The following is a 63,532-nucleotide window of genomic DNA, read 5'->3' on the forward strand; positions in this document are numbered from 1 at the left end:
ATTTCTCAAAAAATTTTTAACCTGGTTGGTCACCTGTCGTCACTCTTTGTTTTAGGCATCCTGCTTCTGGGAGTGAAGGCTTCTTCCCAGTTCAACGTAGCTCTTACAATTCTCAACATTCTCATTCTTCTCCTTTTCTTCATCACTGGATGCTTCTATCTGGACTCTCACAATCTCACTCATCCACATGGATTTCTACCCTTTGGAGCAGCTGGGGTTACTAACAAACTGTTTCATACTCACTTCCCAATTAAGATAGACTATTGTACATTCAATGTATGTAAATTAATCATATGAGTAATGCTAATTGATACAACAAGAATTTCAGGAACTAGGCTGTTTCGCTGGCGGAGGGGGGGGGGGGGGGACACAAGAGATCCGAATTTCAGATGAGTTTAAGTGACCACCACTCGTACGCGGTTCCTTGCTATGAAATCAGAGACATAATTTCTTAGAAATTATTTTGCTTCAAACGATATCCTTGAAGATAACTGGGACATATCACCTGCAACACGACAGTTATGAGGGCTAGCCAATGGTTGGTCTAGACCTCGTAGTAATGGTTAAGTGACTCTGCTTGAAGTCACTGAGAACTTCTGGTGTTTACGAGAACCGCGAAGCGTTTCGAGATATTAAGTCAGAATTTCGAAGTGACTTCGGCAGAGTCACTTAACCATGCTTAAAACACGAAACGCGCACGTTTTAAAATGACGAAAGTCAGCGGAAGTCAACTTCTGGCTAAGTATCAACTTCTGGCTTTTCTTTCTTACGACCAATGGAGGGTTCAAGCTCGACCTTGATCTTAATTGGCTACGAAAAGACTTCAGCTCTACCCATGGAAAAAACTGAGCTCGACTTAACAAAGCACGTTCGCTCTGCTTTATTACCTTAATAAGAAGTCGGGCCGCGTAATTATAGTCAATATCGTCTCGTCAGACTCCACCCCCACCCCTGACTTTTAAAGTAGTTTCTTAAAACGAGGTCTAGGCTAGTTGGCTTGTATGTCAGCTTTGAAGTTGAAGAGGATTGAAAAATAAGGGGAACTGTGGGCTCGATGATTGTTTTGTTTTTCCCTTGGTTGCAGGTGCTGTCGGGTGCAGCCAGCTGTTTCTACGCGTTTGTGGGTTTCGATTGCATCACAACAATGTGTGAGGAGACCCACACCCCCACCAGATCAATCCCCAGAGCCATAGTGTACACTCTGATTGTGTGCTATGCCTGTTACATGATGTGTTCAGCTGTACTAGTTCTCGTCATGCCATACAATCAGGTTATACATTAATGTTCAATAAAAATGCTCTTAAACTATGGGGGCGGGGGGGGGGGGGGTTATTAGTCTGTTTGAAAAGAAATAGAAGCGACCAAAATATATGCTAGATATTGCGTTTTTAGAGCAAATAACAATCTTTGATAATTAACTGATTATCAAAGATTGTTAGTTGCCCTAATAAACACAATTTATAGCATATATTGTGGTCGCTTCTACTTCTTCTCAAACCGACTCATTTGCCCCCCCCCCCACCCCCTCCATATTTTAAGATCATATCTGTTCACCCTTACGTTATTTAACCCACTGAATATTTTTCGCCTCAAAACTTGTTCCCAAGTTTTTTCTGTAAAATGATTCGCTGGAAAACGGGGACAGCAACTAAACAACAACGACAAGTTGAAATGTCGACATATTATTGAGTGCAGGTCAATTAAAAGCACTCTGACGAAAAAAAATTTATAATTTGTCAACTTCCATGAATAACTGAAGCAACTACTGAACGAACTCTGGTCTTAAATCATTGCAGATTTTGCTGATACACCGAAACTAAGACTTACAGAGCGTAATTTAATATCTACAGTTTTAAGCTATTCGATCATTTGGCCATACTTTAATTTTTAAAGGCAGTTTTGTACTGATTCGATAGTTTATCCCCATGTCCGTAAACTTATTATTTCCTGATTACATCACTTAACAAAAAATTGGGAGCTAAAAATGTTTTTGCTCCACTCATCAGCTTCGACTCAATTTAAAAACTCTGTTTAGATCCCTAGTACTGCTACTTTGGCCGAGATCTTCCAGCTAAGAGACCATTTGACTGCAATCAAGTACCTGGTTGACATTGGGGCTATATTCGCCCTTCTCGCCTCTCTAGTCGGGGGTCTGTTACCCATTCCAAGGATAGTCTACGCCATTGCCCAAGACGGACTTCTACCCTCCATATTCGGTTTGAACATTTTTGTTTCCCAAAAATTTTACATTGAAACCTTTTTTGAAGAAATATGGTCTGGTTTAGAAGTCTACTAAAAAGCACAAGTTTCATTTGCTGTTTGCGTTCGCTCAATTTTGTGTTCAAAAAATGCTGATTTTTAAATGGTTAACAGGCAAAACAGTCCCGGACAAAATAATCCTGGACAAAACGGTGCCGAATAGCAAAATATTCCCAGACAAAACAGTCCCATATAAAATAGTTCGACTTAAACAAGAAATGTCAGGTTTCATTTCCCCCCTCAAGAAGCAATCATTATACGTCTGCGCTGAGAATAAAAAATCCAGTTACAATTGATCCAAGGGAAGCAGAACCAATGCTCGATGGCAATCTGTAAAACCAATTGAATTGAGTTTAGCCACAACAAGGAGGCTCGGTAATGTGGGTTTGCACATAATGTTCCGACCTCGCTCAACTACCAAATGAGGAAGAGATAGAAAACTTTCAAAAAATTCATATATCGTTTAACAAACAACTAAGTGAAAAAATTAATGTGGATGAGACTTGCCATTTATGAGAGTACTGGAAAAGACAAACATAAAAATCAAATAATAGCATACATTAATTACGAACAAAAATTGATGTCTAAATTAAAAAAAAAACAATTAATAAAAAAAATGAAATAGGATAAAACCTGAACTGAACAATTTAACCTGCACTTACTTAGATAAGATATGAGACCTGTCAAAAATAGGGCCTAAAACATTTCGAAAAAGAAGAGCAAAAAGGACAAAACTCAAAAGTACGTTACTATTTTTGAAAAAAAAATTCAAATTGACTAAAGCCAATACGTATCATCTCTGCTCACTAAAAAAGTTAGTTTAACAAATTTAACAAGAAAGCGGTGCCGTAATTGCTAAAAGCATAAGCTATTGTCTTAATCTTGAATTGTGCATAATCTTGAATATCGTCAATTGCACATTTTCCAACGCCAATTGGGCCAGCTCACTAGCAGCAAGTTACAAAAATATCAGAAGTTGGCAAATATCAAAAAATCACACTTTTCTTATAAAAATTCGTAGTACCAAAGCCTAGAAACCATTGGTTGAAATAAAAACCGCTATAGAGATGGGATGCTGGTCCACCAAAAAGTAGACAAGACCTGTCCATACAGAGATCAAGCTACAAAGTTGACAGAAATAAGATAAAATTGACAAACCTCAAATCTTAATTATATTTTTGAAACAAATAATTTCAAAAAAACATTAACTTTTAACTAAAAAGAAAAACAGATTATTTTGCTGCTGTTCAGGAAGCCGTTTGTGTTTGATATTCGTGAGAACGAATCAAAGGACAGCAGAAAAACGTTAAAAACTTAAAATATCATAAAAAAATTCATCTAAACCACTGTTAAAGCCATTGAAACTATAAAAAAACAATGAAAACCATTGAAAACTGTAAATGGACAAAGTGGATTTGAAATTTTGTTTATGGGTCTTCCTTGATTTTAAATGAGTTTTCTTTGCAAAGGGTTTTTGTGAAGAAGGTAACAAAGAGAACGACAAATATTTATCACTATCGTAAATATTTCTAGGCTCGAAGGACGTCAAATTAAACATAACCAAAACCGCAATTATTGTTGGAAGGAAAGGAAAAAGAAGAGCGTTGTCAATAACGAGACGAAGTTACTTGTTGACGACAATTAGAACAATAATAGGGAAGTAGAAAAACATATTCTGTAAAAACAAATTAATTGAAATTAATTATATCTGCTGGTTATGAACTGAAATCAGTACGTGGATACATTTAAACATCCAAAGAGGCAATTAGGGCTTTTGTTGTCAAACATGCCATCCGACAACAAAAAATGACACTTAGAATCAAAATTAAAAACCAAAAAACCTAAATAATTTTGCGAGACACGGTTTCGCAGCCGTTAAAACTGTAAGCTATTCGCATTTTTTTAAAAAAATTTTGCGCATTCTATCCGTGCCATTAAAAACTATCTTCAAGTAATAACTTAAAAAGGCAAAATACAGCCTCAAAAATTGGCAAGTATGCAAAAATCACAATTTATTTGTGAATTTTCGTTCTACGAAAGCCAAGAAACCATTAGTTAAAAATCAAAAACCACTATATGGAGTCCTTTCTACTTCACTTGGAATAAGTTACTAAGTTTTATCCTGTTCTTTAGGAAAAGCTACACGTGGACGGAACAAAGATAAAAATTGGCAAACTTCTAAATTCCGATGACATGTTCCTAAAACAAATAAATTGAAAGTCCTAAGAGGCATTAGATAACAACTGAAAGATTTGCATAGGTTCACCATTAGCTCTCAAAGAACCCAATTGCATCCTTGAATAATAAAACGAAGTCAGGAAGCAGCAAAAAAAGGACAATTGAAAGCAAAACAGAAGAAATCGATTAAAGTTTACGAAACCTTATTGTGAAAGCCATAAAATTTATGAGATATTCTCTGAAGACATAATATCATATCATTTGGCCTCACTTTGCTGTTCGTAGCATCTGCCAATAAGTGGGCCATAGTGTGATTTAATTCTCGTGAGTAAGGAACATAAAAATAACAAAACTGCCAAAATTTTTTTGAAAAAGACCGCGCACCCATATAATCCGATCAATTATTGATAGTATGAATCCAAGATGAGTCCAGACCTAGCCCCAATTTTCCTGCGCGTCCAACAAAAGTCTCCCCTATCTTTGAAAGTAAAACCAATAACATTGTTTTTAAAAAATTAGCAAGTTTTAGCAAAATTGACAAATTTGGTTGAAAAATACGGAAAATGTGAATAAAAGCAAACGAATTTCATCTCCTATTCACAAAATTTTGAACCTCGATAACTCACTGTAGAACCGAAAATTAAAAAAAAAATATTTTTAATTTCATATTCTACGCTGGAGGGCTGTTTAATGATACCAGTCTCAACTCTCTACAATGACTATTCCGATCGGCCAAAATTCAAAATTGACGGAAAAAAACCTATTTGAGTATATACTACCTCCCCCCCCCGCAAGTGCGTCGACACAAAAAATGTGGTGGTAAAGGTAAAAGACATGTGGTTATTTATGATGCGGATGTGGTGGTGCCTGTACATGGTAAAATGGTTTGATAAAAAGCACTTCTAAAAGTTGAAGGGGAAAGAGTTTGAATATTTTGTAATGAGCTTTGCTGCCTGAATAGTATTTACAGTAAGTTCATGCCAATTGTAAAAATAGAAATTGAGTTTAGTTTTTATCGGAACCGAATATTCTCAGTGTAAAAAAATAGTCAATGAGGGCATGCATAAAGAAGTTAATATCCATATCGTGAGCAAATAAACTTCAGCAACAAAAAACAAATGGAAAATCAAAAACCAATGCCCATCGTGAGGTCCTAAAATGTAATGTTACAAAACGCGTAAGATTAAAAAAAATGTAGGTCCACAAATAATACGTGTTATTGCATTTGATGAAAAGCTGAGTTTGTTGGGATTATCAAATGAATCAGATAAAATACCAAAATAATTTTGTATGGGCAATTAAGAAAGTAAATTGTCCACTTATCTTTATGATATGCTGATGTTATTTGAGAAAATCGTGGAGAGAAATGATAAAACACTCTTTGTTCAAGTTTAAAAGACTATTTGCTGAATAGAGAGGAGCAGACAAGAACATTTTATTTCGTTTTCATTAGGTTTTTTTTCTGAAATTACTAAAAATTAGAACCAAGTTGCCACTTTTTTTAAATGAGGCAACAAAGTATTCTAGTCCTGATTAATTATACCAAAGTCATATTAAACAAAAACAAGAAAAAGATTATGGAAAATAAATGTGCAGCGCTGAATTTTTGATAATTAATGAGTTTAGTTTTATAAACTCGATCGACTTGTTAATGAGTCGGTGTTCCAATCTTTTTCAACCTAATTTTTATCACTATGTTTGTTTTTAATTTTTTTTTTAATTTGACGCTCTTTATCTCAGAGAACAGACCTTTATAATAACGAAATCTTGCCTCAAAGTAAAGTTTTATTGCAGAAAATTTAATTCAACTATTAGAGAAATTAAAGATTATATGTCGCAATTTTTTGTTGTCATAGCGCGTTTACGATTAAATACAAAACGCAGAAACAGAAAATTTCTTTACGTAATTTAAATTTGGTTCTTTTTCTTAGTCGTTACACTTAGGAGTCAACATCACAAACATTTTCTGTTACAATTACCTTTTTACTATGCTAATCAAAATGCAGAAGAATTTCCAACAATTTATCTATTTCCTCTTTATATTGTTTTTATTTACAGGGTTTATTTCCTTAATGACCCAATATTTAACTCAATACCTCCGCTGTTCTATTTAACACCCGATGGAAGACCTTTTCATTTACACCAACTTGCTTCCTCAATTAGGCCACGTGAGTTTGATGTGGCATTTCCCGTGATGGAATCTGAACAATAGTCGCGGTGTCTCGTGATTGTCAGGAAATTGGAGCCGATAAGAAGATGTAATTTAGAGACGCGCTTACTTCCTCTCTTTTCGACCGTATCTCTTGCATGTGAAATATGAGCAAGCAAAAAGTAATGCTTAGGTCAATAGAATACTATGTTATCTTTTCTGCTATTTTGCATTTTTTTAAATCACAGAGAAATTTTTTTGTTGACATGTTATTTAGAATTGTGGGGAAAATCTTTCCATGTCAAACGTTTCGCCCGCTTAGGATTGTGGCAGATTAAGCAAAAATATGTGTAATCTTTCCCGTTGTTTGCCCCCCCCCCCCCCCAGTACGTTAGACACACCCCAGTTACAGAGAACGTGCTATTACATGGTAAGTTATTATGTAAAAGTATTGCACACGTGCTGTGTGGGGGCGAAAATAATATGCACCCACTAAGCTGGAGGAGGGGGGGGGGGGGGGGGGGGGGGGTGAACAGAAAAGATGTAGTATGTGAATGGTGTGGCGTTTGGAACTTGATAGAACGAAAGTGACGCAATGAGCGGACTCAATCTCAACAAAATAAACGAGAGACGTCTACAATATTACACGGGGATTTAAGTAAAAATCAAAGTTTCCACGAAAAATGTTTCGGTTGATTCGTGTAATTTTGAGGATTGAAACCATGAAATGTTATAGTTTGAATAAAAAATAATAAATTCGTTCTTGGAAAATAAACTAAATTCATATTCTAACAAGGCGGCTCGTTAATGTGCGTTCGCACATGATGTTCCGACCCGAGCTCATCTCTATTTTTGACTTAATTGTCAACCAAATGAAGAAATAACAAAAATAGATGTTTGAGTTTAAAACAATCGTTACACAACCTATCTACTAATTGAACTACATAATGCCATGCCTCATTACAGCGCCAATGAGATCTGACCTTAAAGAGACTACGAGACAAAAAAAAACAACCAAAAAATTAGCAAGAACAAAAACTTCACGGCAAAAACTGAATATCTAAATTTAAAAGCACATAGTAACAACGTCAAAATGCAGTCAGATAAAACCTTAACTACTCAAAATTAATTTCTCCTGACTATAAAGCGGATGGAAAGTTTTCTCATTGAGACTATGTTACAAGTCAACAAAGAAAACGATCAAGTAGCCGAAATTCAAAAATTAATTAACATTTTTTTAACCAAGAAAATTCAAAAGTCCTAAAAATCATCAGCTTTTAACTAAAAATCCCTGATAAATTACTAAAACAGTACTACGAATCCAAAAGGCGTTCTTGTCTTTGGGTAGTTTAAGCCTTAGGAACGAACTAAAGAAAAACTTAAAAAAAATTAGAAACGATTTGCGAAAACAAACTATTGCTACCATTAAAATCATTAGCCATTATCTGAATATTATGTATTCCTAATTCAATTCTTATTTCTACTGTTTCAGCTGCAGGAATTGTCCTGAGAGGTTATATAAGTTTATTTGGGCCACATTTGTAAACCAATGGGAACTGTTACTACGCTCAAAAAAACTTTTATAAAAACTCATATTGTCCAAAAAACAAAGCATCGGTGACAAATAATATCAGTAGATACGTTATTTTTTGGAATACAAGATATTGGATGTCACCTCTTATTGATGAAAATAAGTTACAATTTGACGAAAAGAACAACAAAAACTGAAAAGTTTGAAAAATGTTTGAAAATGTAGATCATAAACTTTACGACTAAAGGCTATAAACTGACTAACTGATTCCGGTAACATCATTAATTCAATCCTCAATTACAAGCTTAAAAGACTTGTCAGCAATTTACCGCTACCTAAAGAACAAAAACAGGCAAAAACAGCAGTTTCAAGAAAAAAATTGAGCGAGAAAAGTGTCGAAGGCATTAAAAAATGAAATTTTCACTTAAAACTTTTCGATGTTCAAATATTTTTTAACAGCAATGGGATTCCTCTTTTTGATCACTGGAGTTTCAAAAAATCAAATATGAACAAATGAATTAGAACCACGAAATTTTTGAGAAAACTCGTGGTATCAACGCCATTAATTTCATTAGCTTTCAAAGGAATTCACTAAATACGCTAAATTATGCGTCCATGGGACAACAAGTTTGTTTGCCATTCAAATTTGGTCAATAGGACCTTACAACAAGTTATTGAAGATGAAAGCAACAACAAAGACAGGCAACAACCAAAAAGTCAGGAGAAAAGTGCCAGAATAAAGTGTCGAAGCAATTTAAATCATAAGTTCTTCTCTGAAAACTTTACATATGATCCATTGAACTTCTTCCCTAAACCAATGGGAACAATCAGTATTAGGATAAAGTGATGATATTTCAAAAGGATCCAAAACTAAGAAAAAGTACCCGGAAATTTTAAAGAAATATGAAAACTAGTGGCATTGAAGATTTAAACCTTTTAGGTAGAAGATAAAACGGCTAACCAGATTATTTTTGACTGCAGAAGAAATAAAAGGCATCCCGAATGTACTAAGACCGGCAGACAGTTCACGAAAAAAAGTTTAGGAGTGGTTAATGTTCCAAAAAAATTTTGAAAAACTATTTTTAAAGTCTTAACAGCCATTAACCTCAAAAGCTTTTAACGGAGGTCAATAACTACGCTCAGAAATAACACGATGGAAAGAAAAAGATGTTTGTTGTGCATAGATAATCAATAAGAGTTCAAAATAAGTCTTAAGACAATAAAAAACAACAACAAAAACAGGCAAAAACCAAAAGTTCAGTAAAAGAGTGACAGAGGAAAGTATCGAAGCCATTTAAATCATAAGCTCTTCTCTGAAAACGTTATCTATGATCCTTTGAACGTCTTCCCGTAACCAATGGGAACTACCAAAAATAGGATAATGTGGTAAGATTTCAAAAGGATCCAAAAGTAAGAAAAAATACCCAACATTTTTTTTTTAAAAAATAAGAAAACTCGAGGCATTGAAGTTTTAAAACTAATAGGTAGAAGATGAAAACACTGACCAGGTCACATTTGGCTGCACTAGAAAGAAAAAGGATCCTGTAAATACGAAAAATGACTAACAGTCCATGAAAAAAATTAAGATCGGTTAATGTTCAAAAAAAATTTGATAAAAATTTTTTTAAAGTCTTAACAGCCATTAAACTCAAAAGCTTTTAACGGAGGTCAATAACTACGCTCAGAAATAATATGATGACAAAAAAAATTGTTTGTCATGCATAGATAAACAATAAGAGATCACAATAGGTCTGAAGACTATGAAAACAACAAAAAAGGCGAAAACAAAATTTCAGTAGTAAGGTGCAAGAATATTTCGAAGCCATTTAAACCTTTAGCTTTTCTCTGAAAACTTTTATCTGCGATCCTTTGAACGTCTTCCCGTAACCAATGGGAATTATCAATAATAGGATAAAGTTATAAGATTTCAAAAGGATCCAAAGAAAAGAAAAAGTACCCAAAAGTTTTTTTTAAAAATATGAAAACTCATCGCATTGAAGTTTTTAAACTAATAGGTAGAAGATGAAAACACTGACCAGGTCACATTTGGCTGCACTAGAAAGAAAAAGGATCCTGTAAATACGAAAAATGACTAACAGTCCATGAAAAAAATTAAGATCGGTTAATGTTCAAAAAAAATTTGATAAAAATTTTTTTAAAGTCTTAATAGCCATTAAACTCAAAAGCTTTTAACGGAGGTCAATAACTACGCTCAGAAATAATATGATGACAAAAAAATTGTTTGCCATGCATAGATAAACAATAAGAGATCACAATAGGTCTGAAGACTATGAAAACAACAAAAAAGGCGAAAACAAAATTTCAGTAGTAAGGTGCAAGAATATTTCGAAGCCATTTAAACCTTTAGCTTTTCTCTGAAAACTTTTATCTGTGATCCTTTGAACGTCTTCCCGTAACCAATGGGAATTATCAATAATAGGATAAAGTGATAAGATTTCAAAAGGATCCAAAGAAAAGAAAAAGTACCCAAAAGTTTTTTTTTAAAAATATGAAAACTCATCGCATTGAAGTTTTAAACTAATAGGTAGAAGATGAAAACGCTAAACAGGTCAAATTTGGCTGCACTAGAAATAAAAAAGTAACTTGTAATTACGAAGACTGACTAACAGTCCATGAAAAAAGTTTAAGTTCGGTTAATATTCAAAAAAAAATAGAAAAACTTTTTTAAGGTCTTAAGAGCTATTAAACTCAAACGCTTTTAACGGAGGTCAATAATTACGCTCAAAAATAACATGATGACAAAAAAGATGTTTGTCATGCATAGATACTCAATAAGAGATCACAATAAGTCTTAAGATTAAGAAAACAACAACAAAAACAGGCAAAAACAAAATTTCAGTAGAAAAGTGCGAGAAGAATATTTCGAAGCCATTTAAACCATTAGCTTTTCTCTGAAAACTTTATCTTTGATCCACTGAATGTCTTTTCCAAGCCAATGGGTTTAGAATATTTTTTGGGTAATGTGTATAATTTTTGGATAATGTGATAAGAGTTCAAATGTAACCAATAATACGAAAATATCGAAAAATTTTTTTTGCAAAATTTTGAATTCTTGTGTTATTGAAGTCATATAATTAATAGTTAGAAGATAAAACCGCCAATGAAATTTTTTTCAGCTTAAGCAGAAAGCAAGTGGGTTCTGTCAATACTGAGACTGACTAACAGTTCACGAAAATTTTAAGATTGTTTAATGTTCAAAATTTTCGAAAAATTATATTTAAATTCTTAACAGCCATTAAGTTCATTAAATTTCAACGGAAGTCAATAAATACGCTCAATTGTGCTTCAACACGAGTATGGGGATGTTTTCCATGCATAGGTGATTAATAAGGCATCACAACAAGTCTTATGACTATGAAAACAACAACAAATTCAGGCTTAAACCAAAAAGTTCAGTAGAGAAGTGCGAGAAAAGGTCGAAGCCATTTGAAAACCATAAGCTTTTCTCTGAAAAATTTATCTGTGATCCACTGAACGTCTGCTTTAAGCCAATAGGAGCTGTCAATTCTAGGATAATGTGATAAGATTTCAAAAGTAACCAATAATACGGAAATATCCAAAAAATGTTTTAAAGTTTTTGAAATCTTGTGTCATTGAAGTCATATTACTAAAAGTTAGGAGACAAAACCGCCAGATAGATCAAATTTGATTACAGTAGGACGGAAGATGGTGCTGTCATCACAGAGACTGACTTACAGTTAACGATAATAAGTTTATGATGTGTTAATGTTCGAAAAATGTTTCAAAATTTTTTTTTAAAGTCTTAACAGCCAAAAGCTGTCCACTCAAACCACTAGATGTGTTCAATTAAATCTCATATTACGGAATATATTGCACTGTTAGCCAATGAGTCTATATCATAAGACTCTAAAAAATAGTAAAATCTCAAAAAGAAATTCAAAGTTTCATTTAAAATTACGTAAACTCAGAGTAGAATTTAAAAAATAAAATGAGCAATTCCTTGAAAACGATTTTTTTTGTTCATTGAGCTTCATTTGACTGCAAAAAAAGTTTGTCATTAACGGAACCTCGATATGAAAAGTGACTTGTCTCTAGGTGACTTAAAAAAGCAAAAAAAAGCTTATAAAAAAGAGCTCTCGAATAGATTTCGATTTTTTTTTTTTGATATTGAAGCTCCCTATGAGACCAGAACTAGTCCTTTTATCGCCTTTAGTCTATTAGGAACATGAAATTGGTTCATTTTTTGGCAAGAAATTTAAGTTTGAAATACTATTTTTATAGAAAATATCTTAATTTGAAGAAAAATCTTACTAAAAGTGAACAAATATCCCGTGTTCACACAAAACTTCAATCCTCGATAACTCCTCAAAAAAAAAAACGAAAATAAAAAAATCTTTTTGATTTTGAATTCTACGCTGGACCAGCTTTTTGATGATACCACTCACATTTCTCTGCGATGAATATATCGATTGGCCAAAATTGACTGAACAAAAAAAACCCATTTGAGTATATAGTTCCCCCCCACAAGTGGGGTCGGAACAATTATACAATTGCAGAACTGAAAAACACTAAAGTTGTTAGTTAATTACTTCTGGACATTTTTGGGCTGCTATAAAGAAACTTATTCTTTAAATTTTCAGATTCTTCAAGTAAATCTCCATCAAATTCTAGATGTGGTAAAAAAGATATCACGTTGTTTTCAGGTGAAGTGTGGGCCGATAATGAAATTCCAGCGACTGCTTTGATAGCTTGTGGACTGTTCTCCGCTTTCTTTGCTCTCGCGATCGACCTCGGAGGTCTGGTCGAAATGATGTCCATTGGAACTCTCATCGCATACACTGTCGTCGCAATATCAGTCATTCTATTGCGCTACAACCCAGAATACGAGTCCCTTTTCAAACCCAGTCCCGAACCCGAAAACGGCAAAAAGCCGAATTACACAGTCGCTCTCGGTCGGTCGCAGAATGACGTAATGGAAAGTTCCGCGGATAAGACGTCAATCTCGTCAGCCAATAGGATTCCGCCCTTCGAGAAGACGACAATGAGTCGTAATAGTAGTATTTTTAGTTTTGACGAGTCTGTCGATGACGAATTGGAAAGAGAAGCACCGACAGTGCACAGTTATAGATTCGTAGTATTTGCAGTGTCTGTATGTGTGGTGTTGTTGATCCCAGTTGCCTACCTTCTCATGAATCAATTTGATGACATTATTGGAGGTGAGAATTTAAAATAAATTGATCACAGAGACATATTCTTAATTAAAATACATAGAGTTCTATTAGACTGAAAATGTCAACATGACAGCTCTGAATGAATACCTTTTTGGTGAGCTAATTATTGTTCGAAATTTCTCATAAACAGACCATATTGAACAAAAGCATTTTATGTTCATTTTTCAGCATTTCGGGGCCTGCATACAAAGTCTCGTCAAAATTTGCCATCAAGTTTAGTAGATCGTATAAGTTTTCGCATCCTGGGTCCTAAGTTACAGGAATACTATCATGCAGGCCACTGGCCCGGCATCTGGGGAATTTCTTTGTTTTAATATGGGAAAGGCGACCACCAAGGAACAAGATATTGGCGAAAAAACCAAGAAAGATGTTAAGTATACTGCTCAAATTTTAAGTGTATATTTTTTAGGAAACATTTTCTACATTGTGACTATAATCCTCCTGAAAGCAACAGTCAGTGCTCTAGTCCTGATGGTGGCACTTCAACCGCAACACAAGATTAACTACTCTCTGATTGGCTGTGCAACTAACCAATCACAGGACAACATTACACCAAAGCAAGAAGAACCCCACTTTCGAGTTCCAAACGTCCCATTTCTCCCTATGATGGCTGTATTTTGTAACCTGTGCTTGATTGCCAGGCTGCACTGGCTTACCTGGATTCGATTTGTGATTTGGTGTTTGGTCGGACTAGTTGTTTACTTTGGATATTCTGTGAAGAATAGCAAACTAAATCCGAACAAACGCAGCGAGTATCATTTAGTTAATAATGGTTGATTTTTGAAATCGAAAAGTATTTCTAAGCTGATTTTAAATAACGAGGATTGCTACATTTATTAAATTTAATTTATTTGTAAAATTCAAGAAGACTACCTTAAAATTTGACTATATATCATCCCGAAGCCAATAAAAAAGCAGAGTGGTTATTTTGCGACAGGATAACATTACTTACTTGAATAGGCCAAATAGTGAACAAGAAAACCAAGCCTGTGGAGAAAATATTCGCAAAACTCGAACTTGCAAAATATAAACATAACTGACTAACGTCGGAAAAATTTCTCTCAAACTACTAGTGGGAGCTGAAATCTTTTGCAGTTTGCTTCAGTCTGGGAGGGGGGAATAACTATATTCACAAAGAGGGCTTCAAACGACGTCATTAGAGGTTATTATATAGCACTATAACAACTATTGATTATTAAAGTGAAAACAATTACACCAATTTCGGCGCACTCTTCATTTAATTTTCAGCAGTCAACTGCCGCCACTTGAGTTTAGCTAACACTCGTGAATAAGAGATTGAGATCACGCAATACAAAAAAAATGTCATGAGTGTAAAAGTCACTCGAAAAGTCCAAATGGTCATGCAAAGATTTTGCATAAAGACCAAGCCGGCGGAATACCGGAAACGACAGGGCAAGTAAAAACAGGGCAGTAAATATTTAGAAACAGCGAATCATTAGTTAGGAATATAGGTAAGTGTGTGTGTGTCTTCGTGGGGGGGGGTGGGGGGGGGTGGGAGGGGTATGTAGGAGGTAAGGGAGCAGGTAGGTATGTGGGATAGGTGGTGAGGGGGTAAGTATGTGGGTTGGGGGTGTTGTTAGTTAGGTGGGGTGTAAGCAGGGTTAGATAGATAACTGCACATGGGGTTGGCAGTTAGAGGTAGCGGGTAAGTGTGTGGATCGGATTGGTGCAGCGGGTTTCATTGCCTCTAAAAATTTTCCAGTAACCCTTCACACCATGAAAATGTCTACTCAAAGCAGCTTTGGTAAATCGCATTCTTAAAGTATAGTAAGGCTTAGGACTCATAGAGCACTCATGGACCTCTGGGCGCTACCTGGTAATCATGTTCTGGAGGACGAAGTCAAATGGGTTACAAAAATTTGGTGCAGCGAAAAATCGCCTAGAGACCAGAGGTTTAATATACTTGCTACAAATTTCGTTTGAGAGCAACTAATAACCTAAAATGGTCATTAATCCTCCGAATAGTAAAAAAAAACGATGTAAAAACAACACTCACCTCTGGTATATTAATATAACTGAGTTGACTATCATGTTTCACACAACAAAAAAATGATTTGTGATGCAGTTTGCAAACACTTGACAATAACTGATTAAATCGACATCAGTTAAATTGGGACAAGACGGGACAAAAACCGCATCAACCTTGATTCACATCTTGTTAGGCAAAAAGCAGTTCAAATTGATGCAAGGTATCAAGAGAAACGCTTAGCTGCTCAATTATATTCTTGAAATATTTCCAGTTCTGGGTGCTTCGAAAACGCAACCCATTCTGAATATTTGATGGAAATAGGTTTTCTTCAAAAAATTATTTGATGAGTACTAGCTGTGCAGAACTCAATTGACCTTCACTATTTGTTCTAATGATCTCGAAGATTGCCTTTTAAATGCAAAAATGTCTCCACGTATTAACGTCTACCGTTTTAACTTTCTTTTTCTAGAATTTTCTTTTATTTGTAGCAAACTTTTAACACTATAAGTTTTAGAATTAGAATGTTTTCAGCTGTTAATATTGAAGATCTATACATCGCAACTAGTTTCTTAGAGTTTTCAACATTTTATCAAATAGTTTGGTATCGAAGCCGATATTGGGAATTTAGGATCATAATCACTCTTCCGATATAAGAAGTGAAATCTGAGGTCACTAATTAACCACCAAAAAATCCAATAAAACATCGACTCCAAACGACACAATCGTTTCCACGAATTAAGTCTCACCTGTCATTTTTAAAACGACTCCAATAATTTGTTTTTCAAAAACTTTTTTTCCACCAAATCGAATTCTTTTTAACTTACTGTAGCTGTTGCCAACAGTTGTTCTAAACTATTCAACTTTCTACAGACAGAAAACAAACTAAGATTGACATCAGTCAAGTCCAAAGATCTCAAAACGCCAAAAAAAATATTTTTTATCCGCGAAGTGTAAGTCAACCAAGGAGTTTTAAAATTTCCTTAAGTTAGTAAACAATTATTATTTGATGTTAAATAAAAAACATAGCAGGAAAACTCCTGAATTACATTCAAAAGAATTAAACAAAAAATTTACAAATACTATCTCACCAGCAGGATTAATTGAACAAATCCAGCCAAAAAGACAGAAAATAAAAATTATAGAAACTAAAATAATCAAACAATTTTAACAAAAATTTAGTCATTGCTGAAATTCTTGGACCTTTTACCCTGAAAGACAAATTGTATCCAGTTACAAACTCATAAAACCACGCACACGCCTTGAAAGGGGTTTAGTGCCCACTGAACTTAAAAATATGACATTTTCAAAAAAAAATTGCAATATCTATTTACCGTTTCTAACGTTGCATCAAAAACTAGATACAAAGTATGTCCAATAGCACTTCTCCAAGACCACAAAAGTTTCAATGGCCCTTAAAGTTTGATAAAATCTAAAAAGAGACAAAATTTGTGGTAATAATATATTCAAAACCTTTTCATTGTCTCCAGAATTCATCAAGAAACCCAATTTCAAGTTCAGAAAAATTTTCTTTTCGGATTTCATCGACCTTTATCGGCAATTCCGAAAAAATTTAAAATTGCAAATTTTATTGTAAGGCTTCGCATACTTTTAAAATTATTATGTTGAAAAACAATTCATTGCCTCTAAAAATTATCCAGTAACCCTTCACACCATGAAAATGTCTACTCAAAGCAGCTTTGGTAACTCGCATTCTTAGAGTATAGTAAGGCTTCTTAGGGCTCTTAGAGCACTCATGGCCCTCTGGGCGCTACCTGTTTATCACGTTCTGGAGGACGAAGTAAAATGGTTACAAAAATTTGGTGAAGCGAAAAAGCGCATAAAGACAAGTGGTTTAATATACTTGCTAAAAACTTCGTTTGAGAGCAATTATTAACCTAAAATGATCATTATTCCTCCGAATAGTAAAAAAAAAAACGATGTAAAACCAACACTCACCTTTGGTACGTTAATATTACTGAGTTGACTACGATGTTTCACACAGCAAAAAAAGTTTCGTGATGCAGTTTGCAAACGCTGGCCAATAACTGATTACATCGACATCAGGTAAATTGGGACAGGACAGGACTAAAATCGCCTTAACCTTGAATTCACATCTTGTTAGGCAAGAAGCAGTTCAAATTGATGCAAGGTATCAAGAGAAACGCTTAGCTGCTTATTATATTCCTGAAATATTTCCAGTTCTGGGTTCTTCGAAAACGTAACCCATTCTGAATATTTGATGGAAATAGGTTTTCTTCAAAAAATTATTTGATGAGTATTAGCTGTGCAGAACTCAATTGACCTTCACTATTTGTTCTAATGTCTCCACATATTAACGTCTACCGTTTTAACTTTCTTTTTCTAGCTTTTCTTTTATTTGTAGCAAACTTGTAACACTTGCAAACTTGTAAATTTTGGAAACAGAATATTTTCAGCTGTTAATATTGAAGATCTATACATCGCAACTAGTTTCTTAGAGTTTTCAATATTTTATCAAAACGCTTAATTATTTTCAGCGACACCTGATATAGTTTGGTATCGAAGCCGATATTGAGAATTGAGGATCATAATCACTCTTCTGATATATGAAGTGAAATCTGAGGTCACTTATTAACACCCAAGAAATCCAATAAAACAACGGCTCCAAACGACACTAAGGCGTTTCCATGAATTAAGTCTCACCTGTCGCTTTTCTGTGCTAACAAAATTAAACAGTACTGGTTACAGAGCTTCAAAATCGAAGAACTTTGACTGAAGACCCTTCAGCATCTTAGAAATAGCTGGTAGCTTAATCTTGCTTTGAATCAAAAATAATTTCAGCCTCTATTATAGAAAACTTTAGATGGTTTGAAGGTGAAACTGAGTCTGAGAGGAGCAAAAAAAGTTAAGCATCAAAAATGAATTAAATCACGCTTCAGCATGGAAAATAATTAGTTATGAAATATGAGCCCTTTTGCATCAAATCAATTGTGACTTTAATAAAGAGATAAACAAAAGTTTAATCTATTTACAAAGGGAAAAGAGAATATAAATTTACTCATACAAATAGCACAAAAGAATCGTTTGCAAACAGAAAAATAACTCAATGGATATTTAGTAGAAATGGTAAGCAGAGCGTTCAATTAAATGCTTCAGAAAACTAAACTTCAATGCAAAATAGTTAAGTGCAAACTAAACATTAGATGATAGCAACTTTTTCATAGACTTCTTGTTCAGGAAAATTTTTAATCTATGGAACCACATTGAAATGTATTACTTCAGGGAATAACATGATCAAAAGTAGACACCCAGCACACTAAACAACAAAATTTGTTCTACTTAATAGATCAGGGACCAAATTTTTAAGCTGAACTTTGAGCAAATGAACTCAAATTAACTAACGTCCATTTTAGAGCATTATAGTTAGAAAATCATACTTACTGTTTCTCAGGATCATATAAACTAAATTCTCCCGTGTTCAACTTAGATTAATTTAAGTTTTGATTAACCTTAGTTTCAATTTCTCTTTGTCAAGAAATTGCGTTCAATCTTTCACACGTGATTAAACACGCCTGATTAAAAACTTGGTACCCGATGTTACTAGTAATGTGAACAGCAATAATAAACATAGACGGCAAATTGCCGAAAAATAGCCGCCGAAAATTGACCTGCTTGACGCAAATTGGGTTTGAACAGAAAAGGAAAATAAGAGTCTTTGAATTGTAAAAAAGGAGAGCGCCAAAATAACAGCCGTTGAGAGGCTGACGGTGGCTATTAATAAGGGAAACAATTTGCACTTTATAAACTAGCGGTTGCTCCAAAGCGACAGACGTCTTGTAATCGACTTGGACGTTGAGTTTGGCACCGAAGTAGCAGTCGTTGTCGTTGTCGGTTTTTTACCCCCATTCGCTTGTTTTTCTTCACTTTCATTGAAGTCACTGCCTTCAGTCCCTTCAGAGTCGGCTATCAACCTATACTGTCCGTGTTGTGTGTAGCGTTTACTAGACACGTACGAAGCCAGCTCATGCAAGTGTAGTGTCTTTGACCTTCCAAGAGGCGATGCGGATGATATTGACTGGAAACTCCCACCGGTTGGGCTTCCTGTAATACTGCTTCCACTTTGATAGTCCAAATCTATAAACTCCGAAGATGAGGCATAAGATTTAGACACTGGTCTACCCGCGGGTGATTTTGTTGAAGCTGACATATTTGGATTCGAGGATTTCGTTGCACCGAAAAGTTGCTTAGCAACCGCCGAACCCTGTTGCTTTGTCGAGCGGGTTGTGGTATTGTTTCTCGGGGTCGTGTTAGTACTATTACTGTGTGAATTTTGGGCGATTAGGTGAGGAGATTTGACATATTTTTGCATTTTAGACGCCGTACTAGTAGTGGTGGTTGTTGTAGTGGGTTGTTTTCCATTAGGGGTGGATTTATTGGAGAGAGATGAAATGGTACTCGTAGTTGGGACTTTTGAAACAGAATTAGTCAGATCAGCACACTAAAACGACAACATTTTCATTACATTTGATTCGACAACAATAAACAGTACTTGACGCCAAGTTACAATTGAGAATGTTAATTCAATCAATACATGCATACATCAAAATTATACAGGACTCTTGTTATCAAAAACTATTGACGTGACAGAAATTTGAATTCACATGAGCTCGACTGACGTTCGGTTCTCAATTTTGAACTAACTGATTTCCGGTTGAGGAGTGGAAGTAAGTTGGTTTAAAGAATAGTGCAGCCAATTGAGGATAAATGTTTCTTCTGAAAATAAACCAAAGTAGTAACACAAGAGCTATTAATAACATAGCCGGCAAATGGCCGGAAAGTACCTACCGTTGACCCGCTTGACGCACATTGGGATTGCAACAGAAAAAGAAAAAATAAGAGATAGAAATTGACAAAATTCTTCAGTCAAGTGTCAATTTTTTTTATTTGGTGTGCAAATTCTGCATATTCGGTTAGATTTTAAAATTACACTTAATTCGGCTTTTAAACTGAACGCTGGCAAACATCATACTAATGCCAGCTAGTAATCGCGTTAATGAACTCTGATAACCTAATGCACCATGACTTAGTGACCGGGCTTTATATGCTTATCCTGTTTCTTTTGATCTTTTGATTTTGCTTTTTGACTTTGAACGTATTCACTACATTGCGTAATACAATGCCTGAAAGAATTTAAATTCCTATCAGTTAAACAGTGAGTGAGGTAAGTCCGAAGTCAAACGTGAAAATCGTGACTTATGTAAAACGAAAAACGTGATCAAAAGGTAAAGCGAGATTAAAAAACATAGCAGGACAAGTCCTGACGTACAATTCAAACAATTTTCATTGTCTAAACAAAAAACTAGACCTGGAATGAACTATGAATGGATTGGAAAAAACTCCAATCCAAAAAACCGAAAAAACAGAAAACACCAAAGTGAAATGGCCGCATGTGAACAAAAAACCACTAGCGAGAAAGCGAATATTTGTTCCGTTTTCTCATTCTACGTCAAAATGAGAGCGAAAAAAATTCGCGCTGCAAAACCACTCGCTTTTTTGCTCCACTTCCTGTTTCGGCGTGACCAAAATCACCACTCCAATTTGACTTCAAAAATCATGAAAATGTGTGAACAGATCTTAAAACATAGCCAGAAGAAATCCGGAAACGAGTCGAAGGAGAAAATTGCCCATACTTATGACTAAACAACTACAACAACTATTGTGAACCCTGAACCTCCACAAAATCCATAAAAAATTTGAGGAAGAATAAAAACGGCATTCAAAAACCAAAAACAAATTTAAAAAGTTAGAAAAATTAAATGACTTTTTTTAATAGTACAAGGAAAGATAAAGCCGAATAAAACTCCTTTGCCATTAGGGCAATGAAAAACTAGATCATGGGCAATTCATAATAGGCTAAGAAAGTTGTCTAAGATAAAAAAAACTGCAAAAAAAAATTGGTTTCAAATTTTGCAATTTTTCTGTCAATTTTCCTTTGAAAGAAATGACTTATACCAATAAAACTTTGATCAATTGGTATCTGAACAATCTTTAAGTAACAAGCTTTTATTCAAATCCCACTTAAAGCATTTAAACAAAAAACAGGCAAAAAAAATCATTAAATTTCGTCTAAAAATCAGCAAAATTGATCAAAAACCTCCAAATTAGCATTAAACACAAATAAACTACTTGAAACCTTCAATTCCTATCAAAACAAGTCTAAAACTAATACAATATCATAATCAAACCTCATGACCATCAAAAGTTGCAAAAAACTGCTTTTAACAGCCGCACGAACAAAAAAAACTTCGCTCGCTTAGAGAAAATTTTTTCACACATCAATTTTTCGCTCTCTCAAAAACAGCGGTATGAACAAAAATCACTCTTTTCGCTCCGCTCTTCACTTTTGTTCACCACCAAAATTTAACTAGTAAATTCTCACAAAATTTATAGTTCATTAAGCGAGTTCAGAAGTCATTTTGTTGAGTGAGGTAAGTCACACAATTGACCTAAAAGCAGGAAAATGACGTCACGCAAAAAACTCAAAGCAGCAGAAATCATTTAAATTGGAAACGTCAATTCCAAGAAGTCAGGTCGCAAGAATCATCGATGGAGACGACGAATTAAAAAAAATGTTCCCAATAACAGCCGCTATCGCTTCGCTGGTATTAAGAAAAAATCCTTTTAACTCATTGCAGCTTCTATTAGCTTCCCACAAATAACCTTCAATTGGCAAGACACGCACTAACTTAACCTTATCTCTTATGGGAAGTAATGGAAAGTCAATTTCAGAGAGAGGAAGTCATTTTTGAGAGTGAGGTAAGTCACCTGCAGATTTGACTTCATATGATCTGAACAAAATAAAAATCTGAAAAAAATCCCACGAAATAAAAAAACATAGCAGGACAAGTCCTGACGTACAATTCAAAGAATTTTGATTGACTAAACAAAAACTAGACCTCGAACGGACTATGAGTGAATTGGGAAAATCAGTTCAAAAAATCAGATCAAAAACATTAAAAACCTGAAAATCAATGTCAAAATGCCGCATGTGAACAAAAAACCACTAGCAAGAAATTGAAATTTGTTTCAAACAAACAACTAGGCCTTGAAGGAACTATGAGGATTGTAAAAATCGTTTAGAAAAAATCTGATCAAAAAACCGAAACAGAAAAAGTCAAAACGCCGCATGTGAACAAAAAATCACTAGCGAGAAAACAATTTCCCATTTGACTTTTGAAATTGTGTAAATAGATCTTAAAAGGACAGCAACCCAATACAATTCAAACTCTTTGAATTGTAAAAAAAGGAAAATGCCTAAAAATAGCCGTTGAGAGGCTGACGGCGGCTATTAAAAAGGATGGAATAAACGATACCAACTGACTGGCTTTTGCAAAGATTACCAAATTGGTCCAATTTGGTGTGCAGTTTTAGTTAGATTACATAAACATACCCGGCAGCTTGCCGGAAAATAGCCGGTGTTGATTCCCATAACTCTATTGGGATTGAAAGAAAAGAAAATATCAACAAGAATTGATTTTTGTATAAAAAAACATTTTGAGTGCGATTTATTTTGATGTCATTTCGAAATTGAACATACTCCTGTCTCTCAGTGAGAGGCTACAGGGTCTAGTATCAATACCAATAAGCATTATAGATAGTAACTAAAACGAGAACAAAGTTCAAGTACCGGGCATCTAAAAATGGGCTTTATGGAGTTTATCCAGTTTTCATTTCTGACTTTGATTTTTTAATACTGACTCTCTTCATTTTGAATTGCTTCGCTGAGCAGCTGTTGTTTAAAAGGACTTTGAGCAGAATAACAGAAGACTGAAAATAGCCTAGAGAAGTCAAAAAGATTTCACGCAAAATGTCGAAAAAGCGGCAAAATGGGTAAAGCGAAAAAAAGTTTGACGAAGTAAAAAAAATAGGAGCGCTATAATAGCTGGCAGAGATGATGAGGGCGGCTATTAACTATAAATAATCCAATGTTTACAACATTGACGAATATTAAGCTGTGTGCCAATACCAATCAGCATTTGCTCTAATAAACTTTTATAATCTAATGCACTATGACTATGCCTTATTCTCGGGTTTATCCGTTCATCTACTTCTTTCGATTTTAAAGTTTCTCTTTTAAACTTGACCGTAACCAGTATATTGCGCACGGATTATAATTGTTCCGACCCCCACTTCAGTGGGGAGGGAGGAACTATATACTGAACTGGTTTTTTTTGTTCAGTCAATTTTGGCCGATCGATATAATAATCGTAGAGAGATGTGGTATCATTAGAAAGCCAGTCCAGCGTAGAATAAGGAATTAAAAAGATTTTTTCATTTTTCGCTTTTTATAGGGATTTATCGAGGTTTAAAGTTTTGAAATAATTGCTGTTTTTATTCACATTTTTTTCATTTTCACTATTTTTGACCAAATTTTTGTCAATTTTGCAAAAAAAAAATGTAAAAATAATTAACTGTACTGCTTTTTATTTCATCGTAGAGAATTGTGAGTGGTATCATTGAAAAGCCCGTTCAGCGTAGAGTACGGAATTAAAAAGATTTTTCCATTTTCATTTTTACAGGGAGTTATCAAGGTTTAAAGTTTTGTGAACATTCGACTGTTTTTGTTCACATTTTCAGTAATTTTTGCTAAAATTTGCCACAATTTTGCTAATATAAATCGAAATAAGTTAAACTTTTTAACGGCAGAGTGTTGTTGTTACAATTCGAGATAGGAGAGCGTTGCTGAATTGTTTGATTGAAGTTTTTCAAAAATTTGATTGTTTGATTGAAACTTTTCAAAAATCAAACTTTTTTCATCAAAAATGGCACAAAATATGCTTTTTTTGGTCCACTTTGTCAAAGTTTGCCACACTTAGTGAACTAGAAACCTTAAAACAGACTCCCTAATCTGAAAAAAAGCGCTAGTTGCAAATAGGCGCCGTATGAAAGTCTTCTGGAATTAAAACTTTGACGTTTTTTGCAGAATTAACTCGATAATTATACAAAATGCATCCTTATTTTTTTTAGTATTTGAAGAATTCACGCAGAAATTGGCCTAATTCGCAAGCACTTGGAACACTTGGTCTGTTTGCTGGGCGCGCGACAAAATCGGGAAGAGGTTCGACAATATCATGGATTCTTAGAATCAAGAGACTTTTTGGTTTGTATTTTGATGCTGCCATTTTTCAAAATATTTTGCTTTTATTTTTTTAATGTTAATTACTGACAATATTTTTTGTTCACGGCTCCGTTAATGACAACTCCAACTTACTTAAATTTGAGGCCGAATGTAGATACAGTTTGTTTTCAGAGAACCAAAGGGTTTTTATGGCTTTGAGGATGAGTTAGTAAAATTTTACTGAATTCTTGTCTTTTGCCTTCAATTGTTATTCTTTTGGCAGTCTGATTTTTAAGTTTAACCACTCAAAGTTCTAAATTTCTTCCTCAAGCGGTGCAAGTTAACATTTTCTATTCATTCCGTTGTTACCTAATGTCTCTTATGTTATTGAATGTATTTGTTTTAAGGAAAATTTTGTGATTTTTTGAACTTGTCAATTTTTTATACTATTTTAGTCAACATTTTGCTTATTCTCAGTAAAAACACGTCAACTTTTCCTCCATATAGAAAACAAACTAATTTTGTGGCCGATTGTTTTAACAGAAGGTTTTCTTGCTTTTGGTACTACGAGTTTTCATAGAAAATTTTCTGATTTTTATGCATAATTTCCCATTTATGCTGTTGTTTTTGTTTCTTTTGTAAATTGTAACATTATTTAACAATCTAACTGAAAAAAGCTTTACAACATTTGAAACTGAACATTTTTTTTGTTTTGATAACATATGGTTTGAAGGGCTGCGACACCGTTCTCTTGCAGAAATTGGTAGAGTTTATTTTTGCCCTCTATTTGTTGTTAATTTTTGTTGTCAAATGCCAAGTATTTTGCAATTAAAAGTCTCAGAGGCCAAATCTAGATAAACAAATGAACTTAATAACTGATATCGGTAAATAGCTACTGGTTGTTTTGATTTTCGAATTAAATTTCTAAAAGAAGATAAAGTATTCTTTAACTTATCACTTTTTGTTCTGGTTTGCGTTTTTTTTCGTATTTTACAAAGTTGTATCATTTTCGTAAATTAGCCCGCTTATTTAGAATTTTTTAATGTTTTCTGGAATCAAACAATAATTTTTATGGTGCTTAAACGTTTTAAATGATGTCTTCAGGGCTTAGACAATTTGTGAAGTTTAGATACTTTTCAGTTTGTGGTTCTTTTTGTTGTCATTTTGTGATAGTCGTTTTACAAAAAGAAGTTATGATGGTCAAAGGAGACGCAAATGAAGATGTTTTATTCTCGCGGTTAATATCTTAGAAGTTTAATGGCTTCAAAACTGTGGTTTTGTAAAGTTGTTTGTGAAACTTATTAGTTCAGCTTGCATTTAATGTTATTTTTATAGTTTTATGATTTAGTCTCATCAATAACAGTCGCAATTAGTTTTCCGAGTAGCTGCAAGACAAACTGTCTATTCTTTTAGTCGAGAGATTTGTTGGCTATGAGTTTTGTAAATATTTGTTTTTAATAAAAAAATAGATTTTTGAGATCAGCCAATTTTATTTAAGTTTAATTGTAGCTAAGCATCTCTATATACAATTCACATCATTTATCTATTGAAAAACAATTTGCTCTTCATTACGATTTTGTTTTCCTCAAATGGTCTTTCTTCTTCGAACAACCATATTTCATAAAAACAATTTTTCGTAATTTTTGCATATTTGACCTTTCTTTGTAGGTTTTTGTTTTCTTTTCATAGTATCACAACAATGGGCGTTATTTGATTTACATATGCTGTTACCTGCAAAAAAAGCAAACGAAGATCTTTATTGTTTTTAGTGATCAGCTTAATATTTAATTGATTGGGGGGACATCGTTTTCGTGCATAATTTTTCGGGCAAATTTTGTTTTTGCCTGTATTTGCCGTTCTTTTTGTAGTCCTATGACATATCCTGTATAATGAAAGGCCTCAGTCGATCTCTATTGAGGTGTAAAAGACTCTCTCAATGATTTCATTTGATGTGTAATGTTTCTAATCAGTTCGAATTTAATTTTTTTTTAAAAAAAGCAATGTTTTAATAAACTTTGCCCCTTTTGCTCATTTCTAGTCGACTTGTTGCCAAGTTGCATTGAGAAAAAGTCCCATACTTTGTTTCAAAAAGCCCCGGTTAATCTTCTGAGTATAAATGTTATCTGATGCCATTTTGATTTGGTTATTAGGGGTTTTTAAAAATGGACAAGGAGTTTTGGTCGTAATTAACAATTTTAACTATTTGATTTTTATTGCCGTCTTTTCTGGTAGTCATATTATGGTAGCCACAGGTCTCATAGGCCCTCTAGAGTAGAGTGTTTTATTCTTTTAGTAGTTTGTTGAACGATATGTTGATATGTTAATTTTTTTATCTCTTCCTCATTTGGTAGACAATTAAGTGAAAAATGTAGATGAGCGGGGTCGGAACTTAATGTGCGAACGCACATTACCGAACCTCCTTGTTTCATTTAGTTGAAAAGGCGATTTACGTCAGAAGTCAAGGTTGATAATCAAGAGGGAGAGTGACGTATATTGTAAACAGGGGGCTCTTACCTAACAGAAGCTTTTTTTATGTTAGCAGGAGTTATTTAAGAACAATTTTCAGAAATTCGAGTGGTCTAAATTCTTGAACAACTGTAGTCGAACAGAGATCAGGAATCCGCGTGTTCAGAAATGATAAATGCAAACATACGATAGTCACATTACCTGAATTTCTTCAAGTTGATCATACAATTTCGCCTTGCTCTTAATGGCCTGTTCCAAGTCACATTTCAACTGTCTCACTTTTTCCTCGCTATCCGCCACCCTAAAGAACAAAGATTATCATTTTGAGCGTTAGTGGTTTGCCTCACGGTTCCTTCTACTACATCAAGTTCACAGGATCAATTTTAACAAAAATTTATTGAGGAAAACGATTTTCAACTATATTCTACCCCCCCTCTCCCGTTTGTATCACCCCCCTTTAGAAATTGTGCTGTTATATAACACGTTACTATGTAAAAATAGTAGGGTTATATTTGTGCCCACTAAGCTGAGGGGCTTGGGGGGCAGAATAGAGCCTGATTTTCCGACACTTGTATTGAGCGAAGCTTACAATGTATACTTCCGTCAAAAGAGTCACCTATCCCAAAGAGAAATGACTGATCTCAGACCAAATGTCTTTTAACATGACTATGCTCGTCTTCTCAAATTGACCGTTTGACTTTCAATTTCAATCAAACTGGACCAACCTGGATATTTGTGTTTAGTTACGATTAACGTATCAAACAGCTGTAATTTAAAATCATGTAGAGTATATTGTCATATGTATATTGACATCAGACAACTGTTTTCCATTTGATACTAGACTACAACGCACAGAAACAATATTGAGATTTTTTGAAGAAATTATAACTTCTTATAACCTGTTATGTGCGCCTATCATGGAGAGACTTTAAATTCAGTTAATGTCAACCAACTTTAATACAATAAAAACTTCAATTGACACATTTTCCTCCAACTCATTGTGAATTAAATTGTATATCTACCTTACACTCCCGTTAGCATGGTAACTATATCTGTCTTTGGATTTCAAGTGTTGTTTTTTACTCGTTGTTTGTATATTTCCTTATTTGACCTTTCATCTTTCAAACCATAAGAAAATTTTACTCTTTTTTGTCTTATTACCAGTCAATCTGAGTCGCTAAGATTTCAAACAATAAGAACATGAAAGACAACATTAATTATGCCATTGTTCTAAATAGACCCCTCGTACCAGAAATTTGACAAATGGGCATACTCTCGCAGTAGCACATAGAAACGCTGCAGAAAAGCTATAACCTATGAACAAAGATTCCACGTGTTGAATGGAGGGTGAAACAGAGATGGGAGGGAAAAGATACAGAAGTCTACACGTGAGACCAAAAATGCCGTAGAATTATTTACAAAAGGGAAGTCAAGTCGCCAACTGTTTCTTTTTCTCGGTAGTATATGCCCTAGTTTTTAAGATTTCAAAACGTGCAAGAATTTTGCAACATTTTGAATTCTTTTGGAAGAGTGCTTTAAACGCTACTAGGGAGACCATCTACAACTGAAACTGAACGGCATACAGATTCGTACGAAACTTAAACAACTGACGTCGGAATAATTGCTCTCAAATGACGGGCTGGCTTCACAGGGGGGGGGGGGGGGCTTAAAAGATGCTTTTGAGCTTATATTAAACTACTACTCAGATGTCAAGTGAAAATGTGACCAATTTCAGCGCGTTGATCACTTCAATTTTATCAGCAAACTTCCGTTAATTGAGTTCAGCTGCTCAGAATTGGGAATGAGAGAGCAATTGATTTAGATCACGCAAAAATCAAAAGACAGGCTGGAAAAAGTCAATAGAAAAATCACATAAAAAGATCTACAGGACCCATACAATTGATACAAACTTCGTTTGAGAGCAATTAACAATTCTTAGTTTACTGAATTGAATTCTTTGCATAGGCGTAAAATTGTTTACAGGTAGAGGAAACAGATGCCACAGGTCTAAAATTTAAAAGTGAAACCGAGAAGCTTTTTTTTACAAAAGGAAAGTGGAAGTGAAAGTGGAAGAATAGGAGTGAAAGTTTCACTGAGTATTAAACTGATCACACTTACTTGAAGAGGTGTTAGAAGAGATGTGCTCTTAAAGAGATAAGTCAATGTGTTAGAAGAACACAAAACAGTGCAACAATCACATACAACACTATAAAGCTGCAAAATAAAGTTAGTTTTAGAATGCCCGATATAAATGCGTTCCAGGAAAACCTGATTTTTATCTCGAGAAACAAACATAGGCCTTTTTAAGTTTTCAGCATCACATTGGTTTTCATCACTATATCAAGCGCAGACTGAGCAACATTCTGCTATTATATGTTGGAGACACCATTTAATTATTGCTCCCCCTTCATCATTTCACCCCTATTTTAGTTCTATATATAATCGGATTTGGGAAAGGTTTTGAGGATGAAAGATCATGTTAAAGTATGGGGAATCCGGGTGGAAAAGTAGAGCCAATTAGAAATCCAACAGTTTTTGTGTTAATGTGCATCTAGCTGACTGCTTAACATCCAATTTGACAAAGAAAATTAACACTACCTCTTCATGGCGTCATCCCGCTCTCTAGTCACTTTCTCCAACTCATCGTGACTGTAGAGCTGTTCAATGGCTGCGTATTCTCTCTTTACATTATGGGGGTCATGTGAGTCAGCTCTTTCGTAACCAATGACGTCACCAGTTTGAGAGGCTGCATCGTCTGTTTTGTGCTGCAATAGTTCCAAGTCTCCCAGGGTACTCTGTATCCAAAACACACATTGATGACCATACTCACATCGATCGAATTAATAAAAAAACCTCGCACAAAGCCCATCAAATTTCACAATCCAGATCTTATCTTTCAGCTATTGCAGTTTTCTTGATCAAGTACTTCTATGGGTTCCAGGCTACTTCAAATCGTCACGAAAATGGCACGACTTGCTATGTCGAAATTATAGAAATTGCTCCACAAAACCAACAACCCAAAAAAAATCTAACGCAAGAAACATAACCGACTAATGCCGCATTGGTCTATCAGCTATTGCGGTTTTCTTGATCAAGTACTACTATTGGTTCCAGGCTAATGCAAATATTCACGAAAAAGGCACGACTTGCTATGTCGAAATTATAGAAAATGCTCTAAAAAAACAACCCAAAATAATCTAACTCAAGAAACATAACCGACTAACGCCACACTAATTGCTCTCAAACGATTGGCTAGTGGTTGTCTTTGTCAGTCTAGCTGCGGTTTATGTCAGTCTAACTATAAATTCATGGTGTGAGTGGGCGGTTCTTAGAATATATTCATCGTGGACAGTTGTGAGTGGTATCATTAAAAAGCCCGTCAAGCGTAGAATATAGAAATAAAAAGTTTTTTTTTCGAAATTCGTTTTCGAGAGCGAGTTATCGTGGTTAAATTTGTGAATATTAGACAGATTTGCGTTATTTTTATTCAAATTTTCCGGTGTTTTGGACTCAAATTTCGAAAATTTTGCTAAAATATGTAAAATCTATTAGCAATAATACTGTTGATTTTATTTTTAAAGACAAACAAGTATTGCTGACTATTTTGATTTATTTGGCTAAAATTTTGGCTAAATATTTCGAAATTTAGACTTATCCAAAATTGCTCGAATTCAGCTTCTTCAGTCTACTTTGATTAAATTTGCCGGAAGTGTTCTTAATGAACGAAAAGCAATAGCAAGGCTGGTTTTGGTCCGATCTTGGACTGTTACAATACAAAAACGAATCGGATTGTAATCAGTCGGTCTTTTTTTAAAATTTCTCTTTTTCATTTTAATTAAAAAATAGAACAATTCAAATAAAAACTCACTGTTGATCGGTCCAATTGGCTTTCTTACCAGATCCAAAATATTGTATCTTAATTCTTTACTCGAATGATTATGGTGGTTTTGACTTTTAAAAATGTTTGAACAACTGCGACACTCCTTTCTCGCACAATTTAATTTTGTCTTCCAACTGTCGTTTTCACTGTTTTTTAGTCGTATGAACTTTTCTGCATAATGAGAGGTTTCATGGGTTTTTAGTGACGAATAGAGGTTGAGGGGCAGAATAGAGCCTGATTTTCCCGACATTTGTATTGAGCGAAGCTCACTATGAATACTTCCGACAAAGGAGTTACCTATCCCAAAGAGAAATTACTGATCTCAGATCAAATGTCTTTTAACATGACTATGCTCGTCTTCTCAAATTGACCGTTTGGCTTTTAATTTCAATCAAACTGGACCAACCTGGATATTTGTGTTTATTTACGTCTAGAAGTATCAAACAGTTGTTATTTGAGGCCATGTAGAGTAAATTGTCACATATCTATTAACATCAAACAACTCGTTTCTGTTAAATACTATACTGCAACGCACAGAAGCAAGATCGAGATTAAAGATAATTTAACTTCTTATAATCTATGTTAAGTGAGCCTAGAATGGAGACTAAATTCAGTTAATGTCAACCAACTTTAATACAATAAAAACTGACACATTTTCCTCCAACTCATCGTTAATTAAATTGTATATCTACCTTACACTCCCGTTCGCATGGTAACTATATCTGTCTTTGGATTTCAAGTGTTGTTCTTAACTCGTTGTTTGTATATTCACTAATTTGACCATTCAGACAATAAGGAAATATTACTCTTTTTTTTGTCTTATTAACAGCCTATCAGAGTCGCCAAAATTTCCAACAATAATAACATGAAAAACAACATTAATTTAGCCATTGTTATAAATAGAGCCCTCGTACCTGAAAATTGACAAATGAGCATACTCTCGCAGTAAACAAAGAAACGCTGCAGTTAAGCTAAAACCTATGAACTAAGATTCCACGTGTCGAATGGTGGGTGAAACAGAGATGGGAGAGAAAAGATACACAAGCCTACACGTGAGAACAAAAATTCAGTAGAGTTATTTACAAAAGGAAAGTCAAGTTGCGAACTGTTTCCTTTTTCCCCGTAGTAGATGCCCTAGTTATAAACAGATGCCAGATGACTAAAAGTTAAACATAATAGCTTCTTTTTACAAAAGGAAAGCCGAAGTGAAAGCGGTAGAGGAGTGAAAAGTTCCCTGGGTATTAAACTGATCACACGTACTTGAAGATGAGTTAGAAAAGACGTGCTCTTAAACAAAGACATACAACAATAAAAGGCTGCAAGAAATTTAATTTTGGAATGCCTGATATAAATGCGTTTCAGGAAACCCTTATTTATATTTTGAGAAACATAGATTTTTTCAAGTTTTTAATGCCGCATTGGTCTATCACCTATTGCGGTTTTCTTGATCAAGTACTTCTATTGGTTCCAGGCTAATGCAAATATTCACGAAAAAGGCACGACTTGCTATGTCGAAATTATAGAAATTGCTCTAAAAAACAACCCAAAATAATCTAACTCAAGAAACATAACCGATTAACGCCACACTAATCGCACTCAAACGATTGGCTAGTGGTTGTCTTTGTCAGTCTAGCTCAGGGACACCGAGTCTAGATGAAGCTGAATTGAGAGGGAGCTCGGTGGAGGGGTGGTTTTTTAGCTTGCAGGTTTTCGGATGGAATGAGGCGGATAATTGGTGCACAGGGGTTGGGAATGAAGGGGGACAGATTCTAAGAATCGCCCACTCACACCATGAATTTACTGTTCCGACCCCTCTTGAGGGTGGGGGGGGGGGTGGGACTAAATTCATGGTGTGAGTGGGCGGTTCTTAGAATAAATTTATCGTGGTCCATTGTTTTCATAAATAAAAAACTTTTTAACTTCGCATTTTGTTCTTTTTTGTCTATTTGTAACTTGGTCTCGTTAAATACAGGTCGTATATGACATTACTTTTGTCGAGGGAAAAAGCTCGTGCACAAAATCTAATGTTTTTAAAGAATTCGTTATGAACTTAATAGCTTCGACAAGGTTTTCGCAAAAAAAAGTAAACTCATTTTTGATGTTGTCATTATTTGATGCTCTTTTTGTAGACGTAAGAATTATTCCGAACAATTACAGGTCTCATTCGCTTCCTGTTCACGAATAAATGAACCTGTTTTAATATTTCATTTTTTAGCTACTGGCTTTCATGACTTTGAAAAAAAACTGTTTTCGAAAAATACTTAAGGTTTACTTAATTTTGCCTTTTTTTCTCTATCTGCCCACTTGCTACCTACTCTTAATAAGGAGAGGCCGCTTGCCACATTATTGGCGTTTGCTAAAGGCTCAATTGAACACATCTTGAGGGGCAAAATATGGATTTACGGCTTCGACGGTGTTTTCTCCAAGTTTTAATTCAAGTTTTGTTTGTTATCTCAATTTTTCGATCTTTTTGTAACCACATAAAAATGAATAAGGACAGGTTTGAATGCCCTCCTGTAGAAACCTATGTGATTATAAACATGTTGGATGTCTTCAATTGTTATCTTTTGGTTTTCATTACTTTGAAATTAATTTATTTTAAAAATATAAGCCAATTTTTAATCTTTGCTGCTGTTTTTTTGTTCTTTTTGTCTAATCAGTACCAATCTTATCTTATTATGGAGTGGTCCTATATCTTTTTTTGTGAAGTACAAGTTATTTTGCTTAGTTTCAGTTTTATCTGACGCTATTTTGATCTTGTTAATAAGTTTTAAAAAGAATTGACGAAGTTTTAGAAGTAATTAATATCTGTTGTTATTGTTGTTTTTGTTGTTGGTCTTGACTTGCTTTGTTAATAATGGCTAATCTCATCACTCTAATGCAGCATTTTTTAATCCAGACTTATTTTTTGCGTTGTAGGCAATTTTTTTGTTTATACCCAATTTTTTTGAAAAGTACTTGAATTTTTGGGAGTTTTCTATCTGCTCCTCATTTGGTAGACATTTATGCCAAAAATGTGGATGAGCGGCGTCGGAACTTTATGTGCAAATGCACATTACCAAGCCTCCTTGTTTCTATTCAACAGTTCTGTTGAAGCGCATACTTAGAGACTAAAAGGGCTCTAATTAGACTACTAAAGCTCTAATTAGGGCTCACCGCCTTAATGTCCTCTGGGCTTCACCTGTTTATCCCGTTTTTGAGGACGAAAATTCAAAAAGTCAGACGAAAAATCGGCAGCAAGTAAAAATTGCCTAAATACCAGCAGGACTCTAATATAATAGCTTAAAACTTCATTTGAGAGCAATTAACAAGGTTTAAAAGGTTGTTTTAATTTATGATACCTAATACCTTGAATTTTAAATATTATTCATAAAATTGTATAACTATAGACAGACAACATTTCACTCTACGGTTATCGATCAAATATAATGGTTCAAAATTTCTTTTTTAAGCAATTTTTGACAATATTGTTAACTCAGATAAACTGATTTGATGCTGCTACGATAAACAAAACAACAGGAACCAAAGGATATTACACAGCTCGCAAAGATTTGATAACTTTAGACACAATTGATCATGAAAAATATGACAGTTTCTGGATTAAGAATTAGGCAACTCGGATTAAGGTTGAAAAACTGCATTTATTTTACTACATCATTAGGTTTCACAACATCATGCATTCTTCCATCTTGTATATTATTTCCCCATACCATTTCCGAGACGCCAGATTTTTCAATGACTTTCAAGTTCATCAACATTTCCACTGAATACGCATGAAAGCATAATTTCTTGAACAGTGTGTTTAAACTGCGTCACCCAATAATCCACAAATGAAACGTGGAAAAAAAGAAAAAAAAACAATGAAACGGATGTGACATTTCACAATTAGAGGAATTGAATCCCCTTACTAGAACACAAAAAGCTTCCTCATTTAGACCATATTCGCTGAATATACTACTAATTGATCTATTATTGACACAACAAAAGCGCATGAAAATGGAGATTAGATTACAGTTTCCTTCATTTGCTTGCCATTAACAAATAAAGGAAAACTTGGAATAATGAAAAGAAAATTGGTATGCTATGTTCATGTGCTTCAGAATTCTTTTTGATGGAATGTTTCAAAGAGTTTTTGATGTTGACGCAAGCGACAAAACACTTCAAGTGTAACTAATCTTTACACGGTTGGTTTTGATTAAAAATTTGTTCCCTCAGTGGTTTCCTTTGGCGTGTGAAGAAAGCACATATCAAAGTAAACAAGCTTTTCCAGGTCAAAAACAACGTTTAAAAGTAATGTATAGATCAAAAAAATGATACAATCCAACGGACATTAACACGCATATCTGGAAACCTTTCTATAATCCTGTAAAAAGAGCGCTGAAACGTACTTCCTCGAAAGCTTGCTGATCACAGCCAAAATTTTTGTGGTTAGAGAGATCAATCGGCATTTAAACATGGCGAAAAAACAATACACTTTTATGAAAACCATCAGTAGTTATATGACCCCACTTAGATGCACTGTTAATCTACATGCACAAAAAATGGCTCAATTTATAAGAAATAGCTTCCGGGACACTTTTTATTTTGTTCATGGAAATGATCGGAAAATTTTTCACACAACAATCTGAACAACTGTTTCTTCTTTTGTTAATAGTGCAAGTCAAACTTACCAAAAATTGCAATTTGTTAGTTTATCCTTATTCACTTGAATAGGATACAAATTGTTGAAGAAACAATCTTCAAATTTAGTGAAAAAAATAGCCAAATATTTTTCGCAGAATTCAATTTCCTCGTACTTTCTAACAACCAGAAAAGTTTAATACACAAACTTTTTGATCAATATCATCCATTTCTAAACATGGATGGTACATTGACATCAAAAAATGAGTTTTCAACCCAAGACTTAAATGCGGCTCTTTATCTTGCAATATGACATCCAATTTTAAATTTCAATCCAATAAAATTCTTGAAAACTTTTACCAAAAAACTTTAATATGATTCAGATAGCTTTTCACTAAGAGATCTATGTAACACCACCACATAGTAGTGATGATAAATGGATCAGTGTTAAAATAGCTACATGTTCCAGAAACTAGCGTTTCCCAAGAACTGGCCGGAACATCGTCAATTAAAAATCTATTTAAGGTCATACCTTTGGAGACAAACAACTGAACGCACCCAATCGAACATAAATTTAAACAGAATCGACTACGTCTGGCGAATTGCATTCAAACGACCGGTTAGCCTCATCAGTATCTAGCTTGGGCTTAGGAGGGGCTGGGAGTGGGCGTTTGAAGGGCGGTCCAAACCGCCAATGCACTATGACTTCATGTCTTCCTAGCACCTTTGGTGGATTGTAGACTTCTGACAAGTAGAGCTCAAATAGAACCGCTCAGTGACTTAATGCCCTCCGGCATTTTCCTGTTTATCCCGTTTTTGAGGACAAAAAGTTGCAAGCGTCAGAAGAAAAATCGATCAAGCAAAAGATCGCATAAAAAGACCGCAGGACAAATATAATTGCTACCAACTTTGCTTTAGAGCAATTCAAAATCATTTTAAAGTATAATTTACGTTCTATATGCCCCAATTATACGGGCTAAACCATCTGATCAGTACCACATGAACTAAATAATATAGCTGGCAGATTGCCAGAAAAAAGCCGCTAAAGATTCGTAGATCGGCAGTCTAAAAAAACAGTAAAAAAGACAGACCAAAAAAATTCGTCTTTTCATTGAAGGCTGATCTGTTATATTTTGATTAAAAATCTGTATAAGTTATTGCTGCCTCTATTAGCTGATCTCAAATAACCTTCATTTAGAGTGACAAACACCCATTTTATCTTATCTCTTTGAATTAAAGTAAATAAAAGTCAATTTCAAAGTGAGGAAGTCATTTTTTGAGAGTGAGGTAAGTCAAGTATGACCAAAAATTTAATCACGCGCATGAACAAAAAAACTCGCTCCACGAAGAGCGAAAAATGACGTCACACATGCAATTCAATTGAAATTACATGAACGAATGAACAAAAAGTGGCTGGGACGTCATATGGTCGTAACAAAAATCATGACAACGAAATAAAAGAAACCAAGAGAAGGCCAATCATAGCCCCAGCTATCGCTGTGCGGCTATTAATAAACGAACCAATGTCAGCAGAATTGCTCTTGAACGGCAGGCGAGGCAATTTAATCCAGGGGTTATAGCCTAGATAAATTTTTATGGGTGCAAATTTTTTTGCCCACGATGGGATTCCACCCACGGACCTCCGGCTCCCTCAACAGAAGCACAACCCACTCTGCTATCAGGCCTTTCTTTTTGCTATGCTCCAATCGATCTTATTTTAGCAACAAGCTTTACTTCGGAGTGAGAGCAATAAAGATCACTCAAAAATGAAGAGCGAAAGCGTGAAAAAGTCACTTGAGGAGTCAAGGAATGTTCTAGAAGAAAAGCCCAAAATGGTCATGCAAAAATTTGCATAAAAAAGACCAAAACGTTTACAATAATTGCTATGAACTTCGTTCAAGAGAAAACATACCCGGCAGATTGCCGGAAAATAGCCGCCGTTGATTCCAATAAGCATGACTGGGATTGAAATAACAGAAGATATTAAAAAAAAAGATTTTCGTACAAAAACATTTTTTTAAGTCCGATTTATTTTGATGGCATTTCGTAGTTGAACATACTTCTGTTTCTTAGAGAGAGAGAGGCTACAGGGGCTACTATCAATAAAAATAAGCATTAGAGAGAGGTAACTAATACCTATAGGACCGACGTTCAAATAGCGGGCATCTAAAATTGGGCTTTATGGGTTTATCCCGTTTCTATTTCTGACTTCAATTTTTTATACTGACTCTGTTCATTTTGAATTGCTTCGCTGAGCAACTGATGTTCAAAATCACTTTTAGCAGAATGAGAGAGGAAAGAAACTAGCCTAGAGAAGTCAAAAAGATTTCACGCAAAATGTTGAAAAGGCGGCAAAATGAGGTAAAGCGAAACATTTTTTTATTCGACGAAGTAAAAAAACATAGCAGGACAAGTCCTGACGTACAATTCAAAGAATTTTCATTGACTAAACAGAAAACTAGACCTAGAACGGACTATGATTGGATTGGAAAAACAATTTAGAAAAAAATCCGCTCCAAAAAATTGAATAAACAGTAAAAATCAAAGTGAAATTGCCGCATGTGAACAAAAAACCACTACCGAGAAACCGAATTTTTGTTCAAACACCGTTTTCTCACTCTACTTTAAAATTAGAGCGAAAAAAATTCACGCCGCAAAACCACTCGCTTTTTCGCTCCATTTCCTGTTTCGGCGTGACCAAAATCACTACTCCAATTTGACTTCAAAAATCATGAAAATGTGTGAACAGATCTTAAAAAAAAAAGACAGCGCCCCAATACAATTCAAATTCTTTGAATTGTAAAAAATAGGAGCGCTATAATAGCCGGCTGAGAAGATGAGGGCGGCTATTAATTAAACAAACCGACTAGCTTCGGACGAAGTGCTCTCGAATGACTGGTAAGGCAAACATTTTAGAAGGGGCCATAGATAATTTTTATATTGCAAAAACCCCTAACTGACGAGGGGTTGAAACCCGTGACCTTTAGGATGAGAGTCTGGGATATTAACCTCTACGCTACGCGGTTATCGCTCATAATCGGTTTTATTTTAGCAACAGATTTAAGTCCTGAAAGCAAAAATTTAGTATAAAAAAGACAAACGTTTAAAACAATTGCTTCAAACTTCGTTCGAGAGGAAACAAACAAATACGAGACCTGAAAAATTTCTCTCCGTCAATTAAAGTTGTTGGGATTAACACCATAGTTTACACCATTACACTTTCAATATACCCTAATTCTAATTCTGTTGTGTTAGCTTACCGTTAATCTAAGAAGAGTGGAAAGCCTGTGTGATATGGTTTCGTATGCATTGCCACTATTTATAGATTGCGTGTTAACTGCACTACATGATGTGAACACCGATAGCTGTTCTATGATTGATTCATATTGATAATGATTCTTCTCTGATCTACTGCTGCACACTGTTTCTGAGGAATCCTCTTTCCTCTCATGATGTTCATGATGATGATAAGGTTGAGAACCATCTAATGATGATGATGATGCTGGCTCGTGATCGGCAGCTCTACATTGATTACTCGACCCACTTGTAGATGTCAAACTGTTGACACTTTTAAGGCCGCTGGTTGATGATATTATTGCTTGGGACGTTTTCAAATTGTTTGAGAGGTAGAGCTTCAATTTGAGCCCTATCTCTTGTATATCGAGGAGTATACGTTCCACTGTGTCCTATAAACGAAAATCATGATCCCATGCATTGTATTTAAAGTGATTAAAATAGGAAATTCTTAAAACGCGTTTGAAATACTTCTAAACTAAATAGCCTTTACTAGAAAAAAGTAAAAAAAATAATGCATTAAGTCGTATAAAATTTTGTTCACATGATCCTTATGATACCTCTCAATTCAATTTCATTGTATGTTGAAAATTTTAATATATCTTAATAAGATCCTTATTCTAGTTAGAATTATCGGGTGTTATTTTGAACAAGATATTTTATTGTGCTGAGCGATAAAAACGTTGATTGAGGGGGTCAAAATTTTAAGATCAAGAACCACTCTTCACACCTTGAAATTCTCTCCTCAAAACAGTTTGAATTGCATTCTTAGAGACTGGTAGGGCGTAAAGCTCAAAGAAAAGTTAAGCCCTGCGAGCGTTTCCTGTTCATCCCGTTTTTGAGGACGAAAAGTCAAATGAGTTACAAAACATCGCAAAAAAAGACCACAGAACTAATATAATTGTTCCAAACTTCGTTTGTGAGTAATCAAACATAATCAACAAAGGTGACGAATTGCTACCAAACGTGTGGCTGAATGGTCTTAGTCACAGCCAGCTCAAATTTAAAAGTTTTAAAGATGCGCTTCACACCGTGAATTTATGTTGTCTCCTCGACATCTGGGCGAATCGCAGGCTTAGACTATTAAGGCTCAAACACAACTGCTCGGCAATTTAATGCCCTTTAGCTTCCCTAATCTAACGTGCCGAAAAGCAAAAAAATCTATAATATGACAAAAATAAGACCAGATGAAAAATTGGTTACGCAGAAATTGCAATCCCAAAACGAAAGGACTGAAATATTTGCCTCAAACATTGTTTGAGAGCAGCTAAGAAGATTTTTTGGATCTATTCTGTTTTGCCCCCCCCCCCCCCCCCCCCCAGCTTAGTGAGCATAAATCTTTTGACCCCAGGCGCACGTGATATTTTCTTACATAGTAACATGCTGTATAACAACATAATTTGTTACTGGGGGTCATAAAAAACACTGGGGGGGGGGGGGGGTCATAAAAAACACTGGGGGGGGGGTCATAAAAAACACTGGGGGGGACAGAATAGATCCAAATTTTTTTAAGTAATTAAGTAATAGCTTTTCAACTTTCATTCACAACTGTAGAAGAACTCAGACAAACACAGAGCCGGAAGACTACAGGGGGAAATTCGAAGGAGAGGGGCTGACATTGCCAACCAGAGGCGTTGTGTTAATGTCTATACAAAAAATCAAAGTACGCAAAAACTTAGAAATTCGTTCCAGAAAAAAGTCATTCGAAAAAAGCCAAATTCCCCTGACATTTACCAACAAATTTTTCAGGGTACTTGCAAAATTTAGCAAAAAAACATATCTTCACTTTGCTGTTGAAAAATCAACTATGATCTCATCAAAGGAAAAATTAAATTTTGCCGATCATCGATAAATACAGTTGCTTTCACTTCAGTTATGGCTTATTTGGTTCTAATCAGAGTTTAGAGTGCATCCGATATATATCTTCGGGTTTACCACTCACTTTAGAATCGATTGATAGCTATTGAATTGGAGCTAATTCTTCAGCTTTTTCTACCTGTTTGATTTCTACTATCGCTGGTTAATTCAATTCATTCATTACGTTCAAAGAACCGGTTAAAAAATTAGCTGAGAAAACAAAAACTACTTTCACGATAGTGATTTTCATTTTCATTCGCTTTCACTTCAGCCATATAATAGTTGATATCTAGTTAACCTGATCAAATTGGTCAAATGTTGAAACGGTTGACGATGACGTATGCGGTCTCGTGACGTCACAATTTTCCTCAACTTCCCCCTCCTGTTCCTGACTGTGGCTCTTGCTGTGGCTGAAACTGGATTCTCGACGATGTTTCTCCTCAACTTCAGAAAACTCCTCCAGCCAGCTCTTGCAGTGCTGAGAGTCGTCTATACCTGCCAGCGACTCCTGAAATACCGACAAAATTGAAGACAGCGCAAATTTCAGGTCTGTCGACTAAGCTAACATTGATCCTGAAACCTCACTCTTTTCATACCTATTTACGCCTAGCCCGGAAGAGGAAATTTGAATCTCTGCACAAGCTGCACAATTAAAGCCTAGCTAATATGCAGAATCTTCTATTATATGCAAAAAGATATTAGGATTCCATCAGCACAAATAGAGCAGTAGAAAGGTCGGCCTATCAACCATTTTCACTTACGTGGAGCGACTGCTCACATCCATCTTGAATAAAATTGTCATCCTCGATTCCATCACAATCACCACCACCATCGTCCTCATATTCTTGCCACACAATTTCACCACTTGCCCCGGAATTCACTTCAAAGTTCTCAACTGAGACGTCCTGGTCCCATGCAAAAGATTGCGGTCTCTTTTTCTCACTGTGATCGTCAAACAACTTGCTGGCTTTGCTGGGCGATAGGAACATACTATGTCTTCGCTTATTGTCAGCTGCCAAAAAACAAGAAGTCAACCAAAACTAAAAGCTAAATACTCGCTCAAAAACGAAATTCTATCAAACAATGCCAAATGATGGCCCCATAATATCCTCTAAGAGCAATGTACTGTTTGTATTTAAGAAAAGGTCTAAAAGTGCTTTTCGCTGTGCAGTTATCGACCATAATGCACATGAGCAAATACGGATCTAATATAAGTCAACCTTCGGCATTCGATATCTAGATTGCATTTAATCAAAAATTTGTTCAACAGGTTGGCCGACAGAAATCAATTAAACTACGGAGCTTGTTATAACCATGCAAGGACACTCAATAAAGTTGGAATTTGACATCATTGTTGTATCCTAAACACTGTTAACTACAATCTTGAGATATTCAGAAATTGAATTGCGTAAGCGACAAAAGAACTTAAACATCGCCTGCAAATTGCCCCAAAATACACTGTTGATGTCACTAGTTAAAAACTGGTCACTAGTTTGATTCAAATTTAAACAATAATAATTATTTACCGTCAGCTAAAGTTCGACAAATGGTCATGAAAGAAGTGAGTATACAAGTTAGTTTGAGTGAGGTAAGCCATATCTGCTCAAAACTATACCATTGACCAAAAGTCATCACATGTGACATCAGGCACACAAGCTCAGTTGCTGAGTGGTACAAGTCACCAACAAAGACCCGCTCTGACGCTTTGGCGCGCAATCAAGTGACGGTAAAGAAAATAGAGTAAGACGAATTAGAAACAGCGGAGACTCCGGAATTTACGGTGGTACGTAAAATCTGTCTCAGGTCCCACCCAATCAATCACTGAACTCAACTAAATATTTTATTCAAAAGAAAGAACCAATAGATCAAAAATATTACAGACAATTTTTACAAAAATTTCTACAAGTTGAAGTGTCCGAGCAATCACTTTCAAGAGAAATTGCCATACCGTACATCAGCTACCCACTCACAGAGCAATCTAAAGCATAACCGACAGATTGCCGGAAAATAACCTCAATTGAGATTGAAAGAACAGAAATGAAAAAATGATTTGTACAAAACTATTTTAAATAGCGAACTTAGATATACTTATGTAAGGAGCGGATACAAGGTTTAGTATCAATAACAATAAGCATTAGAGATGGTAACTAAGACTTATAGGAACAAAGTTCAAGTACAGGGCATCTCAAATTGAGCATTATGGGTTTATCCAGTTTCTATAATTGACTTCATTGTAATGACTCTGTCCATGTTAGATTTATTTGCCGAGCATCTGCTATTCAAAAGCACTTTGATCAAAATGAGCTAAGAATAAAACCAGCCTAGAGAAGTTGAAAACAATTCACGCAATACGTCGACAAAACTTTCTCATGGTAAAGCAAAACAAATACTTTACACCAAGAAGTAAGAAAAAGGGGTTAGGCCCGCTATAATAGAAAGTTGAAAAGATGAGGGCGGCTAATAAACACAACCAGATTTGCTACTAACACAATCAATACCAACCTATAAAACAATCATTCGTAGTTTCCGATCAACAATACAGGAAATTTTTGATCTAAAAATGGCTAACGATAGTGTCAATGAAAAATATAACACCGTACAATTGCTACCCACAAGACAGAATTTATTAAAAGTCTCACGCAAAAGAGGGAAAAATGACAAGTGAGGCGGGGATATAATTTGGACGGCTTGACGACAGGGGGTTCAAATCGTCGGGTGGATTAGATTGGATGGGGAGTATTGGGACAGGGGGTCTCAAAAACTAACACTCATTTCAGGGGGTCTAAAGACCACCCTTCATATCATGAATTTGCCTTTTGAACAGTTTCGGCGATTCACTTACTTAGAGTCTAGTAGGCCGAAAGACCCTTAGAGACATTAATGAACACCGATCGTTAGCAATTTATCCCGTTTTTTTCAGGACAAAATCAAAATGCTCACAAAAAATTGACGAAATGGTCACACAAAACGATCTATGAATCAGGTAGTTTTCATTCTAAAAATTGCTGAAAGAAGCTGTCAAGAGAAATTGTGAAACCATTCAATAGCTACCCACACGACGTATAACTATAAAACAAAGGCAAAAAAGGAGAAAAAAATAAACATAACCGACTAACGTTGGGCGAATTGCTCTCAAACGACCGGCAAGCGGTTAGCTTCATCAGTAGCTAGCCACGGTATAGTGAGGCTAGCTTTAGCTTAATTGAAGGGGGGTAGCTGGTGGGGGCAACAATGAGTGGCGGGCAACAGTGGGAGGTGTTTTTGGCTGCACGGGCCCACCGTGAGGGTCAACCTCCCTCCACATCATAAGTATAAGTCTCCAAAACAGTTTCTGTGAATCGCATACTTGGAAACTAGTGAGCTCAAAGGCCCTAAGAGAACTTAATGCCCTCGGAGCGCTAACTGTTTATGCCACTTTTGAGGACAAAAAGTCAAATAAGTCAGACGAAAAATCGGTCAAACGAAAAATTGCATTAAAAAAGACCGACAGGACTAATATAATTGCTACAAACTTTGATTGAGAGCAATTAAAAAACATATTGCGAAAAACATAAAAGAAATAGCAACGACTAACCAAAATCAATATCTCAAGTTTTTTTGCAAAGCTTAACGAAGAACAGGAACACTTACAAAACTGCTACTTTCAAGTTATCAAAAACCGGCCTATAAAAAATTCATTTGTCTTATCATAATAAATAAACATAAATAAACAAAATAAACATAAATCGACTAACGTCGGACGAATTGCTTTTGAACGACTGTCGAGGCAAACATTTTAGGGTCATAGGCCAGGTAAACGTTTATGATGCAATTACTTCTCTGACTAGGGAACGGCTCGTACTCGCCACCTCCTCGATAAAGTGGTGGAAATTCACCACTAAGCTAAATGTACGGTCATCTCACTATCTGTTTTATTTTAGCGACAAGTTAATTTCTGAATGCTTGCAACTGAAAACATAAAACGACTAGCGTCGGATGAATTGCTCTCGAACGAAACACGGGGGCAAGTTAATTTAGAGGGGCTCAGAAATGTTTTATGCGTGCAAAAAGAAGCTTCCCCAATGGGCTTCGAACCCGGACATCTAGGTTGGCAGCCTTACATCTTACCCACTCAGGTAGAAAGACATTGAGTTCCTTTGACTCACAATCCATTTAACCAACGATCTCTATTTCAGAATGAGAGCAACTTATATCACTAAAAAATGAAGAACTTAAGTGTGAAAAAGTCAGTCAAGACGTCAAAAACATTCTAGAACAAAAGCGCAAAGCGTCAAGCAAAAATTTTGCATTAAAAAGACACGTTTACAATAATTGCTCCAAACTTCGTTCGAGAGCAATTGAAATAAAGCTTGCTTTGAGAACATTGCACATGAAAAAATTGCTTGTTTAGCAACTATTTTTTTTTTCATTTCTTTCCTGGCTGACTCACAGAATGCATCGACAAAAACCACTTTTCTCCATCTTTTGACTTCTGATTGACATTGACTCTCGTTTTAACGTGCAACATGAATTTTGCATCCTAATTCACTAAAACTTCGCCGATTAAAAATCTAAAAACCCAAAATGAGACAAATAATAATAGCCATTGAGAGCAATGCAACACAATCAAGAAGTGCAACAAAAATCAAGAAGTGTGACAAGTCATTTGACAAATAGTCAGATGAAAAATCTGTCGAACCCAAATCGCATAAAACCAAGACGAACAGGCCTAAAATATTTGCTACACAAATTTTGTTTTCGAGCGATTAGAAATGAAAAATTTTGCATACGAACATGACTTGAACGAGTTCTGCTCTGCGACAGTGAGATACTCATTGGAGACATACAGTTGTTGGTTTGGCGGTTGAGCTTGTTCAGCATTGTTTTGACTTGACAGCTCGTCATTCTAAAGATATGATACCCTTTATATGGCTAGAAGTATTAAATGTTCAGGCTAAAAGTATTAATATTAACATTAAAATTAATGTTATATTGTAACCTTTTTCCAATAGTTTATTAAAATCCGAATAATATTTCACTGCTGCTGAATTTTCACCGGAACAAAACAGGAAAATGTTCTACAATTACCTGAGCTGATAGATATTCAATGTTTTGCATTGCCTCTTCTAAATGGGCCTTGAGCTCTTCGATTTGGGTTTTGAGTCCCGTATTTTCATACAAGACACTCTTCATCTTGCTCCCATACTCCTCAAGTCGCAAGCATAGAGTGTCGTTCTCGCTCAGAGCATTGCGCTCCCTTTTACGTTCATCGAATAAGTTTTTCTCCAAAACTCCCAAACGAGATTTGACGCTTAAAAGCTCCTCGTTTAGTAAGTCTTCGGTTTCGTCTCTCTGAAAAAAAATAACATAACTGACCAACAACGGATGAAATGCTCTCGCACGACAGGCGGGGAAATTTAATTTAGGGGTATAGCTTTTGGGTACAGTTTTTCTTGGACATGATACGGGTTCTACCCAGCTACCTACCGGATAGCAGTCAGACATCTTAACCACTAAGCCCCAACTGCGTTGTTACTCAACCGTTAACTATCACTTTTATATTAGCAAAAAAAACTTCATTTCAGAATGAGAGCAATTGAAATGACTCGAAATGAAGTAAAGAAGCGTGAAAAAGTAATTTGAGAAGTCGCAGAATGTTCTAGAACAAAAGCGCAAAAATGGTCAAGCAAAAATACAGCACAAAAAACCACCACGTTTATAATAATTGTTTCAAACTTCGAGAGCAATAAACTGGCACTGATAAACTGAAATGATCAAATGATAAACTGATCGGCGGAAATAAGTGAGCACTACCTATTTTCACGAAACAAAATTTGATGTTTGAAGCCATATTACTCCAACTTAAGGTCACATGTTTCGAGCAATTTTCACACCATTGATACTTTACACTAGTCCTCTCGCCTACAAATGAAATTCAGATTAAACGCAAAATCAACTTACCAGATACAATCCATGCCAAAAAGAAGACACACAGGCTTTAAAACAATTTTTTCGGTTTTTAAACGAAGTGAAAATGTTTTCAAACATCACACGTTTGTTTTATTGAGACAAAAACTCAGGTTTTCATATTTTTTCTAAAATTTAACGTTGAAAATGGATTGCTCTTCTTAACTTCTTCGAAGTTAGATGATCATAGGTCTCAAATTTAGAGCATCAATTGATTAACTTGGCGCTAAAATATGGCTGTCAAAAGACCAATGTGCAAAAAATCTGGGAGAAATATTTCTTTCAAGGTATAGTACACGATCAGGACAGGTCAAGGAGACCCCCTAATCACATCAGAACGAATGAAACGACGTATCGTTAGAGCCCATAAAACGACCCTTTTTTGACTGTAGCTCTAACTGCCATCAACAGGCAAATTGGCGCAAAACAGTCGGCAGACTTTTAAAAAGTACAATGTCGCAAATTGAAGACGCAAATTTTGTCTGAAAGAAGCTCGAAGTTGCAAAAAATTTGCCGAAAAGAAAAGACAGTTGGTCGATCAATGGAAGCAAGTTTTACTCTCTGACGAAAGCCACTTTTCTCTGCATCAGGCCGATGGGAGGCTGCAAAAATATCCTCAGCCATCCAAAGGTTTCAAAACAATCACCAATTACATTTTGACCGTTGGAAACAAACGGAGGTATACTTGAGGCAGGCTTCAGCAAAATTTTCGGACTAACTTAGTTTCTGTTGAAGCAAATTTGAACGCGCAAAAATATATTGAGATTCTACACAGCGAAGTTGTTTCTTTTATGGAAGAATATCACCCTGATGTATGGATTTTGCAACATGATAATGCAGCTCCGCACACTGTTTGCGACAAATTATTGGAAAACAATCAAATTCGAACGCTACCTTGGCCACTTTTGTCTCCTGATTTGTCTCTAAAAGATCATGCATGGGACCAAATAAAAAGAAAAGAAAAAAATTTCAACCCGCACCAAAAAACGTATTGACTTTAAGCATGTTCTGTAGTACCTATGGCTTGCATTGCCTCAAAGTGTTATTGGAAACCACACGAATAAATGCTTGCCGTAGATGCTACGTCTCTTTTAAGCAGTATTGAGCCTTAAATTAATTTCTTCACTTAAAAATCATTTTGTTAACGTTTGTCAATGAGTGTACCCCAATGTAAAGTTGATGAACTCATCCAAGTTTCATGGCGCAAAGAAAGTTGTCACAAGAGGTGATACCTTTTCAGTTCTGTTCAACTACGGCCAAAATTACACTTATGTTGAAAAAAGATATTAAATGTGAATAAATTGTGATCTTGTAACAAATTTTACTGTAAAACTCGGATGGATTTCATCAAATTTATATTGGGATTTCTGGTAAATGGACGTCGCGTTTTATCTGAATAGAATAAGTAGATTGGAGGACTAGTGCAGGGGATCAATGGCGTAAAATTGCTTTCAACATGTGATCTTAAGTCGGAGTAAAATTGTGTCAAAAAGTGAACTTCGTAGAACTAAGTAGTAGTAGTAGTAGTAGTAGAGAGGCTTTAAGGTCTCGCCCTTGGGTGTTTAACCCTTTCATTTATCATCTAGCACAAGTTTTTTAAGAAGGTTACAGTTTCCACTGTTGCTCAAGACTCTCCAGCTGCAGCTGTCAAGTTCATTGTAGCGTCTGTGAAAAAAAGTCATGTACATTTGCGTCAGAAGCTTCTTGCTCAGTGGTTTGTCAGTCGTTTTTCTCACTATGTTGTATAGTCTCGTTGCTCGGGGTCCAGAAAATTTTGTCGCATTTCCTCAGTCTGTGTTTCCGAACTTCGAATTCTTTGCTTTGTCTCGTTTCTGTTGATTTAAAGTTGCGTATCGCCGAACTATTGATGTTGTAGTTTCCATTTATGCCAGATAGAAGAAACAGGAGATCATGTAGTTCCAAGTACATGGAGATGGGGAGTATACTGAGTCGTGTCAGTCGTGTTCTGTAGTCGTCCCTTGAACTGCGTATCCATTTATTGGCTGTTTTTTGTACTCTCTCGAGTGCCTTGGACTCAAGTTTGGAGGGGTACCACACCTGAGATGCATACGTGAGTACTGGTACAACATAACCAATAAAAGCAAATAGCTTGGTTGGCATGTTTGCGACGGGTGAAATGTTTCTCTTTAGAGCATAGAAGGATCTCCAGCCCTTGCTAACTCGTTTTCGGCTGTTTTCAGCCCAGGATAAGTTTGAAGACATGATTACCACAAGGTCTTTTTGGTTTTTCACGATTTCGAAACTTCGATTTTCTTCAGTGGTTGGGGTTTCACCACTGATTGACAGGATTTTGCTCTTGTTCAGGTTGAGGACCATATCGTTTTCAATGCTCCATTGTTGAATGGATTTGGTTGCTTGATCAGCTTCCTGGAGACTTGATGTTATAACTTTGAAGTGATCAGCGTATCCAAATGCCGGTGTTCTTTGTACTACGCAGTTGGGTAAAGTGTTGATGTACACAATGAACATTAAAGGCCCCAGGATTGAGCCCTGTGGTACTCCACTGGTGACCTTGGACGTTTCAGACTTCTATTGTCCAATTTTAACCCTTTGTTGTCGGTCTGTCAGGTAGCTTTGCGAGCAGTTTTAGCAATTTCCCACCAGTTCCCATGTCTCCCAGCTTGGATATGAGTTTTTGGTGGGTAACCTTATCGAATGCCTTGCGGAAGTCGATATGTAGGGCGAGGATTTCTTCGCATTCATTGCATACTACTTGAAGACGACTAGTTGCAGGACTACAGATCGTGCCTCTCGAAAGCCGTACTGTTCGTCTCTGAGTTGGCGTTCAACCAGGGTGTACATCTCAAAGACAGAATCTTCTCAAAGACCTTGGACAAGTTTTTGAGTAAGCTGATTGGACGGTATTGTGATATATTCAGCGCGGTCGTTTTCTTTGTACATTGGTGTGATCTCGGAGATCTTCCAGCTAGTGGAAAAATTTTCCTTTGTTTAGGCTGGTCTGGAAGACTAGTTTGAGTGATTTCGCTAAAGCTGGAGTGTTCTTTAAAATGATGTTACCAATGTCATCTGGTCCACATGCTTTGTTTATCTGGAGGTCTCGTAGGGTTTCTTCGATTTGGTTTTCGGAGGCGGTAAAGTAATTGAGCTTTGATTTTGGGTATGTTTGTTCTTGCTGTATTTGCCTTTTGTCGATTAAGACATCGGAGAAGAAGTCGTTGGACAAATTGCATTCCTCGGTGTCGGTATGTGCTATTGTCTTCTGGGATTGTCCGTTTACAGTGATGGTGTAGTACATATCGTCAGGGAATTGTTTTGTCTTGTGGATAGATTTGAGGTATTTTTACAAGTCGGACATACGTTTTCCTTTGAAGATTTTTTCTTCGTATGCAGTTTGGTCAATTAACATCCGGTCTTTGATGTCTTTTTCTTTCCTTTTCATTTTCAAGAGGAGAGATAGATTCGGTTTTCGTTCATATTTCCTTTTCATGGTGTTCAACGTTTTGATTTGGTGGGAGGTGGAAGGGGTTGCCCAGGGTGGAAGTTGGGCTCGGTGATAGGTAACACGGGGGATGTTGGTGTCGATGATCTCTTGGAGCCAATTGTACCATTGCGTCACTAGTTCATCAATGTTGCTATAACAGTATGGCGTGAATGGATGTTCAACAATGTAAGTGTTCATTTTTTGGGGTTGCTAACTTTGGGGTTGCTAACCTACTAATTAACTTTTGACGTTCAGTATACATCAGATAAACAATGCCAAGTAAACAAGTGTCATTGGCTCTAAAAGCCATGTAGTAGAATAGTACTTTGCGTTTGTTTGGGAGGCTTGAACTAGTCAGCTGAGAAGATTTAAACATGTCGACTAAACGAGAAAAAAGACTTCAATTAGAAGGAAGCCCCTCCCCTAAAATGCAGCAACTCAACCCCTACATACATAATAAAAAGCAGAGCAAATCCACAAAATACCATCTAAAAATTGAGTCGAATTGAACTAACCTGTTTAATTGTTTCCGCAAAGGCCACCCTTTGAGATGATAATTCGGTTTTGATACTATTGCGTTCAAAGTTAAGACGGTCAATCTCCATCAACTTTGAATCCAGTTCTCCTTTGGAGTTCATCAGTTCAACTTCCACAGAGGAAATACGAGATTCGTAGTCCGTTTTCATTCTCTCCATCTGCATTTTGAGCTCGTGATATTTTCCTTCTTTCTCCTGAAATTTTAATATTGGGAGAATAATTGTTTGCGCGTATAACCCTGAATCAATAATTTACCACTAGGCAAAATCATATAAAAAGAAAATTTTTGTCATGGCAAAGAGATCAATACACCGTTGAAAGCGACCGACTAATACAAACGGGGTTCGTACATATTTGGTCCGCGATTTTTTGTCTCATCGAACAATGGTTGTCCTTTATATTTTATCGCTATCCATTTTTGATAGTTCCGTGCGAAAAAATTTTTGCTGCCAGCGGCGAACCCTTCCCTACGAGGCGCATATTTCAAGCAAAACTGCCTCATGGATAATTTTAGAGAAATCTATTCGAAAAAATGGGTCTTTCCCATATAGCCCCCCCCCCCCATTATGGTATAATTACCATGATTGGGGTGCTATATGTTATCTGACCACTAAGCTGCGGGGGGGGGGGGGGGGATAAAGAAAAAGACCCAAAAAATCTATCAGAAAAATACGACCAAGCGGTCGTATAACAGTTTATAGCATTTGCGAAATAAGCAACCGAAAAAGACGAAACAGACATACCTCTAATAGTGAGCTATTATCGCTTGATAACGATTCCAAGTGACTTTTCAGCGAACTATTTTCGATTAATAAATTTTGTCCGTATTTCGCAGCCAACTCAAGATTCTTCTCATTTTCAAATACCTCTTGGCGTAAGTTTTCAATTTCCTCCGCCAAATTACAATACGGACACGCCATGACTTCTAAATAGAGATCGTTTTCAGCGTCACTATTCAGACAATCAATACTAGACGTTGCTTTATACAGATCCTCAGTTCTGTTTTGAACTCCTGATGTTAGTGTCATGATGTTTGCTGATGATGCGGTTTATGTTAAATTCTTCAAAGTGATCCATCAATTTGTTAAAGATCCACACATTCTGAAAACAGCTATAACAATAAGCCTTCTTGTCTTCGGAAACGGATTTAAGTAGGATGGGAATGCTGTGGGGGTGGGCATGCAAATGTAAACACTAATTATTTGGAACCGCATAAAAGGCAATTTCAAACCAGAGACAAGAGAAAGCAACGTAAAAGAAGCTCTCCTTAGACCTAGGACCCAACGTCAAGATTTCTTCTATTCTTCCCTCTCTTCTACTCTTCTTCACATTCAACTTCTGAAGCAATGAATGATAAGTTACGCAATCAATCCACCAAATACCCCTGCGGCGAATGTTGTGAAGAATGCAAAGATGGATCCTTAGCGTGTTTCAAATGCGGCACTTGGTACCATTCGGGTACTTGTTCGGGAGTACCAACAACCGTGCTTATTAACATGGCCTAGAGCCCGGGACTTCTATGGCTTTGCAAAGACTCCCATGACACGGGAACGAAACTGCTGTAAACAACAAACTTGAGATAATAGAAAAAGACATTGCTGAGAACCGTGCATCTCAGCCAACATACAGAGAACATATCTCAGCCAATATACTTTACTGATCAGCTGTGGCGACTGATCAGCTGTGGCGATACTGATCAGCTGTGGCGACATAGAGTTGAATCCCGGCCCAACTGTGTCGTTTGCAGAGGCTAACAAAATGCAATGCGGACAAAAAAACCTTAAAATTTTCCAGGTTAACTGTCGAAGCATTGTAAATAAAAGACAAGCATTAAATGAAATTGTTGGAGAACTGCCAGAGAACACTATTTTTTGTTTTACAGAGACATGGCTCACTAGCAACGATCATGATGACTTTTATAACCCTAAGAAAGACCAGTATGTGTGTTTTGGATTTGACCGAGCGAACGAGGGCATTTCAAAAAAGGGCGGAGGTGTAATGCTGCTTATGCCAAAAATCCAAAAATCTTTTCCCAAAATTGAGAAAGGATCTAAATAAGTTCTCAGTTGACTTTGAAAGTATATGGGCAGAAATAAAAGTAAAGAACCGGTAAACTCAAAACACAATCTTACTTAATGTCACTTATTCTCCCAACAAAAACAAAACGGACATCTTTCTGGAACAATTGGCTACAAACATTGATAATGCAATAGTCAAAGCTCATAATATAATACTCATGAGTGATTACAACATTAATTATCTGAACTCAAGGGAAAAGAAGTTAGACTCAATTTCATTACCATGCCATCTAGAAATACAAAACAAAACTGAGGCAACTCGTATTTGCAAGGCGGGCAAGACTGCAACGTTAATCGCTTACTTTATTTCCGATATTTACGTCAAAAAAACCATTGTGTGCGACACTCCAATTCTATCTGATCATTATGCCCTGTGTACTATACTGCAAGAAGAAGCAAACCCATTAAAACTGGTAGGGAAGAAAAAAATCTATGACCGCAATACATATAACAAAGAAAAATTCCTTGATGATTTGAAAAAAGCAGACTGGTCTGTCATATACCAACAAAATAATGCAAATGAAATGCTTAAATTTTTCAGCAAAATTTTCACTAGAGTACTGCAAAAACACGCGCCACTAAAAAATGTGTTAATCAGAAACGACAAATCAAGCTTTGCTCGTTCACAAACTTGGTTGTAAAAGAAAAACAAAGATTTAGAAAAAAAAGAATAAGACTCTAGTTTAAAATCGAAAAATTTCAAAACCTTCTCTGAATTGAAACAGAAATTGTTCTGCTCATCTAACAGTGATTTCAATAAATTCTATCAGTCATTAGTTATGTCATCTAATAATAGCAGAAAACGTTGGAACCTTATGAATGAAATAAGAAACTCAACTAGAACAAGAAACCATATCTACAGTTTAAAAAATGTCTTCAATGATTATGTCACTGAGCCCAAAAAAATTGCAAACCTTCTTAATTACAGGTTTTCAAAGCTAAGAACGTTCATATTACAAGATGAAACCTGCGAAAATATCGAAGACTTTGCGGGTCGATCAGCCAAAACTTTTTCGATTAGATGTATTACAGAATTTGAATGCTTACAGTGCATTAAGAAGCTCAATAGAAACAAACCACAGGGAGCCTCTGCGCTACCCCCTTGGCCTTAGAAGATGCAGTTTCTGTAGTCAATAAACATCTATGTTTTATTATAAATGAATGCATAAATAACTCTACCTTCCCTGAGATTCTAAAAACCGCTGATACAACATCAATTTTGTAAAAAGAACGACCCCGAGGAGCCAGACATTTACAGACCTATATCAATGACACCCTGCATTTCAAAAGTTATTGAAATCTTAATCAAAGAGCAACTCGCAGAGTACTTACAAAAAAACAAACTACTAAGTCGCTCTCAATACGGATTTAGGAAGAAACATTCTACAACTGACGCTCTCGTTTACACTACTGAATTTATAAGACATAAAACAGATCAAAACAAAATTGTAGCTGCTGCCTTTTTAGACATTTCAAAAGCATTTGACTCAATAAACCATGTTATCCTTTTAAGAAAGCTAGGAAGATTAGGTGTTGACTCTAAAACCATAAAACTAATAGAAATTTTCATCTCGGAGAGAAAACAAAGAGTTTTGATTATTAACGTAAATTCAGATGAGATTACTCTAGAACGTGGTGTGCCTCAGGGGATAGTGCTTGGTCCTCTATTGTTTAATATTTCTATTAACGATCTGCGGGATCAAATTGATAAAAAGTGCGAGGTGGTACAGTATGCAGATGAAACATTACTCCTTGCTTCCGCTCCTATACAACGAGAGTGCAAAACAATTATAGAAAAAAAGGTAATTTTGCTGACCAAGTATTTCAAAAGACTAAAACTACAATTGAATCCATCAAAAACTGAATTCATACTATTCAGCCGCAACAGAAATTTCAGCGAATCTGACTCAATAAAAATCGGGAAAGAATTTATTACAGAGTCCAAAAGCGTCAAGTATCTTGGGGTACATATTGATAAAAATCTCATTTTCCAAGACCAAGTAAGCTTTTAAAGAAAATGGCGGGTGGAATTAAAACAATTTATACACTCCGTAATCGGATACCAACGTTTCTTCTGAAAACGGTTCTGAACGCATTTGTTATCAGCCTTCTACACTATTCATTACTGTTATTTCAATCAATAGACAAAAATTTGCTTATATCACTTGAAAAGCAACTAAATTGGGCCATTCGTGCTTGTTTCTCTAGAAGTAGAATGGACTCAACAAAAGATCTCAAAATAAAGCATTCTATTCTCCCTGTTGAACATTTAATCAAATTGAAAAGAACCACTTATATGTGGAAATGTGGAAACTGAGAAAATGTCGTTTACCCGCTTTTAATCCTTTAGATGTCACAACCTTGCCCACTTGTTGCATCAGACAAAACTTTAGAAGCTGTGACATATTTTTTGACTTTATATGTCACACTCAAAAATTAGAACGTTCAATTATAAAAACTGCATCAAAGGATTGGAATTCACTTCCTAAAGAATTAAGGGGTTTGGAAAAGAAAAAAACTTTCCCAAAAAAATTGAAAAAGTTTTATATTAAATCTTTTTTTGATAATAAACAATATACAACTTATGTGTCGGTTAGTTGGAAATCTATCAGATTTAAAAAAAATTTACTAAACCATGACTCAAGAATCAACACTAACTGGTCGAGCTAAGAATGAATTATATTTAATTTAATTACACTTATGTACTAAAATAAATAACCACACTCCAGGCAGCATTATAACAATTGTTAAACCCTCTGTTACTTGTTATGATTGTTATGGTTAATAAAGTGTTCCTTTTTTTAGAAGCCTGAAATTAGAATTGGAAGTCAACTTCAGCAAACTTGAGAGCAGTTTAGAATCCGAATTGGATACAATACTTAAGAAATAAGAGCAAAACCCTTGCGATACAAAGACGAACTGGCAAACCCAACCCAACGTACCACCAAATAATTTAAAGAACATAATGAAGAAAACTGATCCAGCAGGAAAGAGAAATATTGATCTCAAAAACAGGGAGACTATTGTAGTGCTCTTCAATGTCTCAAAAAGCAGCGAGAGCTCGGCAGGAGACCGAATTGACGACGATATCAATTTCTTCAAAACATTTTGCAGACGGATCAAAATTGTATTTTTGCTCTGAATTTGAAGACGCGATCAGAATTTGAAGGAATCCCGCAAGCGGTGAGCCGGTTGTGAAGGACAACACCGTTGAAATGAATGTGCTAGACCAAGCCCTTTGAAGATTGTACTGACAAGCAAATACAACAAAGACAAAAGCAAATACTACAAAGACAACATAGCGGATGCAAGGTCAAAAGAAGACGCTGCAAACTAAAACTACTAGTTTAAAGGAACTGGACGTGAGCTGCAATTAGTGAGAAGATGGAAAAGAGCTATCAAAACCCGGAATGAAGAAGAGCAACCCTGACTACCCGATAACTACAGAACCTTGCTATTCAATGCAAGAAACTTGATTGACTTGAATAAAAGACTGAGACTAGCAGATGTGGTACAATGTGAATGATACAAGATTCTCCTCATTTCCGAAACGTGTTTAATCAACAATATCAAGAGTGGAGAGATTTGCCAAACTTTAACATCCGGATAGCTGACAGACCAACAACAAGAGACAACATATCGTGTCACGGATGATTTATGATTACAGTCAACAAGAAAATCAATAATTACGAAATGTGTATAGAAAAGTTAACCGCTTGAGTTACAAACAGCAGCAGAATTCTGGTACTGGAAAGCCAAGAACCTACTTACGTCGTCTTCGTCATCAACCAGCCTAGTGATAGCCCCTACCGCCTAACCGAAGAGGGAAGGGATGCAAATATGAACTTTGTAGAAACGTTTCGAGCGGCCAATGTAATTCTTGCTGGTGATCTCAATATGCCAAACGTAAAATGGGCGAACTACAATTCTACGGATAACTATGATGAGCGCATTCTCGAAGGTCGGCTGAATTGAACTTTAAGCGGATAATAATGAATGCCTGGATTTCACATTGAGCAACATAGAGACGCTTATAATTAACGCGGAGCCGAATACTTCTAGGACATATTTTTCTCACCATCGACCGATAACTTTCGAACTTCACTGCTACTGAAACGTAGATGTAAATACTGAAAAGTGGTATTGTTAGCTGTGTGAGCTGATCAGAATTTTCACGCCCAAAAGAACAAAATGACCGCAAAACTTGCCTCCCTGGATTACCCAAGAGTCTTCTCACGAGCTTAAAAAAATTCAATGCACTTAGACAACAAGCAGCTAATACGGGAACAACATCAAAAAATGCGAAACTGATGGCGCCCAAAACAAATCACCCCCTTGGACAACAAGAAGCCGATAGGAAGGAGTACAATTATATACAAAGCGGCAAAGGAACAGAATTTTCAAATATTGAAGAGATTGTACAGAGATAACCTACCGACAAAACTGACAAACAAGTCACAAAAACAGAAGCCCCAAAAGATTATGAAAAGTCAGCCTGTTTAAAAAGTACTTCGCATCGGTACTAACAGACGAAATATATTGTATCTTTGAACCACAAGAAAACCAATGCTATGGGAAGTGAGACCTTACGATACCCGAAGATGATGTCCAGAAGGAGCTAAAACTGCTTAGCGCAACCAAAAGTTGTGGACTTGATGCAATACCACCAGTTGTATTTAAAAATGGAAAGACCATAAGAAATCTATAACGTCCCATTTTAACAACATCAGAAGACTGAACAAGTTTCCAAGCAACTGGAAATAAGGCAAAAATTCACCTATGTTCAAAAGTGACAATCGAAAGAAGTGCCTTACTAACGGCCAGCCATTTTGTTGAATACAATACTAAAGGTCTTTGAGAAACTCTCGTTCAGATTTTTAATGAATCTGTTCAAAACGAAATGTCAACAGCAACAAAATTGGATTCCTTCCCAGAAAAGTGGTTATAACGTGATTATTATACAGTCTCTCCTTGATATCTGAAAACTTAGGATAAAATAACACCACAAATTTTCTGATGCTATTTGATTTCTCAAAAGCATTTGACAAAATAAAAGCACAGCGTCCTCCTGTCAAAACTTCTCGCACTTGATGTCTCGGAATACCTATTCATGTTAATAGGAGACTACCTAAATGGAAAAACACAAAGGGTGAAGATCGAAGTCAAGTTATCGCCTCAACTATTGGTAACTTCTGTTATTCCACAAGGTTCAGTCTTGAGACTTCTACTTTTCCTGATCTATTTTAACGATCTGTCTGATAGTGTTTTCTCTTCCACAGCACTTCTTTTACAGATGGTTTGAAACTGATTCATGAACCTAAGATTAGAAGTGATCCGTTCCTTAACTTTGACAAGACTGCAGGAAAATATATCTGCTCTGTATGAATGGAGTGCAAAGCAGATATATCTTACTGCAGTCTTGCTGCACAACTGCCTGCTTTTTAACCTAGAAAAATGCTCAAGTTCAACACTCCTGCATGTAAGGTTGAAAAGAAGCACGGATGAGGTAGCTAGGCTTCACTTCGATGGCGTTCAGATAGCTGAAAAATGATCTGTGAAAGATGTAGGACTGATGATAAAGTCAAACTTGCAAGGGCTGACCACATTGACTTACAAAATGGAAAATCACTGAAGGCTTTGTTTCTTACGAGACGATAAACATCATCAGTTTTGTCGATCAAAGGAAAAGTGCATATGTTCTGAGCAATCATCAGTCTTTCGCTTCTCCTAATTCGGAATGCTCGGACCTTAACAGAATTTTCAAATTTTGAAGAACTTGTAGAGAGACAATCTACCCACAAAACTGACAAACAAAGTCACAAAAACAGAAGCCCCAATAGATTATGAAACATAAGCCTGTTTAACATGTACTTCGCATCGGTAGTAACAGACGGAATATATTGTATCTCTGAAACACCAGAAAACCAATGTTATGGGAGGTCAGACCTTACGATACCCGAAGATGATGTCCAGAAGGAGCTACAACTGCTTAGCGAAACCAAAAGTTGTGGAATTGATGCAATACCACCAATTGTATATAAAAATAGAAAGACCTTAAGAAATGTATAACGTCCCATTTTAACAACATCAGAAGACTGAACGAGTTTCCAAGCAAATGGAAATAAGGCAACAATTCATCTATGTTCAAAAATGACAATCGAAAGAAGTGCCTAACTAACGGCCAGTCATTCTGTTGAATACAATACTAAAGGTCTTTGAGAAAATCTTGTTCAAAAGTTTAATGAATCTGTTCAAAACGAAATGTCAGCAGCAACAAATTTGGATTCCTTCACAGAAAATTGGTTATAACGTGATTATTATACAGTCTCTCCTTGGTATCTCAAAAAACTTAGGAGCAAATAACACCACGAACTTTCTCATGCTATTTGACTTCTCAAAAGCTTTTGACAAAATAAAGCACAGCGTCTTCCTGTCAAAAATTCTTGCACTTGATATCTCGGAAAACCTCTTCATGTTAATAGGAGACTACCTAACTGGGAAAACACAACGGGTGAAGATCAAAGTCAAGTTATCGCTTAAAATATTGGTAGCTTCTGTTATTCCACAAGGTTCAGTCTTGGGACTTCTACTTTTCCTGATCTATTTTAACGATCTGTCTGATAGTGTTTTCTCTTCCACAGCACTTCTTTTGCAGATGGTTTGAAATTGATCCATTAACCTAAGAGTAGAAGTGATCCGTTCCTTAACTTTGACAAGACTGCAAAAAGATATATCTGCTCTGTATGAATGGAGTGCAAAGCAGATATATCTTACTGCAGTCTTGCTACACAACTGCCTACTTTTTAACCTAGAGAAATGCTCAAGTTCAACACTCCTGCCTGGAAGGTTGAAAAAAAGCAAGGATGAGGTAGCTAGGTTTCACTTCGATGGCGTTCAGATAGCTGAAAAATGCTCTGTGAAAGATGTAGGAATGATGATAAAATCAAACTTGCAAGGGCTGACCAATTGACTTCCAAACTGGAAAATCACTGAAGGCTTTGTTTCTTACGAGACGATCAACATCATCAGTTTTGTCGATCAATGGAAAAGTGCATCTGTTTTGAGCAATCATCAGTCCTTCGCTACTCTTAATTCGGAATGCTCGGACCTTAAAAGGACAGACGGCTATAAACTCGAGAGGTTCAACAAACGAGTGTTTAAGTGGTATTGCGGTAGTGAAGAGTACCGAAAATCGATTCTATGTTCAAACTTCCTCCCACTTCTTTATTTTAAAATTTTTCAGGATCTTGTTCTTTTCAGCAACATTTCAATGGTCAATACAATACTGTCTTTTCAAAGCACCTGAAGACATCTGGATCTAACCGACGAAGAAGAATTGTTCTCCCCAACATCAAATATGGGTACCAAAGACAAAACTAAATATTAATAATAATAATAATAATAATAATAATAATAATAATAATAATAATAATAATAATAATAATAATAATAATAATAATAATAATATTAATAATAATAATAGTAAAAATAATAAAAATAATAAAAATAATAATATAGTTCATGCCGATTTTCGTTGATTTTAGACAGGCAAAAACAAAAAAAGTAGTAGAAGACGTTTTGTTTGCATTTTAATCTGAATTAGGGAATTTTTTCAAAGAATTAAAATTTAGATTTTTTTCTTATCTCAAGTTTATAATTGATTGATTTCTACTCATAGGGCAACTTAATTCATTCATTGTAATATGAGAAATTATATTTTTTCTGGTAATATAACTCACCTATTGTCCTCTAAAAGAAATGCCAAAGTACCAGAAAAGGAACTCCTCTGATCAAGAGTCTCACAGAAGCTAGAAGCCCAATGCAATATTAACAGCTAAGGTTAGTACAAAAATAGGAAGAACGAAAGAAAGAAATCAACTATTACAAGAACAAGATATCGAATAAATTCTTTTTCAACAAACATTTGAGATAATCAATCAAACTTTTTAATGTTGTTTTGTCTTCGCAAACAAGATCAACAATGAAACCATTACCAATCAAGAATTTCAACATCGCTCATTCTCTTACGCAAATGTATTCTAAGCTGGGGCTTCAATCAGGGGTGGTCTCTTGAAGAGGCCAGATGAAGCGCTCCCCACAGTCAACAAACCTTTCGTCACGCTGATAAAACCTGTTCAGATACCGAGTAGTCAATTCAGCGTTGACCGATTTCCAAACAAGTTTCAATTCCACACTTTATAAATTGTATACTTTTTGTCAAAAAAGCTACGTCAATTGCAAAATTTATTGTGCAGTTGTTTTTTACAATAAAAAAGTTTTTGCTATATCGGGCACCATCAGTTAAAATGCCACTCAAATTTATTCTATTTACAATTAAAATGATCTAAATTCACTTAAAAAACAAAAAAAGTAGAATGAGAGGTTCTCGGAATATTGTTTATTGGTGAAACCAAAATTATCAGCAATGTCGTTTTCTAGTAAGTTTTAAATTTTTTATTTGAGATTGTTGATTATGTTTATTGAGTTCTTAGTGACTTTCTATCGTTTCCGTAACCCTTTTTGAACAATTCAATATTTTGATTCCCTAAAATGTAATTTTCAAATTGAGCAACATGACAACTGTTGACTAGTTTTTCAATGTCAACTCTCGGCTACGGTACCCATCGCGCGTGTTAAGCATTGGCTTCCTTTGCGCTATATGTAGCGCTTCAAGAGTCATGACTTTGTGGCATATTGATCTATTATACGCCAATCAAATGCGGGTGATATGCCACAACATTGGCTCACATGCTGACCTACTAATGAGTTCTTTTTTTGATGCTCTGACGTCCGCGTGATTAAATGTCTGCAAGTTTGCCCATCATGGGTGGAATTGAATCTACTACATGTTATTTCGTATACCGCGTGTGATTTTAGATGCTGATCAAAACTCGAATTTAGTGATGGTTAACATGTTTTTAGTTTCCGTTTTGTGTAGATCATTGTATGATTGGTTATCTTGTGCAATTTTCCTTAAGTATAAAGCTTAATTGGCCTCTATGCTATTGGAAAGGTCTGGATATCTATCTATGACAACCGTTTGATTTGTATTCCTCTGCTGTTTTTGTTGTCTTTTTATGTTCAACTAGAATTTTTACAATTTCAGACGACTTGTTGCGTTGCTCAGATGAAACACCGCTTATTACAAGTTTTTTTTCATTATCTGAAACACAAACAATTAAATATAAACAATTACATAGAACAAATGATTACGATACAACAGAAGGTTGAATAAATGATTACGATACAGCTTTTTCGAGCGCTTTTTTGGGCACTTCGGACAATTCGCCTTTGGAAACATCAACTTTTCCAACAACAGCACTGTAATGGTTTCGTACTGCGAGTTCAATGTAAAATGGAAAATCACTGAAGGCTTTGTTTCTTACGAGACGATAAACATCATCAGTTTTGTCGATCAAAGGAAAAGTGCATATGTTTTGAGCAATCATCAGTCTTTCGCTTCTCCTAATTCGGAATGCTCGGACCTTAACAGAATTTTCAAATTTTGAAGAACTTGTAGAGAGACAATCTACCCACAAAACTGACAAACAAAGTCACAAAAACAGAAGCCCCAATAGATTATGAAACATAAGCTTGTTTAACAGTTACTTCGCATCGGTAGTAACAGACGGAATATATTGTATCTCTGAAACACCAGAAAACCAATGTTATGGGAGGTCAGACCTTACGATACCCGAAGATGATGTCCAGAAGGAGCTACAACTGCTTAGCGCAACCAAAAGTTGTGGAATTGATGCAATACCACCAATTGTATTTAAAAATAGAAAGACCTTAAGAAATGTATAACGTCCCATTTTAACAATATCAGAAGACTGAACAAGTTTCCAAGCAAATGGAATTAAGGCAACAATTCATCTATGTTCAAAAATGACAATCGAAAGAAGTGCCTAACTAACGGCCAGTCATTCTGTTGAATACAATACTAAAGGTCTTTGAGAAAATCTTGTTCAAAATTTTAATGAATCTGTTCAAAACGAAATGTCAGCAGCAACAAATTTGGATTCCTTCACAGAAAATTGGTTATAACGTGATTATTATACAGTCTCTCCTTGGTATCTCAAAAAACTTAGGAGCAAATAACACCACGAACTTTCTCATGCTATTTGACTTCTCAAAAGCTTTTTGACAAAAAAAAGCACAGCGTCTTCCTGTCAAAAATTCTTGCACTTGATATCTCGGAAAACCTCTTCATGTTAATAGGAGACTACCTAACTGGGAAAACACAACGGGTGAAGATCAAAGTCAAGTTATCGCTTAAAATATTGGTAATTTCTGTTATTCCACAAGGTTCAGTCTTGGGACTTCTACTTTTCCTGATCTATTTTAACGATCGGTCTGATAGTATTTTCTCTTCCACAGCACTTCTTATGCAGATGGTTTGAAATTGATCCATTAACCTAAGAGTAGAAGTGATCCGTTCCTTAACTTTGACAAGACTGCAAAAAGATATATCTGCTCTGTATGAATGGAGTGCAAAGCAGATATATCTTACTGCAGTCTTGCTACACAACTGCCTACTTTTTAACCTAGGGAAATGCTCAAGTTCAACACTCCTGCCTGGAAGGTTGAAAAAAAGCAAGGATGAGGTAGCTAGGTTTCACTTCGATGGCGTTCAGATAGCTGAAAAATGCTCTGTGAAAGATGTAGGAATGATGATAAAATCAAACTTGCAAGGGCTGACCAATTGACTTCCAAACTGGAAAATCACTGAAGGCTTTGTTTCTTACGAGACGATCAACATCATCAGTTTTGTCGATCAATGGAAAAGTGCATCTGTTTTGAGCAATCATCAGTCCTTCGCTACTCTTAATTCGGAATGCTCGGACCTTAAAAGGACAGACGGCTATAAACTCGAGAGGTTCAACAAACGAGTGTTTAAGTGGTATTGCGGTATTGAAGAGTACCGAAAATCGATTCTATGTTCAAACTTCCTCCCACTTCTTTATTTTAAAA

General features: G+C 35.7%; 2 protein-coding genes across 2 annotated transcripts in view; one reads left to right on the top strand and one right to left on the bottom strand.

Moving 5' to 3' along the window:
• The window catches only part of LOC142337335 (cationic amino acid transporter 3-like), a 49,711-nt gene extending 35,496 nt beyond the window's left edge, over positions 1–14,215 (top strand). Inside the window, exons 6-10 of the mRNA XM_075386549.1 lie at positions 56–216; positions 1,085–1,270; positions 2,036–2,216; positions 12,803–13,315; positions 13,740–14,215. Coding sequence (XP_075242664.1) covers positions 56–216; positions 1,085–1,270; positions 2,036–2,216; positions 12,803–13,315; positions 13,740–14,107 — 1,409 coding nt within the window. The 3' untranslated portion in view covers positions 14,108–14,215. The remainder of the gene's footprint in view (positions 1–55; positions 217–1,084; positions 1,271–2,035; positions 2,217–12,802; positions 13,316–13,739) is intronic.
• A 3,989-nt stretch (positions 14,216–18,204) lies between these two features.
• Positions 18,205–51,969, bottom strand: LOC142336517 (uncharacterized). Its single transcript, XM_075385419.1, has 10 exons — positions 51,224–51,969; positions 50,459–50,674; positions 45,602–45,865; positions 45,308–45,419; positions 41,296–41,546; positions 40,833–41,042; positions 38,644–39,069; positions 29,482–29,678; positions 27,085–27,184; positions 18,205–19,797 (listed from the first exon to the last, which is right to left on the bottom strand). Exons 1-10 carry the CDS (start codon positions 51,506–51,508, stop codon positions 19,105–19,107), a joined length of 2,754 nt encoding a protein of 917 aa, XP_075241534.1. The 5' UTR covers positions 51,509–51,969; the 3' UTR covers positions 18,205–19,104.
• Positions 51,970–63,532: the final 11,563 nt, after the last annotated feature.

This window comes from Convolutriloba macropyga, chromosome 3 (genome assembly GCF_964194025.1).
Source record: "Convolutriloba macropyga chromosome 3, txConMacr16.3, whole genome shotgun sequence".
NCBI classification, from domain to species: domain Eukaryota; kingdom Metazoa; phylum Xenacoelomorpha; order Acoela; family Convolutidae; genus Convolutriloba; species Convolutriloba macropyga.

Coding starts and splice junctions, on each gene's coding strand:
- LOC142336517 (XM_075385419.1), bottom strand. CDS start 51,508: ATGACACTAACATCAGGAGTTCAAAACAGAACTGAGGATCTGTATAAA. Junction 50,675..51,223: donor ATAATAGCTCACTATTAGAG/GTATGTCTGTTT, acceptor TTAAAATTTCAG/GAGAAAGAAGGAAAATATCA. Junction 45,866..50,458: donor TTGCGGAAACAATTAAACAG/GTTAGTTCAATT, acceptor ATTTTTTTTCAG/AGAGACGAAACCGAAGACTT.